General features: G+C 52.2%; 3 protein-coding genes across 6 annotated transcripts; 2 read left to right on the top strand and 1 right to left on the bottom strand.

Annotated features, from left to right (window-relative positions):
* Positions 1-3,022: 3,022 nt before the first annotated feature.
* On the bottom strand, positions 3,023-9,850 carry PKDREJ (polycystin (PKD) family receptor for egg jelly). The gene has a single exon (XM_012655579.1). It carries the CDS (start codon positions 9,848-9,850, stop codon positions 3,023-3,025), a length of 6,828 nt encoding a protein of 2,275 aa, XP_012511033.1.
* A 1,986-nt stretch (positions 9,851-11,836) lies between these two features.
* Positions 11,837-35,429, top strand: TTC38 (tetratricopeptide repeat domain 38). 4 transcript variants are annotated; one of them, XM_012655584.1, is made up of 15 exons: positions 11,837-11,941; positions 12,642-12,726; positions 15,668-15,745; positions 17,347-17,428; positions 18,682-18,853; positions 19,664-19,837; positions 22,164-22,239; positions 25,014-25,133; positions 28,034-28,093; positions 28,986-29,024; positions 30,315-30,396; positions 32,188-32,353; positions 33,155-33,314; positions 33,546-33,619; positions 34,623-35,429. In XM_012655584.1, the coding sequence occupies exons 3-15, from the start codon at positions 15,722-15,724 to the stop codon at positions 34,714-34,716; spliced, it is 1,323 nt and encodes a 440-aa protein (XP_012511038.1). In that variant the 5' UTR covers positions 11,837-11,941; positions 12,642-12,726; positions 15,668-15,721; the 3' UTR covers positions 34,717-35,429. The 4 variants fall into 4 exon arrangements, with proteins under 4 accessions (XP_012511038.1, XP_012511036.1, XP_012511034.1 ...); XM_012655582.1 differs by lacking the exon at positions 12,642-12,726; XM_012655580.1 differs by lacking the exons at positions 11,837-11,941; positions 12,642-12,726 and adding an exon at positions 14,515-14,578.
* A 2,784-nt stretch (positions 35,430-38,213) lies between these two features.
* On the top strand, positions 38,214-64,274 carry GTSE1 (G-2 and S-phase expressed 1). The gene is made up of 11 exons (XM_012655578.1): positions 38,214-38,292; positions 44,194-44,251; positions 44,359-45,001; positions 47,497-47,661; positions 48,320-48,443; positions 50,800-51,165; positions 56,415-56,487; positions 58,955-59,194; positions 62,975-63,179; positions 63,646-63,849; positions 64,131-64,274. The coding sequence occupies exons 1-11, from the start codon at positions 38,214-38,216 to the stop codon at positions 64,212-64,214; spliced, it is 2,241 nt and encodes a 746-aa protein (XP_012511032.1). The 3' UTR covers positions 64,215-64,274.
* Positions 64,275-68,849: the final 4,575 nt, after the last annotated feature.

Below are 68,849 nucleotides of genomic sequence, written 5' to 3'. Positions count from 1 at the left end.
GTTTAAACATGATATCGATATTCATGGTTCAGTTCTGAATAAAAAGCCATAAGAATCTTATTCATAAGTCCAGTTGCACTCTCTCAGCAGAGTGAAGTTTCTCCCTGTTGAAATAATTAAAAACTATAAAGTAGAAAAGGTTCTCTAATTTGACACTATTTTGCATAGAACACAATTGTGTGAAAATCTTTATTATATCAACACAATGATTTTTCTGAAATGAAGGCAAGAAAAATAAAATTTATAGAATAAATATGTAATAATTTATGGATTATGTATGTCTTTATTATTAAAACATCAGTGGCTCATCACAGAACACCCAGGGGTGGACAATAAAGATTAAATTCAGTTATCTTTAATAGCTTGCCAATTTTCAGTTACATGAAAACCATAGCTTTACGCATAATTTTTTATTTTATCCTTATGAAGGTATATTTATAAAGGTAGATGGATATAAATATTTTATGTAAGAGTTTGTAAGTTTTTAAATATTTAGACATATGGAAATTTGTAATCCTGCTCTGGGCCCCACAAGTGTTAGGGATGAGTTTGCAGGGAAAAATAATTGCCTATATGTTGTAGTAATACTTATAAAATGTATAAATGTGGACTTGAAAGATAATTTCAGTATTGAACAAATATCGTACATCATGTATTTAGGTGAAGACTGAGAATAGAAATCTGAAAATGGAAGGAATTGAATTCAGATTAAAATCTAGAGCTAAGTGTTGCTAACAGCAGCAAAGGGGGTTCTGTGGAGGAGTAACTCCTTTGCACCCCATTTCGATAAGGATGAATACCATCCTATTCATCCCGTCCCCCTTTTCTGCCAATAACATTCAGGTCTAAAGGCTTACATTTGAGTGCTACTAGTGAAATGCCAGAAACAGGCCTTAAAAATGCCTGTCTGTGGGAGTATAATGAGAACAAAGGACTTAAAAGACTCCTTTAGAAATTGTTGCCATGTCCTGCGAAATGGCCTTCAAAAGAAACCTGAATTATGATTTGTCTTACTTGACACTTCGTCTTCCTGATAATGTTATAATTGGCATCTCTGTCTCTAAACTGTATAAATTCTTGTCATTGCTCTGTCAGAAGAAAACCCCTGGTACTCACCCCTTTCCCATCATGCATGGGAAAAATCCCATGACTGCTAGATTTCTCATTTTCACCAAGAACTTGAGAACGTTGTCTCATTCAGCAGGACCCTCAGCTGCTGGCCCTAGTCCTCACTCAGACCACCTCCAGTGCTCATTCCTGGGCCCTCAGTGACTGCCTGCCGCCTCTGGGGCTGATTCTTTGGTGACCGTCCCGCTGCACAGCTCTGGCTGTGGTGGGGCAAAACTGCCCCCCTTCCCTGTGCTTCCTTCCTGGGAAGGGAGGCCAACTTCCATAACCCTGAGCCCCTCTCAGCCCCTGCAGAGTGGCAGAGGCTTTAGCTGATTGCTAAATCGGGGGAGAATGCCTGGGCACACCCAGCCACAGAGAGCATGAGTCTCTGCCCAGCCCGCCAGCAGCCTGCGCTGCCTCTAAGTGCCGGCTGCCCAGCCAGGCCTGCAACGGGGGCTTGAACTCCCTCGTTCTGCAGCTCAGTCGGCAAACGCATTTGACCAGGATGTATCTGGCCTCTATCAGCAAAAAGTCATCATTTGGCCCCTTGTAGACTCTTTTTCTCAATCTGTCCAGAAGTCTGGTGGTTAAGAGAGGTGCTATCTAATGAGGGTGTGCTCCAGTCGGAACCAGTGGGCCAGCATGGGCCGGGCCACTCCCATGACCTCCCCACCAGGGGAATTAGAAAATCCAAATCGGACCTTCTGACCCTTGATACCTGCGCCCTTGGGCGAGCCTAGACCTCTTCATTGTCTCACCTGGCAGAGAAGACTGCAGCCTGCGCAGGGTTGCAGGCGTCCTGTCTAGAGAAAGCGATGCACGGGCTGTGGCCATTGCAGTGCAGCTCAGGATGACAGAGACACCGACGTGGGTACAAAGCAAGCCACCCACCTGACTGGGCTGTCCCCCTTTCTGTCTCTCCACTTGGAGGGCAGGAGCCATGTGTGTATACGCTCCTCACGCAGAAATCACTGCAAGTCTCACAGAAGTAATCTCACATTTAATTCGGATGAAGTTTAAAGTGGCATCTATGTAAACAAACATGCTTCTGAGTACAATGGTACAGCTGCTGGCCCTTGTTTCTCTTAAGTAATGAACCACATTTTCCTTATTGCTAAATAACCCACCATACCACAAATAACCAAATGCCCAAATCCTAGATGTATACATATTGCTATATTCAATACGCAGAACACTTACTGTATTTCAGTGTTAATCCATATGCACCTTTTTGTTGTTGAACAAAAGCCATGTCTGTTGGTCAGAAAATGCTATTAAATTTTACTTTAACTTGCCGCAAACTTAAGGCATAAAAGGGAAGCTCCCGACTTCTGACCCCTGCATTCCCAAGCACAGAGCAAGTCCTGGAACTCCCCATGAGGCCCTGGCCCAACAGGACTGGGGGAGGAGAGCCTGCAGCCTGGGTCTGCAAAGAAGACTCACAGTGAGGCAGAGGAGTCTGGAGCTCTGCACTGGGGCAGTGGGCCATTGGCTTCCAGCTTGGGTGGAAGGAAGGAGCACCCGGAGCATCCTTGCCCTGGCCAGGTCCAGGGTGGGGCCCTTTCAGCTCCCTCCCTCAAATCTGGTTCTCACACTCGGTGGCTCCAACTCCTCTAAACTGCTGCAGGGTCTGCTGCTGTACCAGGAGTCACCTAATTCCCCTGTAAAGGGAAATCAATCCAAGAATCCTACACTGTGATCTCGTCTTTCCCCACATGCTACATTGTGCTCCTACTTTCACGTTCCCAAGAGCAGAGGCCAAGAGTGGGGATCCTTCCAAATGCAGGAGCGCACACTATGAAGGACATGGGTGGAAAGCATGGCTGAGCCACTAGCATCCCTCAATCCCCTTAGTCCCACAGACCCAGCGTTTGGGGAGACACTTGCTTATGGCGCTTGAAACCATCATTCGTCAAACAACGAGGTAAACCATTTTCTTCCCATTGATGTTTCTGGTCTTCAGCCCCAGATACCGGTGGTTATTCTTCTCTGGCTGCCCATACAGCATGTCGACAAAGAACTCGGGCTCATCTTTGGCCCTCGACTGGGAGGTCTGAAAGCCAAATATAGTTCTTAGCTTGCCACACAGGTAGGTCATTGCCTCCACTTCATCCGACGGTTCCTCGTACACGGGCTGCTTCATCTCCTCGTAGGCAGACAAAATTACTGCCTGAAATAAGTTGATCAAGATGCAGATCATCACCAGCATGAAAGATGAGAGGAACAGGACCCCAAGAATCCTGTTGTGGGAAAATTCAGTGTTCTGAAAAGCTGAAACACAATAGGAAAATATGGTCTGAGTGGCATGAATCAGATTACTGTAGTTCCACTCGTGCTGCCCGAACACCAGGTAACCGAAAGCCATGTATACAAAGAAGTACACGGACACCACGAACGCCATGTGGCAGATGCCGGGAAGGGCCGCCTGGATGGCCTTCTGAGCCAGGCGCACATCATAGAAGAATCTGGAATACCTGAGCGTCTTCAAAATCGTCAGAAATAACAGGAAACCCAAAATTATCCTCATGGTGTGATCTACTCGAGAAACTGCATGAAAGGGAATGAAGTCTTCGGGGTTCGACAAGTAAAACCGAATCATACCGGTGGCCAAGAAATGCTTCCTGAGAAAGAGCACAATCAACACAGTAAATATGCATTTTAAAGCAAAGTTGAGCAAATTATACACACTTCTCACGTAGGAGGCTCTTTCTTGCATGATGATGTAGCCCTCGTCGACAGTGTAGGCTAAGAAAAAAATGAGGATGGCCACATACAAGTAGATTTCTGCTGAAGCTTTTCTGTTGAACTCAGCAAGTGAGAAAGAGTACAGAGCTATGCTGGTGTTGACAACCCCTAACTGCGAGACCTCAAATACGACTGAAATGCTGCAGAACAGACTGACATCTGGATTGAAAGTTGTCAATTCCAAGATCACAGCCCACGTCTTCTCATCAAGCCAATTGCTTTCTTGAAGTTCTCTGAGCCTCAGTGTGGAATTAAACTTCTGCTGTTTTGGAAAAAAGTAGAACGCATATCCTCCCGATCCGTAGGTATGTAACGACCCGTAGGAATAATACACCCATTGCTTTCCTTGATGTTTATAAGCAAAACCATTGGTATTCTTGTGTGTGTGCCGTTTATCAATTTCATTCCAAAAACTAGAATAGTCTTTTGTGTCTTCTGGGTCGATGCCATATTTGGGATGACAACGAATTTCTCTTTTGATGCTGTTCTGCACGAAGTTTTCAGCAGGTAGACACGGTTTTTCAGTAGATTTTGCTCTCACTTGCCTCATCAGTGGAAGGCCAAGGATGGTGGACGAGCCGTCAAGAAGGAACGTGGGATTCAGGTCGTTGTGTAACAAAGGCAGCAGCACGCTGTTCAGCCATCGGTAGACGTCTTCCAGCTTGGTCACAGCAGCAAGGTCCATGGAGAACTGATCGCGGAGAAACTGGTTGTAGTAGAAGCTGTCGGTGTGGCGCAGCAGGCCGATGAGGACCAACAGAAGGGCCAGGAAGATGAGGTGAGTCGCGAGGTAGCTCAGGAAGAGGAGAGCTCTTCTCTTGATCCTCTTCTTTCTTTTGAATATTCTAACTTCGTCTTCCGTGAGGGGCTGGTACATCCTCGTGCCGCGGATTTGGCTGATGCGGTCGTGTAGCCTCCTCATCTCCTCTGGGTGCATGTTCATTCTCCGCAGCCTGATCTCTGAATAGTGGTATCTGGTTGACCACGAGAGGTTTTTACAGTACTTGGGCTTATTTGTCCTGATGCCTGACCAGAGTATGATTTTGGACGGCTGCACCAGAAAGACTGACTGACAGAATGAACAAAAACATGCAAAGAGCCATTCTACTGACCTCTCGTAGCCATAAGTCAGCCCATAAAATACAATAAAGAAGGAGGATATGCTGGAAGCGGCAAAAACCAAGAACCATGCCGCATAAACACACCACCACGGCAGGACGATCCGGGGCTTTTTTTTAGGTGGGGCAAGATCCTGCTGTGAAGAGGGCTCTTCAGAAGGAACATCTTCATTGTCCTCTCTGTTGTTGTTGTTGTTGTTGGAATTTGTGTTTGGTCTGTGGGTCTCCGGGGCCTTGGTTTCTGCTTTCTCATGCTGGTGCTTTGATCTAAAGGTTGCTTTAACAGAAGGCTTAGGAATCCCGGGCTTTCGCCTGGACGCAGGCTTCACAGTCTTTGCGGTCTCGCTGGCATGTGTCACGGCGGTTTGACGAGCATGCCACTTTCCCAGACGTTCTTCCCAGTGTCCACCGTCTTCTGACATCAGGGGATGCTCCTGAGGAGACACCTCCTCTAGCTTCACTTGAGGTTTCTTCTGGGAATAGGTGAACAAAAAGGTTATTAATAATTGCACAGGGATTGTAATTAAGACACTTTCAATTCCTATCATCATTGATCTGATGTAGCGCCCCTCTCTTGACTGAGTTTGTTCTTTTCTATTTAGATTAAAGAACATAATGTTACAAAGAAGAGAGCTTAGCAACATTGCCAAACAACAAGACAATCTTTGGAGCCTGCTGAACGGTTTAGGAACGACACTGGCAAAAATGGAGAACCACATGTGGTTTTTCCCTAGCTTATTACTCACGTCAATAAAGAAAAAGTCTCTTCTGTTCAGAGGCTGGTCTGGGTGGGTAACGTGAAATGTTCTGTCCAAAGTGGTGTCAACAGAGAGCCATTTCCGGCATATGAACAGCCAAACGTGTCTGCTAAACAGATTTTCCACTTTGATTCGACTTAAATACCAACTAGGTGCTTTGCCCTCGTTGTTGTGCCACACGCGGATGGAATGGATGTCCCCCAAGTCACTTTTTGTCGTTAGGAGGAAAGTGCTGATGCTTCCTCGGTAGAGAGTTGTAAAATGTGGATGGCTTAAACAGTGCACGTCGCTGGTACTCGCTGTGCCCCTAAGCTGCACAAAGACGTCGGCTCTGGTCCCAGCCCCACAACGACTTCCTGTAAAAACTGTGACCAAGTAGCATATGTTATCATAAGGATCGTTATCAGGTAGAACTATCACATGTTCCCGAAGAAACTGGTCCATTTCATCCCTATGCAAGGCCCAGAAAGCTAGGACCATGTACAGGAACATGATAAAAAGCACAGTGAAGAGGGTCACAGGATTATGGTAAACATTCTTGATGACCTTTAACTGCAGATCCACGGGGTTAGGGACCACAATCACCCTGGCCATCACGTAGCAGGTGTGCAGGTGAAGGCTGGTTAGCCTGAGTGTGCCCAGCTGCCGCCTGGCCCGCACCGCGTGCCTGCAGACACAGTGCACCTTGTGCCAGGTGGTCTTCTCACCGAGCACGCAGTTGTCTTCCCTCCACTCACTCTGGATCCCATACATGTCCAAGCACTGAACGCTGAAAAGAGAAATCCTCACCAGCCTGTCATTGGGCTTTATGACAAAACGAGGTGCCCGCAGAACCACGGATATGGCACACTGGGATGAGTGGCTGCGTTGAGCTATGACCTGCAGCAGAGACAGTGGGAGGCAAACCAGGCGGGCTGCCTTCACCGTGCAGGCAGGATCAAACAGGGCACTCTGGCTGGCAACTGGAGGGATGTCATGAGGCACGAGGAAGGTGGCGACCAGAGCCGTGGGGCTGAGCTGACTGCCTGCGTACACCAGCACCTCGAACAACACGGTCACTTCAGTCACAATGTGGACCAGCACCTCCCTGAGTACTCTGCTGTCCACTTCAAAGCTAAACACCCCTGTTGTCTTCTTCAAGGCCCCGTCAAGCTCACTGCTGGGTCCCACTGTGAGATTAAAAGCTGCAAAGGTCAAGTTTTTTCTGACAAGGTACACTTCCACTACGTCGGGCGTGATCTCTATCACAGTGCCGTTGTCTGCGGCTCCGGTCATTCTGAATCCAACCACCTCAACTGAAGCGCTTTCTCCACCATCTAACCAAGGAAAAGGGTCCTCTGCAAACTCACAAAACATAGTAGAAACTGGAGCATTTGCAGGCAGGGCGGGAACACTGCTCACATTGAGTGCTGGATAAAAACAATTTCGGCAGCGTGTCTCGTTTCTGAAGACCTGGGTAACCTTCCACTTTTCAACTTTCTTGACATACATGTTAAAGTTGGGGGTTCTCATGACAGTGGTTTCAGTCCCTGGCACTTTATTAGCCAATATTGTGTCTGATAGAGATTCTATTACGTAGAAAGGATCTTCAACCACTTCGTGAGGAACAGTCAGTTTAAGGATATTGGACAAACTTGTTAATATTCCAGTGCTCACAATTTCTATTTGTTCAGAGCTAAAGTGTTTATCTTTTTGTTGATACTCTTGCAGGGCTTGATTTGCTTGCCATATCCTCACTGTGGCACGTTTCTGAGCCACTCCAGTGAGTTCCAAGGGTTTCTGGGTTAATTTGGTAATAGTCGTTACTACCTGGCCGATTTCCACCAAAGTGCTTGCAGGAAGAAGGAAAGACTGATTGACAAGGTGTTCTCGGAGATTGACTTTTTCAGCTCGGAGAGGTAATTCAGCTTTCATGTTATTCAAGACGGAAGCTACTATATACATTAAGTAACCTGCAGATAAAAAATTCTGCTTTTGAAGCAATGTAGATAGCAATGAACTTGGCCCGTTGGTGAGATCGAGTAACTGATGCAACACAGTCTTTGATGAGTTTTTGTCAGTAGGAGCCTGTACGGTGGCATACAAAGTCACCTGAGCGAAAGCTCCTAGAGAGTCATAAACCTGAGCATATATTTTGGTGGCATAATGATTGGTCAACACACCAACAGGAAGAAAGGAAGGGGGTGCTGTGGGCTCAGTACCCAAATACAGGATGGCCCCCAAGCTGTTTTCTTTTACTGAACTGATTTCACCAATACCGTGCAAATCAGAAACAATTATTTTATATGTAAGAGGGATGTGCTGGTCCTTAAAATTACTGCACTGGACAACAAATTTAGTAAAAAGTGCAATTCCTTTAGCTGGATTAATTTTGCATTCTCCAAGTTGAGGGCCATGGTTAGGAATAAAGAAATGCCTGAAGACTGAGATATCTCCACTCCAACTTGCTACGTATAGCGAAGCCGAAAACTCAGCTTCCGAAAAATGACTGAAAGCAAAAGCTTTTATAGACAAATAAGCACTATTCCTTCCTGTTACCGTTTGCCCCATCCAATCAAATAGCACTTCACTGCCCAAAGAAGACAAAATTGACCACTTATAGAAATCACGCCTTGCACAATTTGTGCAATTTAAAAACAAAGAAAATCTATCTGATATAATTAAAGTCCGATCACAATTTTCAATACATGAAATGTGTGCGATAGCTCTTGGTCCTTGGAGCACGTGCACTCTTTTATCAGAAAATGCTCTTCTGAAACCCTTCTGTATCACCATTCTGAAAAAATACACCTGGGCACCTTTAAGTGTTTCTGGCAAAAGTGTTAGCACAGGGCCAGAGGCCCAAGGCCACTTGAGATTAGTCTGCTCTGGGTGGCAGACTTCCTGGTTCATCACCATTATCTGGTCTTCACGGTAGTTGTGTGGATTTGTGGTACAGTGCCAGAAAAACTGGAGTCCCTCTAATGGGTCGTCGGCCTCTGGGTCAGAGGACATTGCTCCGTTCAGAATCAGCTCGTCTGTGAAGTTCACTGTCATGCTGGCATTCCCAAGAATAACGGCCTTCAGGGGACGTCTGACAATGCAGACATAGATGGAGTCTGAGTCTTGCACTAGAGGCATTCTTGGATCGGATGTGGTGATGGACACTGTGAAATTAAACACATACACCCCCCAGTGTAAAGAAGAGCGGGGGATGTGTATAAATAATGGATCGTTCTTGATCTCGATTTGTGATAGATCCATAGGTTGCGTCCAGTCGGGCACGTCATTCACGGAGGGCACGGAGAAGACCTGCCAGTACGTGGCAATGGCCTGGGCAAACGGGCAGTCATACTGAGCGGTGGCGTTGATGGTGGCTTCCTCCTTCCTCGTCAGGAACACGGGGGCGCTGTCATTGTTCGTGTTGATCTTCACTTGCTTGATGATGCAGGATCTTATCTGACAGGACACGGAAGACGTCATGGCTGTGCGGTTGGACGAGTCGACGGCTTCCAAAACAACGGGCGTGGGTCCATCTGTGGGGCACTGGGTGTGGGCCACGAAGCCGGAGTAGGGGCGGGGGTCGGCGGGCAGGACGGAGAGAGCGGAGGGGCGCGTGGCGGCGGCTGCGCGGCGGGCGCGGGTCGGCCGGGCTTCCCCGGGCCCGAGCAGCCGCAGGCGGAAGGCCCAGGCTAGGGGCCCCAGCGAGTGCGGCAGGCGGGCAGACCACGCCAGCGAGAGCCGGCCGCGGGGCGCCGAGACGCGCAGGTCCACGTGCGTGGGCGCCGCGGGGCCCGGCCGGCCGCGGAGCAGGACGCGCACGCCCAGGCAGTACCAGCCCGGGGGCCGCGGGGACACGCGCCGCTCGGCGCCCGCCCGGCCGGGCCCCCCACGGGGGAAGCAGAGGTCGCGGCTGCCGCTCAGGAGGACGCCGCCGTCCCGGGCCGCGCGGCGCCGCAGGCTGAGGCGGGTGCGGCCTCCGCGCTCCCTCAAGCCCCGGGCGCCCCTGAGGAGGCCTCCCGACTGCGTGGCCGGCGCCCCGGGGACGGCGGCCCGGGCCCCGCGAGGAGCCGGGTGCGGCGGGAGCAGGCCCAGGCCCAGGCCCAGGCCCAGGAGGAGGAGCGCGGGCCCAGGCCGCATGGCGCCCGCCCGGGAGGAGCTGGGAGGGCGCCAGGCGGGCCCAACGGCTGCGGGGTCGCGAGAGCAGCCAGGACGTCGGGGCTCACGGGGACAGTGGGGCATTGGGCATCGAGGGTCACGGGGCAGAGGGTCTCAGCGACGGTGAGGTCCAGGGTGCAGCAGGGACAGCGCCGTAGGGGGAATTCAGGGGTGCGCCCCCACCTCTCGGTTCCCACGGGTGTGTGGGCCCCAGGATCAGGGGTCGCTGAGTGAGGTTAATTCAGCTGCGTTTACAGACCGGCAAAGCAGGCTTTTTAGCAGGAATCCGCTCCCTTGGGAAACCAGTTACAAAACACTGGAAATCAAGAGGGAACTGTGAGATCCCCCTGGCCCCGGGAGGGCTGACCTTGGGTTACTTTCTTTGAGTTTATTGTGCCCTTTTTCTAGTTTCTTAAGCTGAAACCTTAGGTCATTGGTTTTAGAGCTTTCTTCTTTTCTAATGCATTTAAAGCTGTAAATTTCCTGCTACATACTGCTTAACTGCATCCCATGTATTTGTTGTATTTTTGTTATCATTCAGTTAAAAATATTTCTAATTTCCCCTATTTTGACCCATGAATTATTCTAAATTATTTTTAAAATGTGTTATTTAATTTCCAGATTTTTGGAGTTTCCATCGAAATGTTGTGGTTATTAATTTCTGATTCAATTGTGTTGCGTGTGGTCAGAGAATATATTCTGTATGAGTTCTATTCTTTTAAATGTATTACGACTCATTTTAAAGCCCATTATCTGGCCTGTCTGGGTGTATGTTCCATGTGCACTTAAAAAGAATGTGTATTGTATTGTTGTTGAGTGTTCTGCAAACTGTATGTGTGATGTTATAAATTGGAGTGTTCAGTTAGATCAAGGTGGTTGGTAGTGTTACTCAGATCTTCTGTTTTTTCTGAATTTTTGTCTATTAGTTGTTGAGAAAAATCTCTCCCACCGTGGCTGTGGAATTGTCTCTTTCATTCTTTAATTCTGTCAATTTTTGCTGTATATTTAGGGGCTCTATTTATTAATGTATACCCATTTGTGGTTTTTTCTTTCTGATGAGTTGCCCCTTTTATCACTAGGAAATGTCTGTATTTCTGGTAATAATCTTTGTTTCAAAGTCTAATTTACCTGATATTAAAATACCCACACTAGCCCTCTTATGCTTATCATTTCTATGACATCTTTTTTTCATTCATTTACTTTCAACTTATTTATGTCTTTATATTTAAAGTGGTCTTTTGTAGGCAACATGTAATAGAGTTTTTTTTTAATCCAATCTCTGCCTTTTAGTTGAAGTATTTATACCATCACCATTTAATATAATTATTGATATGGGTTGGATTTAGATCTACATTTTATTATTTGTTTTCCTATTATCCCTTCTGATTTTTTTTCTTTCATTCCCCCATTTAGCATTAGCCATTCCACACATTTTTCGAGCACTAGCATGTGCCAGGCATTTTTCTAGGCACTAACCCTAGTCCCAGTTCTCATAGAACTTCCATTATAATGGGGGCGATCAAAAGTAATCAGGCCAAGATTTAATGTGTATGATTTCGGGCGTGATAAGTGGTGTGAAGAAAAGTAAGGCGGGGTGAGTAGTCAGGAGTAGGGATGAGAGAGGGCAGTCAGGAAAGTCTCTCTGAGGAGATGCCATCTGAGCCTGCAGATCTGCGGGAAATGAGGGAGCAAGCTCGAAAAGAGCTAGGGAGTAGCATTTCTAGGAGAGGGAACTGTAAGTGCAAAGACATGGAGGCAGGAAGGAGACAGAAGGTTAGCAGTGTGGCTGGGGTGAGCAGGGGGGAGAGGGAGTGGTGGGAGATGTAATTGGAGTGATGGCCAAAGATGGAGCAGGCAGGGCTTGTAGGGTGTGGTAACTAACACACTTGGATCTTATCTCAAGTGGATTGGGAAGCCTTTGGAGGATTTTGAGCAGCTAAAGGGCCTGATCTGATTTCCATTTTACAGGCAGCATCCTGCTGCGTGGGAACCAGGTTGAAGGAAGTCCAGTGAGGAGGGGTTCAGTGAAATAAAGGGGCAGGCCTGACTGCTGGAAGAACAACAGGTATGCAGGTAAGCTGATCTTGACTTGGTTTGGGTTTGCGATGGTGGGGGTTTGGGGGAGGTGGTAAACAGCAGGGGACTCAGAAAAGACAGCACTTGTTAATGGATTGGATGTTAGCAGGACCGGGTATGTAATTTTCAGAGCTCTGTGCAAATTGAAAATGCAGGGTTCCTTGTTCCAAAATTACTAAGAACTTCCAGACAGCTAAGGCAGAGCATTAACCCAAGCATGAGCCCTTCTAGGTGTGGGGCCCTGTGTGACTGCCCAGGCGCACACCCATGAAACCAGCCCTGGATGTCAGATGTGAGTGAAAAAGGGCAAACAAGGATGACTCCACTTCTGTTTTGGTCACGTCATGTCTGTTAGCTCTGTCCAGGAAGGGGTCTGTATTCCGTTGGACCTCAGGAAATTGCTGCTTTGATGGATCAAACATGGTCCCATGTCAGCAGTTTCCTGTGGGTCACCCTGATCTAAGTCTGGTATTTATTGGTGCCATAGACTGAATATTTGTGTCCCCCCTCCTCAATTGAAGCCCTAATTGCAGACATGATGGTATTTGGAGGTGAGGCCTTTGGGAGGTAATTAGGGTTAGTTAGGTCATGAGGGAGGTGCCCTCATGATGGGGTTAGTGGCCTTATAAGAGGAGAAATCTCTCTCTCTCTTTCTCTCTCTCTCTCTCTCTCTCTCTCTCCATGTGCATGTACAAAGGAAAGATCTGCAAATCAGGAGGAAGGCCCTTACCAAGAACTTGACCATGCTGTCACCCTGATCTTGGACTTCTAGCCTCCAGAACGTGAGAAATAAATTGTTGTTTAAGCCACCCACTCTGTGGGATTTGGATGGCAGCTAGAGCTGACTAGGACGGGAAACGTCAGGGCTGGAGACTCAGGTTGGGGTCAGAGATTGCGTAGGGAGGAGGTGCCATGGAGGAGTGGACAGACCCTGGAGCCCCCCAGTATCTAAAGGTCAAGCCAAGGCAGAGACAGAGAAGAAGGGGCAGTGGGGCAGGAGGAGACTAACAAAGGGGTGGAGTCACTGCAAGAGGGTTTCAAGAGTGTGAGGACAGCTGTGTCAGATGTGGCCAAGGTCGGGGAGGTGAAGTGGGGAAAGTGGCACCTGGATTTGGGAACAAGGAGGTTTTTGGTGTCCTGGACAAGAGCAGTGTCAGTGGAGTGGTGGGACAAAAGTTTGAGTGGGGTGGAGAGCAGGAAGGAGATGAGGAGTGGAGAAGACCACATATGATTCTTTGGGTAAGTTTTGCCTACATGGTGGGGCAGAGAAGTGGGCAGGAGCCAGAGGGGAAGGGGGCGCAGGGAGAAGGGTATTTTTCTTGATTATAAAATAGCTAAGACATACAAAAAGATATAGGAAATAATAACCCCTGCATGAGCCCACACCCCAGCTAAAGAAATAAAACAATTCCAATATGGTTGCATATGGCCTCAAGCAATCCTCCTGCTTCTGCCTCCCAAAGTGCTGGGATTGCAGTTATGGGCCACCGGCCTAAAATTCTTCATATATTCTGGATACTAGACTCCTACCCAATACACAATTTGCAAATATTGACCCCAGTTCTGGAGTTTGTCCTTTCCCTTTCCTGGTAGTGTCTTTTGATGCAGAAAAGTTTAATTTTAATGAAGTCCAGTTTATCTATTTTGTTGTTGTGGTTGCTTGTCCTTTTGGCGTTATATCTAAGAATCCATCGCCAAATCCAAGGTTATGAAGATTTAACTCCTGTGTTTTCTTCTAAGAGTTTTATAGTTTCAGCTCTCACATAAAACAAGTCATATTTTAATGGAATACTTTTGAAAATCAAAATTAATGCAAAAAATCCATGATGCACAAAATATCATCATTTTTAATTCAAGCAGGATCTGCCCCTGCCCTTGCACTACTCGGTTGACTCCAGGTTTGTGGCTGATGGCAGAGCTGGTGCTGTCTGACACTGCAGGTCAGGGGAGCTGTATTTTCGCTGCACTTCCTTGAGAAAGGAGGGGCACGAGACCCGGGGCAGCAGTGGGACTCAGTAAAGCTGGTCCATGACATGTGGGCCCCAAAATGACATCTGAATGTGTGGTGTGCGTGCGCAGAAGGCTTCTCAGTGGGACTACATAAAACTTGAAAGTAACCGCTGTCCCAGGGCTCCCCTGTCTCCCAAGGGACCCTGACGGCAGCAGCCTCCCCAGTAGGGTCCCCGGCGGGGGCAAGGGAAGACAAGGCAAGACCGGGCTGGACCACCGGGCGCGCTTCCCGAGGCCGGCGCCCTGGCCTTCCCGCCCCAGGCCCGCAGTCTCATGGGGGAGGCAGGCGCGAACACGGAGGCTCACACCAAAGTACCCCCCAGCCCCGCCCAGGTCCCGCAGCCCGGGAGCAGGGGAGCCCGCGGACGCCCCTCCGACCACCCGACTGGGCGGCTTCGCCCCAGCGCGGAGTTGCTGGGCTGGGCCTCTGGAGCGGGCCAGTCCCCGGGGCCTGGGCGGGTCTGTCCGAAACCCACCAGTAAGCGGGCGGGAGAGCGCCCCGCCCCGCCCCCGGGCGCCCGCCCCGCCCCCTCCCCGGAAGGCCCGGCGGCGCTGGGAGCCCAGACGCGCGGGACCTTGACCCAGCGCACCATGGCCACCCCCGCGTCGCTGCGCGACTGCCAGGTACGCGGAGGCGGCCCCGGTCGGGTCCCCCTAGGGCGCCAGGACCTTGGGGGTGTCCCCGCGCCGGGCGGGCGGGATCGGGCCTGTGGGCAACCCGGGTCAGGCGGGGGACGCCGGCGGGCAGCGACGCGGCGGACGGGCGGTGGACCTGGCTGGGCCGCAGGGCGCGGGCGTCCGCCCTTGGCACGCAGGCACTTCCGGGGCAGCGCGTAGAAGGCACCAGGAGACTCTCTTGTGGGGTCCCCATCAAGGGAAACAAGCGGTGCCCGTTGAGGTCCTGGTGACCAAGAGCTCCTAAAAACTTAGCTCACTGGGCATGGCATAGTTCGCAGGGACGCCTGGCTATAGTGAGGGTCTCCTTCGACCCTACCCAGGGCAGGGAGCCTGAGCCCATTTTGCAGATGAGGAAAATGAAGGTTAGAGGGGCCAGGCGGCTTGTCCACAGCTACCCAATACCAAACCTGGGAAGGTGGCCCTCTGTGCTGGCCAGGAGTAAAGGGCGTTTCCTCTGCCCAGAGGAACTACCAGACGGTGCCCTGGCAGGACACCAAGGGTAGCCATTGCAGGGAGCAAACCTGACTGGGAGATGTTTGCACTGCTGGACTTGGAGGTCAGATGTCTGAAGCAGTGGAGAGATGGGAGGAGTGCTCTGGTGGTCGGCAGGTAGTGTGACCCTACCGGCCAGATGGAAAGACGGCCGCAGCCTCTGTCTTGCCTGCCTGACCCTTTGTTGTGCTGAGGGCTCCCCTTTACTGAATGTCTGCTCACAGTCATCCCTTTCTGGCCTCCCGAGCCCATTTTACAGAGGGGCAGCCAAGGGTCTGAGAGGGAGGATCTTGCCTGAGGGTACACAGCCGTTCAGAGGTTGCTGGGATTTGGATGGGGACGGGGAGCTCAGCTCTCTCTCTCTGCTCTACACTGTGAGGTCTGAGAGTGCCCCACAAGGCCACATGTTACAGAAGCCCGTATCTGAAGGATTGCTCGGCATTTAGAGATTTGCGAGTGTGTTGGGCGTTGGGGTTTGCGTGTGTTTAGATTTGGAGGACTCCTTGGAATAAGGCCCTGGTGTTCCTTTCTTGCCGCGTACAGGCGTGGAAGGATGCTGGGCTCCCACTCTCCACCCCAAGCAACGAAGCCTGCAAGATGTTCGATGCAACCCTGACCCAGGTAGGCCTGCTGAGAGAGCGGTGACCCCTTCTGTGAAGGTCTATGGGCAGGGTTTTTTAATTGGTGAATGCTTTTTAAATTGCACTGTAACCATAAAGTGCAATAGGTGCAATAAAATCTATGTGCTCTGTACCGAGGACGTGGGAACATGTGGAACCATCGCTGTGGGCCCATGGCGTGGCTGAGAGGGCCTCTGCACCGCCCTCTTTCCCCAGGTCCCTAAGTGGTGGGCAGAGAGCTGGGGGCTCACCGTGGGGGCTGGTTTTGTGCTGAGCCTTTATAGGCGTCCCTCCGTGGGCTGCTGAGGGTTCGATGTGGGGCTCTGCCCCATAGGGCGTGGGATCCTGTCCTAGGCGAATCTGTGAACATACTGCTCTCACTTAGGGCTGTGCCAAGACCTTCTTGCACGTTAACAGTCATTTCTACAGCAATGAGGGAGTTTATAGTTTCAGAACTAGAAGGGGTCTCAGAAGTAAGGTCCAACTAGTTCGTTTGACAAGGGGGAAACTGAGGGCCAGAGAGTTGAATCAACTTGAGTTTAAGGTCTTCTAGTGAGTCAGAGATAGAACCAGGATGCACCTAGGTCCAAATGCACCGATGGAAAACTAAAGCTGGCCTTTATCCAGAGCTGTGAGACTGCTACATACTGACGCCATCCATATAACATGAGGACCAGGGGAGCTCCTAGAAGCATACAGGCTGAACACGAAGACTGATGAAATTCCATTAGCTATGCCACGGGCGCTTCTGCTCCCAGCTGTCCTTGCCAGGGACTCCACCTCGTGCCCTTGAGCTCTTTGTGTTCAACGTTGGCCCACTTGCCTCTCCGGTACCTTGCTGGCCTCTGTAGAGCTCTCAATTTGTCACAGGCCACATTTCCCCAATTCAGTGGCAGCTCATCCTCCCAGCCTGTGCGTGTTCTGTGCTGCGTAGGAGTATCGGTGTCTCTGTGCCATCCTGCGTTAGAACCTGGGTTCTTTGAATCTCCATGCCAGCTCCCCTGACTCTTGTTAAAATGCATGTCCTAATTCTGTGTAGATGTAGGTTAGACAACTGAAAGGGCACATTTTAAAATCCAATACATTATTATAGTTTCTGGATTTTTCCAAGGAGGCATTTAAAAAAAGGACTAGAAACAAATATATCAAATTGTCAAAAATGGCGATGAGAAGAGATTAGATTAAGTTTTAGCTTCCAACTTTTGTGTCCTTTTCTAACTCTCTATAATGAATTTTTACTGTGGTTATTTTTAAAAGGCAAGAGTAAGAAGCAGAAATGTTCCTATGGTGGTGACCAATTTCAAGGCCCCTCGTAGAGCTGAAGAAGCCGATGGGTGGCAGGTCAGCTGCCAGGAAGAGCCTTCCTTTTGATGTTTCTTTTTTTGGAAATGGTGGCATTTCCAAAAAAATGGAAAGTGTGCCTTGAGTTATATGTATTTAATCTCTTCATATGAGATCAACTAAGTTGTGCTTTCTTCGGGTTAGAGTCCAGAAAACACTCAATGTTCTAAAAAGAAAAAAATCTGGATTTAGATACATGCTGTCGTTAATATGATCCGAGGACTCCATGAGAACACCTTCGTGTTACCTTTTCTATTTCAGTATGTAAAGTGGACCAATGACAAGAGTCTCGGGGGCATTGAGGGCTCCCTGTCAAAGCTCAAAGCAGCAGATCCGACCTTCGGTGAGTAACATTTTCCCTGGGTGAGGAGCCCAGTTTCATGGATCCAGCCCTGTCTCATTCCCTGACCACAGGGACTCGGTTGGGTTGGGGAAGGCATGTGGGGTGGCAGCAACCGGGCCGGCATTTGCACAGAGGGAGCAAAGAGGACAGCTTCCATCGGGTTCGGGTTTGGAATAACAGCCGTTACCATAAAGATGCCAGGCTCTAATCAGAGGCAGTTTTCAAATTTTTCTCTAATTGCCATCAATTCCGCCAGGAAGATGCTGATCCCACTTTTCAGATGAGGAAACCATGGTTCAGCGAGAGTAAGACATGTACCCAAAGCCACCTAGCTGGTAGTTGAGGCGCTGGGATTAGCCCAGACCTCTGGATCACAAGAGATGGCCACTGAAGCCTTGGTCAGGGGACAGGTGAGGCCTCACCCAGAGTGACTGGGATGGGGTGAGGACCAGTGGGTGGCAGGGGCTGGCATCCAGGCGAGCTGTGTGTGCGGTGGGCATGGGGAGGTCAGCACAGTGCATTCCAGAACCCCAGGTGGGTGGCCCCAGTATGGGGCAAGGCGCCAGGTCTAGGAGAAGGAGAGTCCTCTCGTCAGGGCAGCAGGGTGCCCCCTTCTTCCCCTGCTGCAGCCTGGTCACACTGAAGGCAGGGAGCTCACATTACCCTGGCAGGGACAGGACGGGGAAAGGACTGGGAAGACCTGGGGAAGCTGAGCCCAGCCCAGGGGAGAGCAGTAGCCAGGGGTGGGTCCGGCTCTCTGAGCAGACCTCAAGCCCCCAGTCAGAAGCAGGGCCCACCGGGTGGTCCCACCACTATGACTGGGCCCTAGGTCCCAGGCCTGGGCCGTGACTGGGTTTCAAACACTGGTAGACACCCTGCCTCCCTTGAGGTGGGGGCTGGGAAGCCCAGGTAGGGCCTGGGGGCCAGCACACCTGCCAGCAAGGCTGCTGCAAGGGCCACAAGGCACCCTCCCGGCCAGCTCTCTGCTGCGAGAGCAACCCAGACGGGATCATGGCTCCCATGCTCCAGGGCCTCCTTAGACCAGCCCCCTGAGCGGCATCCATGAGCACCCCCGGGTGGTCGTGTGCCGGCTGTGGTGACAGGTCAATTGATGAGTCAGCAGACAGCCCCTAACCACGCCATCCAGTGCCTGGCCCTGAGCAGAATGCCCCCGTTAGATGCCTTTTGGCAGCGCTTTTAGACTTGCCACTCCCTCCACCTGAATCACCGGCCGCTTTCCAACCCTCCGCCAGTGATGGGCCACGCCATCTCTAACGGCCTCGTGCTGATTGGCACCGGGAGCTCCGTGAGGCTGGACAGAGAGCTGGACCTGGCTGTGAAGACAATGGTGAAGATTTCGAAAACGCAGCCCCTGACGCGGCGGGAGCAGCTGCACGTGTCTGCGGTAGAGACCTTTGCCGAGGGGTGAGGCCCCACCCTGGCCAGGGGCTGACTCTCGGAGGCTTGGCCTGACAGGGTCTCCCTTTCCCAGTGCCCTTGGGCAGGGGTGGCCTGGGCGTGGTCCTGCCCACCTCCTGAGATCCTCCGATGGGAAATTGCAGCCTGCTGCTCCGTCCTGGGCTGAGCGCTCAATGAGGAAGCAGTTGGCTGGATTCCCAACTTGGTATTCAGAGTAACTATTTGGTTTCGTTAAATGCATTGTGTATTATTTTCATTACAAAAATAATAGGGCCACATTACAGAAGTAACTAGAAGGGAGAAGAAAACGTTCCCGCATATGCCACTTGCCCTCACGCTGTCTCGCAGGTCACCCCCTGCTCTGTTCCCACGGTGGTCCCCATGCTCTCCGGGACAGCCTCGTGTCTCCTTGGGCAGGCGAGATGCCCCACAGAGCTGGGTGACCTGAGCTTATTGTGCAGGGGTGCAGGGGTTCCAAACCCTGAGATTGAGAAAGTCCTGCCCTGGTCTTACTGGCGAGTCAGCGAAGTGTGGAGTTCCACCTCGCAGACTTCCTGCAGCTGGCGCAGGGTCTCCAGTGGAAGTGCCTTTGGCCGTTTGTTAAACAGTGTTTTTTTTTTAACTTGAACTAGAGAGTAAAATTTCCCACTGTTTTTTCAGTTTTCTGAGCTATAACCTAACACAGAAACTCATTTTTTTTTTTTTTAAACCAATTCAGTGCAGACCGTGACATTCGTGAGAAACAACGCCTCTTACACTCCCCTGGTAGGTGGACCGTGTGCTCAGTGTTGCTGAGAAATCTCTCTTGGCTTCCAGGAACTTTCCGAAAGCCTGTGAACTGTGGGAACAGATTCTCCGGGACCACCCAACAGACATGTTGGCCCTGAAATTCTCCCACGATGCCTACTTTTACTTGGGCTACCAGGAGCAGATGCGCGATTCTGTTGCTCGAATTTACCCCTTCTGGACACCTGACGTCCCCCTTAGCAAGTATGTGTCAGTTGGAAGTCACATCATTTCTATTTCTTCGTCTCTCTCTGCTGCCCTAACATACGGCAGTTCTTTTGGCACCGTCCTAAAAACAGTGAGATCACTGTTGCTGTTCTCCTCGCTCTTTAACGTTCAAAGGCTTCGCTTTCTTCACTTCATCCTCATCCTGCGTGAATGACGCAATTCCGTCACGTGTCAGCCGGGATGGGTTGTTTTGTTGCAGTAACAAACATTGCTGGATTTTCTTCCCCAGAGCTGTTACAGCAAAGGTTTATTTCTCACCCATGCGACATGGCTGTCTCAGGAGGGCTGAGGGATCTGTGACCATGTCCCGTCCCCCTCCAGGGTCCTAGCTGATGTGGCAACTGCCCTCTGATGTACCGTCGCCCAGAGGGAAAAGTGAGGGGGCTCACAATGGCCATTAAGGGCTCAAAGTGACAGGAATAACCTGCCACCCCCGAGTCTTTGGCCAGAACTGACCACACGACCTGACCCGCCCACAGGAGACCAGGAAGTACAGTTGTACGTTGTGCTTGGGAAGAGAGGAGGCCTGGGGTGTCTCTGGACAGCCCCAGTGACCACCACACGTGATGGACTCCGCTGCGTCTTAATCATGGTTGTGGGTTCAAACAGGCTCATAGACTGAAGAGCTGTGTTAGTTAGGGCTGTCCAGAGAAACCGATCCAATAAATAGTGTCTGTGTCTCTCAGAGAGAGAGAGAGAGAGACAGACAGAGGGAGAGAAATGGACAGGTTTACTTTAAGGAATTGGCTCACGTGATTGCGGGGCTGGCAAGTTCAAAGTCTGTAGCACAGGGCAGCAGGCTGGAGATGCCTGCGGCAGTCAGCAGCACAGTCTTGCGTCTGAGGGCAGCTGCAGGCAAAACCCCTGGGGACCTCAGCCTTTTCTCTAAGGCCTTCAATTGATTGGACGAGGCCCACCACACAGGAGGGCAATCTGCTTTACTCAAAGTCTACGGATTTAAATGTGAATCACCCTAAAAAAATGCCTTCACAGCCACACCTAGACTGGCGTTTGACCGAACAGCTGGGTACGATGGCCCAGCCAAGTTGATACATAAAATGTACCATCACAAGAGCCTAATAGTGCCTGACACACGGTAAGCGCTCAATAAATGTTTGGATGTTGAAGGTTAAATGACCCCAGTAAGCACTCAATAAATGCCGAAAAAAAAGAAAAAAGATAATTCCGGAAGCTACTGCTCTAGAACACTGCTTCAGTGAGTAACAGGAGCCACAGTAATAAAGATAACATCTCAGTCTCAAGTAGAAACACCATTGCTCTGTCTTGTCTTCACTAAACCCCAAAAACCACAGGAGAAAGCACCTCTTTCATGTGTGGCCGCCTGGGACACTCAGGTGCCAGTGGTTACAGATGAGAAATGGAAGTCCGCGTTTATTCAGCAGAGCGTGTTCGTCTGGGCTAGAGAGTGAGCTGCCGGACAGGGCCCGGCCTGCAGGAGGTCTGGGGCTGGGGAGGGGCCTGGGCGTCCCCCGAGTGCAGCCCAGGCTGGGCAGAGGGCCGTGCACGGTGCTGTGGACACAGAGGAGGAGCCACTGCCAGCCCTTAGGTCACCAAGACTTCCCAGGGAGGTGATCCTGGGCGAGGCCTCTGAGTGGTGTCACCAGGCAGACAGGAGGGAGAGGACCCTTGTCATCCTCAGCAAAGACCCTGTGTTGATTCTTAGGAGGGGGGATGCTATCACCACTGGGTTTGGAGATGGCTGCATGGATGATGCCATTCACTTTGCCCCTCACCCATCGGAAGCCTTGAGACGCTGAGAAGCACAGAACTTGGCACGGGGTTAGGGTGTGTATCGGTCTCCTGCGGCTGCTGTAACACAGTGCAGCAAACTGGGTGGCTTTGGGCAGCATTGATCCACTTCCAGTTTTGGAGGCCAGAACTTCGAATCGAGGTCTCAGCGGGGCTGGCTCCCTCCAGATGCTCCGGGGGAGGATCCACTCTTCCTCGTCCAGCTCCTGGTGGTGGCTGGACGCCGTGGCGTTCCTTGGCCTGCAGCTGCCTCACTGTGACGTAGAGTCCACCTGCTGTCCTCCCTCCCTGTCTCTGCGTCTTCATGTCTTCACACGGCCTCTTCTAGGGACACTGGCTATCGGATTAGCGCCGCCCTGGTCCAGTGCGAATGTGTCTAAACTTGATTACATCTGTGAAGACCCTAATTCCAGAAAAGGTGACATTCACGGCTGCTGAGAGTTAGGACTTCAGCACATCTCTTGGGGGGACATGGTTCAACCTGCTACCACAGTCCATCTTTGTATTTTGAGATGCTTTTTCTCATTTTCAGCTACGTGAAAGGCATCTATTCCTTTGGATTGATGGAAACCAACTTCTACGATCAGGCAGAAAAACTCGCCAAAGAGGTAAGAGGGCCCTTCCTGAGGTGCCCGACCCTTCAGGGACCCCGGTGAGTCACCCCACTTCTGGGCCTCGTTTCCTCGGAGACTCCGGGGAGAGGTCCTGTTAACGTGGGTAGCTGCCGCCTGCCTGGGGCTTGCCGAGTGTCTGTCACTCGTGTGCCTCCCAAGGTCCTCAGGGCCACGCTCCTTAGCCAGTGGTTCCGCATCTGCAGACGAGGACAGTGAGGGTCAGGAAGGCTGCGGTCGCCTCACTGTGGGCTGCGGAGAGTGGCAGCCCTGTCTGGTGGGACAGGAACGTTGGTGGGAAGCGAACGTACACACTGGGTCTTCCTCCTTGAACTTCACGTCTCTAGCATCACCCACGGCACCCGAGGTTCAGTGATCTGGGCAACGATTGCCAATTTTGGTGATTGGTGGGCACGCTGGGCCCAGGACCAAGTGGCAGCCTGCGGCTGTCAGTGTGTGAGCTGTCACCAGCTCTGGGAGTCCCTCCCCTCCTCTCCTCTTCTCACAGGAGTGGAAACTGAGGCCCAGGGAGGGGCCGTCATGCATACGGGAGTAACAAACACTCCCATGCCGGGCTTGGTGCTGGCAGTTTATATACGCCTGCTTGTGTCCACACGACTTCTCGTTGTCCTGGATAAGGGACTCAGGGAGAGGCCAAAGAGTGCCTAAGGCCACACAGCTCAGAGATGGCAGAGCCGGATTGTCACCCAGGCCACCTGATCGGTGGCTGTCCTTTAAGCTGCCCGGGCTAGACCCCGGCTTCCCGGCAACCCAGCCGGGGCTCTTTCCCCCAGAAGTTGCCCTCGATAGCCTGCAGCACCCCCCAGGAGAAAGCCCGTGGGGCCCAGGGGGTCTCTGAACACTGTTCTGATTACAGAATCGGAGCCCAGACTCGAGGCTCAGCGTGGGTGCTTCTCTGCTTTAGCTCTGAGGCAGGGCTGGTGGAGACCTGGGTAGATCCTGGGGATCTTGCCTTCATGGCCTGGGTGACCAGGCACTGCCATCCGGGGGTCAGCTGCAGGAAGGTCCCTCGGAGACCATCGCAGCTGGACCCCCCTGTTAGGGGGCATCCATCTGGGCTCTGAAGGCTGTTGGGACGGCTGGCGAAGCTCTGGACGTGGCAGCTGTGGCGAGCCACGAGCGGCAGGTGCCCCAGGGGAGGCCAGAAGATGCAGGCTCATGCCTCTCAGGAGTGAGAAGCATTGGTGCTCCTGCTTCCTCCTGCCTGTGCCCGCTCTCTGACCCAACACCAGCACCCCACAGACAACAGCAAGAAGACCAGGCTATCGTGGTATCAGGGTGACAACTCGTGGTGTGTGTCTGTAGTCCCAGGCCAGCGAGGGGCAGGAGAAGCTGTGGACCATTAGCCGGGCAGCAGTGGGCAAAGGCACAGCCATGGAGCTCAGGGACCTGGAGCTCCGAGTGGCTTCATGGGCTGAGGCTTAGGGTGTAGGGGGTGCCAGGAGCCAGGGTTGGAGAGGGACAGGCAGGGGCCAATTTGTCTGGGCCTTGTGTCCCAGGAAGCCAGTTCGGACTTTCCCAGGGAAGCTTGGGAGGCCTCCAAGAGAGGGAGGAAGTTGGTCAGCGTCTCAGAGAGGCGGTAGCCGCAGCCCTTCACATCTGCTTCTGCCAGTGTGAAAGCAGCAGCTTAGGGGGGGATCCCTTCTCGAGCCCCAGTGCCTAACCTGCTCAAACTGTGCCCCGTAGTCTCTCCAAGTGTCCTGTGCTCACTGCCTGGGGGTGCCCACAGTCCCCTGAAGACGTGCCTTCTTTCTCTCCGTGTCCCCGTGTGCAGCAGGCAGCGCCCACAAGAAGCCGAGGGTGGGAGCAGGGCTGCGGGGCTTGCTGGGGACAACCTGTTGCCACAACCCTGCAGCAGGCACCAGGCCAGGGCAGAGGTGCTCGGGGCTGCTGGACACCTGCGAAGGGTGTGGGAGACTGAGGCAGCAGGGCTGAGGGGAACCCATGATTTGGTGGGGGGGAACCTGGGCAGGGGCCAGTCTAGGGGACCTCTGTGAGCCTCAGTTTACTGCTCTGCGCCTGACACTTAGTAGGCACTCAGCAAACACGAGCTGAACAAATAGAAGAACGAAACTGCTAGGAAGTGAGGAGCATTCCATGTATCCTGCCTGCATCTCTCGTCACTGTCAAACTCAAGGGTCAGCGAATGGCAATTGTCACTCATAGCCATGATGTCAGAGCCAGCCGTTTCTGAGCCCAGAAAGCCGTGTGTGTAGTCACTGCATGTGTGCTGGTGGGACGAGGCAGCAGCCACAGCCCACTGGAGCATTAACAGTCCACGCTGTGCTCGTGTGGACAGTGGCCACTTCTCCAAGGGAAGGCAGAGTCAGTGACCCCTCCACCAGGGGGAAACTGAGGCCCAGAGAGGTTGGGCGGCATGTCGCATGTGACTCAGCTATCTATAGGAGGCTGTGGGGTCAGGGGACGAGCCCTGGCTTTGGAAAGACCATGTTGCCATCGAGCTGTGTGGCCCTCGGCAAGTCACTTAGCCTCCCTGAGCCTGAGTTTTCTCGTCTGTGAAATGTCAGTGAGACCCTGCATGGCAGCGTCCTGTGGTTGGTGTCCCAAGCTGGTGAGCCCTGGGTGCACGGGACACGGTGCCGGTCGTTGGGATGGTGACGGTTTTGAGTTGGAGCCCTGTCCCCACGCTCTCTCCGCCACCAGCTCGGGCCCCTGTCACCCCTCAGACAGGCGTGTCCCGGCCAGGCAGTCCGACTAACCCTCCCGACTCCTCCCGCCCACCCCCCTAGGCCTTGGCCATTAACCCGACAGACGCGTGGTCGGTGCACACCGTCGCCCACATCCACGAGATGAAGGCAGAGCTCAAGGAGGGGCTGGAGTTCATGCAGCGCTCAGAGAACCACTGGAAGGTACGATTCCGGCCCACGGGTCCTCTCCCTGGAAGAGTCAGTGCGTCACCTTGAGTCAGGCTGCGGCTTTGTGGACAGGAGTTACGGGTGTGGTTTGGTTTGTGGTTTGGTTCTCGGGGAACTTGCATTCAGCCTGGAGGCGTGTCGTGCCGTAGCGTCCCCTGAGAGCCCCACAGCTCCCCAGTCTCCTGGCATTTTGCAGGGAGTTCTAGGATTGGTCTTGGACTGAGGCATCTGGCTGTGAAAGGAACAGGTCAGGAAATTACTGGGAACCGAGCGTGGCGGGACAAGGCCCGTGAGCCCCTGAGCTGCCTTTCCTGCCGGGGCTCAGCGTGCAGCCGCGGCGCCTCAGGGTGGCACAGCGCAGCCGGAAGGGAGGTCTGTGGGGGCGCTGGCGCAGTGATGGCCTGCAGCGCTGGCATGCAGGGCCAGGGCCTTGTCGGGGAGGGGTGCTTCCCTGGGGCCTGACCACGCTGTGGCCTCACTGTTCCCACCCTGCTGCCCGACTTTGCCCAGCACCGCTCCCGCTCGATGCCCTCTGAGGGCCTTTCCTTCCCTCCCCCATCGCGCTGGAGGCCCTTGCTCCTCCGTGTGGTCCTGTTGTCCCAGGGCTGGCCTCTGGCGCACAGCCTGGCACCTGTCCAGGTGGGGTCGCTGCCCTGCCCTTCTCCATGCCATGGTGGGCTCCCCAGGCCACCGGGGGCTGAGGGGGCGAGTCTCTCCCAGGCCTGGCACCAGAGGCAGGTGCTCAGTGATGTGAGTGTGCGAATCAAGGAGAGCGGGAGCGGAGGAGCCAGCATCCCCGGCATCGCTCGAGCAGCTCCCCGGCCCGGGGCACTCGCAGCAAGATGCATTTACACGGAGGCAGGTTCCTGCCTCTCCGGGAGTGGTCTTAGGTAAAGCAGGTGTTTGAGAGCGTGAGGTTCCCATGACATCTGTCCGCAGGCACTGGGACTGGAAAGGTCCTGGGGGCATTGGCAATCTTGGACCCCCAGGCAGACACTGTTAGTTCTTGCCGGAGGGAGCACTTGGTCTGGGCTCAGGGTGAGCTGGTGTGGCCTTGCCTCCCGGTTGAGGGGCAAGGGCTTGCCCAGGCAGGACCGGGGAGCGGGAGGCCTGGCGGACGCAGCACTGGCAGGCATCACTCTCCTCCCTGGAACGCTGATTCTGTGTGGCCAGCGACGCCTGCGCTTGAGGCCTGGCTCTACCCTGGGTGGAACTTGATCACTCTGAGCCTCAGTTTCCTCATCTGTTGCCATATCTGTGGAGCCCTTGGCCCCAAACGAGTGCCCATCGTGGGCGGCTGAGGATGGGGTCATCTCAGAACAGGCTGTCATCCTCTCACATCTTCATCTGTCACCTGCATGGCTGCTGGTGGCCTTTGTCCAGCCTGGCTGAATGTCCCTGGGTGTGGACAAGACAGCCTGGGGCTCCCCGTCCACCTCCTCCTGTGCCCGCCTCAGGCATTTGGCTGCAAGCTTGGAGCTCAGTCAGGCTCTAGTCCCTGCCCAGGCCTGTGCCCCACCCCAGCCTGGGTCCAGCCCGGACTTCTCTGTCCTTGCAGGGCTCTTAAAGTGGAAAGAGCAGCCTCCTGGCAGCGCATGAGCTACACCATGACAGGGACACCCTTGGGGATGTGGAAACCCAGAGGAGGCATCAAACCCAAGCGGGCTTTGGGGGGCAGTGGTCAGGAAAGGCTTCCTGGATGAGGCGACCTCTGATCCGGTACTGAGGGATGAGTAGGTGTTTGCTACACAGAGAAGGGGGAGATGGAGAGCATCCCGGCCCAGGACCGGCTCGAGCAAAGACACGAAGGCCTATGGTAGCCTGTGAGGCAGAGGGGAGCCGGGTGGTGTGGTGTCCTCGAGCCCAGGTGCAGGGCAGACCTGGGCTGTGCAGGAGGCATCGTCAGTTCCTCTTTCCAGGGCAGGCAGGTGGTGTCCAGGAGGAGGAACTGACTGCAGAGGCCTCAGAGGAGGAAGGGCTGGTGTTATGGTGGGGGCTGGGCCCTCTGGACAGAGGTGGGCTGGGGCAGGTGAGCTCAGTGGTCTCAAGGGAGAGGGAGCCTCCCCTGGGACAGGGACGCCAGGTGGGAACACCATGTCACTTGCTTGGCATTTACTGAATACCTGCTGTGTGCTTGGGGTCTGTGAGAAATGAAGCCTTGAGTGCGGGGAGGGTGTGTACTTGGCCCGCGGGCAGGAGGGAGAGACCCTCAGGCCTCTAGATTCACCTGTGTCAGGGGGCAGCTTCCCTCCTCTCGACCAGCGGGATTTGTTTTAGGTTTCTGGGTGCCGAGTACTGTCGCCCGCCAGGGACCATGAGTCTAGTTTCCCAAACTTGGAATACCCTAGCGGCAGCCAGCTCTGAGCCAGGCACAGGCCTTACTGGGAAACTGCCGCACGTTGAGAGGCGGCCCACGTAACCCTCGGAACGTCAGCTCCGCTCCCTTACGCTGCCGGCTGGGCCGCCGCCTGCTGGAGTTGATCCTCACGGTTTTACGCGAGTGCCCTGAGCCGCTGGGGCACGCCGTGGTCCTCAGGACTCTCCGTGGAGTGGCTCTGTTACTCCTTTTCCCGGCTCACACGTGAACAAGATGAAGCTTCGGTTGCTGAAGTAACTTGCTCTGTGTTGGTCCTGGTGCTGCTGCTTTCTGGCTTAGGCGAGCAAGTTAGCGGCCGCCCTCTGCCTCAGTTTCCCCTGGGCAAATTCAGACATAGTGGTGGCCGCCCCTTGGAGCTAAAGTGGTGCGGAGCTGCCCGGCACAGCCGGCCACGGGCGGTGCCCAGTAAATGTTCCTGCACTCAGAGATGATGGATCCCACGTTAGTACAAAAGAACACTTGTGTTTTTTCCCACAGGCCGTCAGATTTTTTTTTAATTCTCTTGCTCTTTCCCCAGGACTCTGACATGCTTGCTTGTCATAATTATTGGCACTGGGCTTTATATCTGATCGAAAAGGTAAGGTGACCATCTGCGCTGTCTTCCCTGCAGAGATGTCCAGAGGAAGAAATAGTTTTCTAGCTTTTGCTCTTTGTTCGCATCCCTGGAGTAGTGTCTTGTGCTTGCGTGTTTAAAGGGAGCCCGGTGCGATGCAGCGTGAACATTTTCAAAGGGCTTTCCAGGCTGGAACTGCTGGGGGCATTTTGTCACTGTTAGGACTTGGAAATCACATCTACTGTGTATGATTTGTGGACATCTTTTGGACTCAGTGCCCCTCTGCTGCTGGAGTAGCCAGCCGAGCCCTCACCCACATCGCACTCGCGTGAGCCGTGACAGCCTCCCACAGGAGCCAGGGCAGCTGCTCGGGACACCCTGGACCCAGGGATTCCATCTGTGAGGGGTGTCTCTTGCGTGTTCTTTATCATAGAGAAAAACTGGACGCTCCCTGCGTGTCTAGAGAGAGATGCTTGGAACAGGAGGACCCTGTTGTGGCATAAGAACGTGACTACACAATGTCTGGAAGGAAGCAGTGGACCTAGCTGAATGTAGAGTAGGGAACATATATGTAGAGAAACAAAAGACTAGAAGGAAATACATAAAAACGCTCACAGCAGTTAATATAGCAGTATTTACATTCACATTTCTAATAGGAAAAATAATGTTTCTCAGGAACTGTCCCCTCGGCAGGCAGCACCAGGCCTCTGCTGTCTCTCCGCGGGGGAGCGCAGAGCCTGGAGGAAGTGGGTTCGCCTGCCCCCATCCTGAGACCCACGCCCCCGGGCACTGCCCATGCCCCTCTGCAGGAGGTCGGGGTCATGTGCTCAGGGGGCTTTGCCCGAGCATTCACAGTTCCTTTCCCAGTGTTACATTTGCCTTCTCCAGATGGTAATCACGGCGACTTTATTTCCAGGGCGAATACGAGGCCGCGCTGACCGTTTTTGATAACCACGTAAGTCTGTGTCGACCCTGCGTGCTTTACTGCAGCACTTTGCCTTGTAGTCTCGATAGATCTTTGAGTCCATCAGGATTGTCCCAGCCAGAACAGACAGCTGCAGCAAGAACATGTTTCTTGCTTGCGTAAGACCCCCTGGGCTTGGCTTTTGCCAAAAACAGCGTTCTAACCCTGTATGTGGTGGGGACATTCTGGTGACAGGTGCTGATAGATTTACACATCTAAGTGGACCATCTCTACAATTGCAGACTTTGCTCTAGTCCTTTTAGATCGCCAGGTAATTGATTTGCCCATGGGAATTCTTTTTATTTTGATAAAATATACGTAAAAAGACTAAGTGTACTCTGCAGCATTGGGCTCATTCACATTGTTGTACGACCATCATCACCCTCCACCTGCAGAGCTTGTCCATCTTCCCAAACTGAAGCTCCACACCCACTGCACACTAACTCCCCCGGCCCCTGGGTGTTCCTTTTATTTATTGTTTTTTTGAGACAGGGTCTCACTCTGTCTCCCAGGCTCGAGTGCAGCGGCGTCATCATAGCTCACTGCAGCCTCCAACTCCTTGGCTTAGTGATCCTCCTGCCTCCGCCTCCCCAGCAGCTGGGACTACAGGTGCACGCCACCATGCCCAGCTAATTTTTCAGTTTTTTTGTAGAGATAAGGGTTTTGCTATTGCCGGGGCTGGTCTTGAACTCGTAACCTCGAGTGATCCTTCTGCCTCAGCCTCTGAAAGTGCTGGGATTACAGGCGTGAGCCACTGCGCCTGGCCCCTGGGTATTCTTTTGAGAGGAAAAAAGCCTGACTCACAGCTCCCAGGTACCCCAGTGAGGACTTAATGATAAAACCTGGGACCCCAGAAATGCTTGTGATTTGGGATCTAAACATCAGAGAAAAGCACACAGTAAAGTTCCCGTAAAGTAACCCAGCATTGTCAGGATGCCGCAGTAAGAAATGAAGGGTGATAGGCACCATGTGCTCAGAGTAACCTGCTGAACAAAGCTGAATCTAGAAGCATGAACGGGCCAGGCGAGTCTCCTGCCGGCATGGTGTCGGAGTGGGAGGTGACAGATGCCTGGTCCCGGCACGTTCCCCGGTGTGCAGTGCAGGGGGCTCTTTCTTAGATCTATCCAGTGCCCCTTCTGGTGCCTGTTGCAGCCTGAGCCCTGGGTGAGGGGGACAGTCCTGACTGTTGGGGTGGGGGGATGGTGATGGCCCCCATTTGCTGAGGTCTTGCTCTGTGCAGGTCACCTCTGAGCCTGGCCTTGGGCGGCCCTTGTCTTCCAGATCCTGCCCAGCCTGCGGGCCAGCGGTACAATGCTGGACGTGGTGGACAGCTGCTCCATGCTCTACCGCCTGCAGATGGAAGGTAGCGCCGTCTCCACACTCCCGCTGGCCCCTGCCTCCTTCCTCCCACGCTGTGAGGGGAGGTGCTGTGGCCCAGGCCCAGGGCTGGGCAAGAGCTCATGGGAGAGCTGCTCCAGGGCCTTCCACAGGCTTCGGACGGGCTGTCTGGCTGCCGTCTTGGGTGCCACAGTGCTCCCAGCCGGGCCCGCTGCCCTTTCTGCCAGTTCCCACCACTCCTTGGTGTGAAGGTCTCCGGCTTTGTGCCCAGGGTGGCACTTGCCGTTCCCACGGTCTGCCCGCCAGGCCTTTGGGGCACAGATGGCACCTGGCCACCTGTCTTGATGCTGCCTCTTTCCCTAGAACATGGGGTGTTTCTCAACTCCCTGGCTTTGCGGAAGGTTTCTCAACCTCGCCGTGCTCTGCGAGGCGCAGAGCTCTGCGTAGGCTGGATGGCGCAGCCACAGCTCTGGGCAGTGGAGGGCTCCAGCCCACTGCGGGGGTGCCAGGTGGCTCACCCCTTGACCGAAGGCTCAACAGAGCCAAACCCGTACCCACAAGGGCCTGGCCGAGGCCCTGGGTCAGAACTGCAATGTGGGATGCAGGCCTGGGCAGGACAGTTCAGGGACCTGAGGGAGGGCACGGCAAGCTGCTTCTGGAAGGTTTCAGGAACGCTTCCTAGTGGAGGTGAAATGTGAACCATGGAAGGACAGGTAGGGTTTGCCAGGCAGAAGAAGGGATGTTACACACGGGGGAACAGCCTGTCCAAAGCCACTAGGTCACACATCAGCAGCCTGTTACGGGGTGAGTGACTGGAGGGCAGCTCCATGTGCTTGGCTGGGGCAGGAGGAGGCTGAGAGGCAGGAGCCAGGAAGCCCACCCGTGCACCGGGCAGGCTGAGCCAGAGCCCCTTGAGAGCGGCGAGGAGGCCGTGAAGTTGGCAGAGAGGCCAGGGGGTCTGTGAGGAGGGCCACGGGGAGGCCGGAGGACCCAGAAGGAGGCTGCTACTCCATTTTCTAGCCCTAGAAGCAGAACCCGGGGCTGATGGGAGGCCTGTGTCTCTTGTCCTGCCAAACACTGTCCAGAACTGCATGGAGAGGGAGCCCCTGAGGGAAGGTTGAGTCCCATTGACCCTGAGACCCCGTTAGCCCTTTGCCTGCAGAGGCAGAGAGCGTGAAATCCGCCTGGAGCTTTCTGGAGCGTCAGGCCTGGGCTGCCTCAGGGCAGGTGTGAGCCGAGGTGAGGAAGGGCAAGAGGTGAGGGGCTGCTGAGGGCGAGTGAGGGAAGAAGCCACTGGTTTCCTCACCGGGCAGAGCGGGCACACGAGCCGCCGTCTAGTTTAGTGGGTGAGAAATGAGGTTGAGGGCAATGTGGACGGCTATGGAGGAGTCGCGGGCAGGCAGGTGGGAGGTGGCACTGGCTGGAGAGTGGTGCAGACACAGCGACAGTCCAGAGCTGGGAAGTCCAGACACAAAGGGGGACAGACGCTCGCTACTAACTCTACAGACTAACCAAGTGCCTGTGACGTATCGGGTGCTGGACTCGAGGTAACCACAGGGACGTTTAAAAAGTTTTCGGGGTTTGTCAGAAGGGTCGAAGACTTCGTTTAATAACCTTCAGTAGTTTTTTTTTTTTTTAATTTGCTTTCTACCTTATGCATCTGTTGCTTTTATAATTAAACGAAGTTAACATAAACGGGGAGTCCACAGGCCTCGGCAGACCATGGGGCCCCGAGGGCTGTGTGGGGCAGGAGTCCCACGGGCAGGACATGCCCTGCAGCCTCACGCCGGGCCGGGTCCCCTCCTCCTGTCCTCAGGGGTGTCTGTGGGCCAGCGGTGGCAAGACGTCCTGCCCGTGACCCGGAAGCACAGCCAAGACCATGTCCTGCTATTCAATGACGCCCACTTCCTGATGGCGTCCCTGGGCGCACGGGATTCCCAGACCACACGGGAGCTGTTGACCACCCTGCGGGACGCCAGCGAGTACGTGGAGGAGCCCTCGTCAGGCTGAGGGCGAGGGTCCCATGCCGTGCCGACGCCTGTTCGGTGCCTGCCCGTGCCTGCCAGGGAGGCTGGGGGTGGAGGCCCCACCTGAGAGAGCAGCTTTGGGGGTTCCCATGGAGGGCTGTTCCCCGGTGTCTGCCCCAAGGTGTGCCCCTGTGTCACACAAGAGCGCGACCCCAGGGGTATAGTTGGTTCCTCCAGGACACAGAGCTGCCTCTCCATCCCTGGGGTGGGTATGAGAGTTTCAGTGTCACAGGGCAGCTTCCCATGGCGGGGGACACAATGGGGCCCTGGAACCAGAGGTACCTGCTGTGTACAGGCAGATCCTGGACAAGGAAGTTCTCTGCTCTCAGCCTCAGTTTCCTCATCTGTAAATCAGGAATGGTGCCTGCCAAGGGTTGGTGGGACCTGGCCTGGGAGACCTGGGCTGCCACAGCCATTCCCTCCTGGTGGCATTGCTGTCCTTGGCTTTCAGGGCCAGACTTTTACTTGCATTGCCTCCGGTCCTGACAGTTCTGGGAGGTTGTCCTGTTAGGCCCACTTTACAGTTGAGCTAACTGAGGCCAGAAGGTGGGGGACCTTACCCGGGCCAACTCTCACCCAGATCTGAGTTCGGAGCCCTGTTCTCCCCTCTTACCGGGCTGCCTTTCCCCAGTCATGTCAGCCCTTACGGTTGCTGCGGAGCACCACGCTGGGACACCTGCCGCGTGGGAAATGCCCCTCCCCCACTGCTACACTGTGGCAGCGCAGGCTGTTGAGGGCGCTCTCTCGGGTTGTCAGATCCCCAGGGGAGAACTGTCAGCACGTCCTGGCTCGAGACGTGGGGTTGCCCCTGTGTCAGGCCCTGGTGGAGGCTGAGGATGGGAACCCCGACCGCGTCGTGGAACTGCTCCTGCCCATCCGCTACCGGATCGTCCAGATCGGAGGCAGCAACGCGCAGGTGAGGCGGCCGCCCCCAGCGCAGCCATCAGCTGGAGCCCAAGGGGCCTGGGTCAGGAGCCTGTGTGCCCAGCAGCCCCCACGTCTCTCCCAGGGTGCTGGTGCCCACGATGTGGGAGTGTCCGTATCTCTCACAGCCACTCCCCAGGAGAAGGGCAGGCAGCCACCGCGGGTGGGGGCTCCCATCCCTTCCCGCCTTTCAGGAGCCTCACTCGCCCAACTGACATTTCAGAGAGATGTCTTCAACCAGTTACTGATTCACGCGGCCTTGAACTGCACCTCCAGCGTCCATAAGAACGTGGCCCGGTGAGCTCTTCGCCCCCTTCCCAGCACACCCGCTTCCCACACGGGGTCTCCCTAGGGACCGCCGGAGTGCGTGGAGGCTCCCAGCTCCCTCCGCTGAGGTGGTTCCCGCTTTGAGGTTGTGAAGGCGTGAGGCTGCAGGGGAATTTGTTCTCCTTTGTCACTGCTCAACCTGGCCAAGGGGACCCAGCTGGCCCCCACTCCCAGGCCCAACCAGCAGGGTTGAGTTTCTGGTGAGGCCTCTTTGCCTGGCTGGTAGACAGCCACCTTCTTGCTGTGCCCTCATACGACCTTTCCTCTGAGAGCTAGTTCTCTCATGTTTCTTCTTGCAAGGGCACTGATCCCATTCGCAAGGGCCCCACCCTCATGACCTAATGACCTCCCAAAGGCCCCACCTCCTAATACCATCTCCCTGGGATTTGGGTTTCCACATGAGTGGGGACACAAAAATTCAGTGCACAGCAGGGCCTCTGCCTCCCACTGCTTTTACTTGCTTCAAGCTGGGTTTCTTCCCCACACCTGCCGCTGCCACTTGCTTTCCTGGACCAGTCCCAGGTGTGGCTTCCTGCCCACCCCCCCACACCACCCTCCTGCCCCGTCCCTCTTGTCCCCAGCATTGCACTGGGGCAGAAGGGTGAGCTATAAGTTCTTGAGCCACGGCTTTCCCCGAGGCAGACAAGGCCACTGTGACATCCACACCCTGGAATTCTGGTCTCTTTTGGCATCACAGGGTTTCTAGTCTTTATCTTTAAGACAGTCAGAGTGCTCTCCAACCTGGGTGTCCTGGCTCTCCTCCTGCCAGCTGTACCTGGACGTGGCTCTGGAGGTCTGAGCTCTCTCCCCTTCCCCCTGCCCCAGCCCAGGCCAGGCCTCTTGCCTCTGGGCTTTGGCCCATCCTGTTCCCTCCTTGCTGTAGCCCAGGCTGCCCGTGTCTCAACTTGGGGCCTAGAAACCGCCAGGCCCCGAATCCTTTTAGAAGGTTCTACAACAGAAACTGTTTCCTCAGGAGCCTTCTGATGGAGCGGGACGCCTTGAAGCCTAACTCGCCCCTGACTGAGCGGCTCATCCGCAAGGCGGCCACTGTCCACCTCATGCAGTGAGCCGGACCGGCTGCCTCTACCCTGCAGAACCCCTGCCGTGGCCTCCCCAGCTCCGCTCGGCTGCTGCACTGGGTTAGGGGCAGGAAACAGCCAGAGCCTGTTCGTGAGGCTGTTAGACGGGGGTCTCCAGCCTTAAGCAGAAAGCCCTGAAAACCAACATTTTTACGGGGAGTGGGGTCACAAATTCATTTTAAATATGATTCAGGATCCTCTAGTGCTTGTTGGGGGCCAATGTGCATTTTTAAGCAGTCAGAGCCAGTGGAGGAGCTGGTCTTTCCACTTGCCTCGCAAACTGTTTTCCCAGAGAAACATTTCTACTTCCTGTCATTCAGAGGTTGGAGGGCAGGGCACGGCTGGGGCAGACCCAGCTGGAGGAGGGTCTTCCAGACAAGGCCATGGAGGCAGCCTCCCCACCAGGATGCCCCCACTGCCCTCCTTACAGATGAACAAGCACTGCCCTTTCTGCTGCCTCTGAGGGAAGTCTTCGAGCCTCCCTGGGGGCTTTGGTGGTGCTGATCTGGACTTGTTTCTCTTTTTAAATTGCACACTGTAAGGAGGCCTCGGGTACATGCTTTGGTCAACTATGATTTTAATCACATGAATTGAATGTATGTGCATTTCTGGGGTGTGAGGATTGAGCTCAGGGCTGCTCTGCTGTGGCAAAAACCAAAGTACTATGACATGTGGCTATAACAGGATTTGAGCTGGTCTTATGAACGCTGCCTCTGTCTCCTGCTTCCTGTGGTTAACTCGCCGGAGGTCCCTTCTGGACGTGCTGACTCAGTCGTGCTGCTGTCAGCCTTCCCATGGGGGTGGGGGGGCGTGTCCCAGTGTGAAGATGTTTTTCAGGTTCCTTTCCTTGAGAAATTAGGTAGGCATTCACTGGGGCAGGGAGAGGGCATGTCTCCTGGGAGGGAGAGGAAGCCTCCTAATCTGTCAGGTCCCCAAGTTTGCTGAAGCCCAGGCAAACTCCTGGGATTAAAATACTCGGTTCCTTTGACTAGCTCTTGTGGGCACCTGTGAGCATCTACGTGCCAGGCCGGGAGATGGGCTTCTCCATGAACTTGGGGGTGTGGGCAGCGAGGCAAGAAAATGGGTACTTACAATAGGCTTTCAAGTGAGGTGCCGTCTATACCCAGGAGCTCGGGACACATCCCAAGTGGGACCTCCCTGCCCTCCCCTGGTTGCAATCAAGACATGACTTGGCCAAGGAAGAGGGAACCCTGGTTCTACCCCCCACCCAACTGCCACTGCAGGCTGGAGAGGGTGCCTCCCCTGTGCCCACAGCCCTTGGCACCTGCCCTTGCTATAGCACCATTCTCCCCTGCTGTGACTTCCTCAGGTCAGGGACAGCATCAGTGTACCCAGTATCACCCAGCATGTGGCCTGCACTGAGTAGCTGTCAGTGCAAGTTGGTGAATGAATGCATAAATATATGAAGTAGAACTTTACTGGGGGAAGGAAGAAATGAATCTACAATAGATGGGCCAGTGATAAAAGAGGAAGTCAGGAGAACAGAGTGATGGAGTGAAGACACAGAGTAACGGCAAGTTATTAATCATTGGTGCTGTTTACTGAACTACTACATGCTGACACAATACAGGGAGAAGAGCATCAGGAGTGGGTATTGGGGACCCCTCCCCAGCAGACATTCCCAGGACAAGCCAAGGGGGGGATGCAGTGGGCAGCCAAACTCCCCCCAAGCTACTTGACCACCCCACCTTACCCAGCTCACTCAGCCCCTGCCTGGTGCCCCGTGCTGGGCTGGGTGAGGCCGGGGAGAGTGGCGAGTGAGACGTGCTGTGCCCTTTAAGAGCTCAGTCTCATGCGGAGCTAGACTTGGGGTCAGAAGTGAAGGACCACAGCAACATGGGGTGATTGGTGTGGATGGTGCAAACCCAGGGACGTGGGAGCCTGGAAGTGGCCCCAGCCAGCCTAGAAGGCTCCTGCCCTGGTCCCGGGGTTTCTGCTGGCCCTTCAACCTGCCCCAAATAAATAGCTCATCATCATCCCTGAAAATGGTGCTCTCTTCCCAAAGTTCCATCCTTCCTAGGGCACACCCTATGAGTCATCTCAGGCGCCCACCTGCATCCTTCTCCATCTGTCCTGGATAATGAGCTACCACTTAGTGACACTTTGCCCTGGTGGAGCCCCTCATTCGACCCTCAAGCCCCTGAGGTGGGTATTATTGATAACTGGCTCACAGGCAAAGGCTCAAGTGAGGTCAGTCTCAAACTGCCACCAACTGACTTGTCTACTAGTCCTGTGCTCGCCTCTCCATGTCGCTCAGGTCAGGGGCGTCCTATCTGCTTCCCAAACGTGTACTCCCCAACGCAGGCTTCATCACGCGGCCCCTGCCTCTGGGTTCCCCTCTCCGATCCCAGAAAGCCCAGGACAGATTCCGCCACGCCCTCTGGCCATCTTCAGCCCCTCTTCTGTGGGGAAGTCCGCCTAGGGCGACGGTCCCGCTCCGGCTAGACAGGCTGCGCAGCTCTGGCGACGCTTCTTTCTCATGGTCTCCGGGTCACCTAGCGCTGGCTGCGCCTTTTACTACCGTGTTAATAGTAACTGACGCAGTTTTACAGAGCACGCGGATGTACCTATTACGTGTAGTCTTCACATCAACGCCCTTAGGTGGCAATTTTAATCATACAGATGAACTGGCCATCCGCCGTTCCCGGCCCGCCACCGAAGCAAAGGGACACAGCTCCCGGCCAGTGCGCCCCCCAGGGCGGTGGGCGGACTTCCGGTGGGCGCGCGTCGGCGTCCGTGCGGAGCCAATCCGCTGCGCGGAGGCAGTGCGCGTGCGCACTGGGCTCCTCTTCCGGGCGGTCGGACTACAGCCCCTAGGATGCACCGCGCCCGGCAGCCCCGCGGAGCTCTTTTCAAACGGACCAATGGGCGCCCCGCGCACCCCGCGCCGAGTTTAAATCCTTGGCGGAGGCGCGTCTCGAATCATCCATCGGCCGCTCGGGGTATGAGGGTCTGGTTGGGGGTCCCGGGCGGGCCCGTGGGCGGGGTACCGCGCGGCGCCGCCGTTCTCGGGCGGGGAGGGGCCACGCGCTGCCCGGAGCGGGGCCTGGGCTGGAGCTGGGCCGCCGGGGGCCGTAGGGGCCCTCGCGCCTCCCTTAGGGTGGAAGGGAGGTTGGGGCTGCCCGGGGCAAGCGGAGCCCCGGCACTTGGGCCCGCGCGCTAGGAGTTCCGTTGTCTCCGCCCGACTGCGTTTAGGTGGGACTGGGCCGGCCGGCGCCCCCCACAGCCCCCGGCCTGGTGTCGCTAGGTCTTCGGGGACCCCTGGGCTGCGATCATTTCCCGGTGGCCGCCGCGCCGCCTTTTCCTCTCCCTGACCTGGCCACGGCCTTTGGCTCTCGGCCCCTGCTGTGCCGCAGCGGGTAACGCGGCCGCGCCGAGGGGCGAAGCCACCAGAGGCCCCTGGCCCTGCCCTGCTCACCTTTCGGCCCCTTCCTCCCTGCAGCGACTTCCTGACAGCTCTCACCATGGAAGCGGGCGGCGGCAGCGATGTGCCTTCAGCCAGCCAGGCAGGGGACGCGAAGACGGACGTTCCTGAGAAGGAAGGTGGGTCCTCCTTACTGCAGCGCTCTTGTTCAGGAGGCCCAGGGGAGATGGAGATTCATACAGTGTTTCCTTGAGAATTTATTTTATTTATTCCTTTGTCGCTCATCGTGTGCTCTGCACCTATGAAACCCATGGTGCTTGTGTTTATTCTTCTGTTTTCTTTCACCCCCACCCCTCTTATAAGTTCCCTCACAGCTGGGATTCTTAGCAGTTTATTTAGCGCAGTGTCCCCCGTGCCCTAGAACTGTACCTGACTGACACTTAGTGGACACTCGGATGTTTGTTGAATTGGTTATTTTCTTTTTTGTTTGTCGCTGGTTTCTGTTTGTCGCTAAGATTTGTTTTTAGGATCTTTGAGACCATGTTAGTGAGTGAGCCTGGCCTGTAACTTTCCCTTCTTGTTCAGTCCTTGTCTGGTTTGGGTATCAAGGTGAGAGGACAGCCTCACAAAATCAGTTAAAGGCCATACCCTACCCTGTTTTTCTCTTAAAATATTTTGATGTCGTTTTGTCCTTTGGTCCTCACAACACCCAGGTGAGCCAGTAGACTGGGTACCCAGGCGTCCTTAACACCTCAATTTGCAGAAATGGTCCTGGAGACTTTGGAAATCCATCATTGTTTCTTCGTTGTGTCTAGAAAGGTATTTGCTTCTGCGCCCCTCCCTTTCGTGTGCCCTCCCTTCAGATACGTCCCTTCCAGGTGAATGCTGCACCCATTGCTCCTTTGCCGTCTTCCCCACTTCCCTCACCCTCCCTTGTTTCCTTGTTCTTTGCCTGTCCCTTGGATTACGCTCAGCATTGACACACATGTGTTAGCTTATCTCGCTTTCTCTACATCTGTGCTGCCTCTGCATGGCTGTATTCCTCCTTCCAAGCCAAACTTCCAGAGCTTTCTTGTTTGTTCAGCTATTTTTCCTCCTTCCTAAGCCCCTCCAGTTCTGGCTTCTGTCCTCCCCACTCCATTCAAGCTGCTTTCCCCAGTCACCGAGGACTTTTCATGCTGCCAAACCTCTCGTCACTTTTCTGTCTTCGTTTAATCGGTCTCCTTTGGCCTTCTTTTCTTTTGGAAACTTCCCTTGCTTGGCTTCCGAGGCACTCTTGGTTTTGCTCCTGCCTCTGTGGCTGGGCTCTCTCCGTCTCTCTGCAGGCTCCTGCTCTTCTGCCATCTTCTGAAGCTGATCCTTCCAAGACCTGGTCTGGGATCTCTTTGAACTTTCGCCCTAGGGGCCGTCATCATTTCCATGACTTTCCACCTCATCTGCTTTCTGGTGCGCCCCTGTTTTGTTTGCGCAGCCTCTCTGAGTTCTGAACTAGTATATTCCCCTGCTTGTTTGGCATCTTCACGTGAATCCTTCGCACCTCAAACTCAACATGCCCCCTCCCAAGACTCCATTCTTACCTAACCTGTTCTTTTCTGTCTTTCCCATCAGAGGAAATGGCCCCTCCATTCACCCAGCTATCCAGCCTGAGAACCTCCCACATTCATTCAGTACCAGTTAGTGCCATTGCCACTTTCAGAGTATATCTTTGGTCCATCTACAGACTCTTTCCATCTGCATCCACATGCCACCACCTTGGTCTCAGCCACGTTATCTCACCTGCCCCTACTTGTGTAGTCTTCATTTTGGCCAACATGTGCATTTGTAACTTCAGCAGATACTGCCTGTTTCCTTGCTGATACACTCTACATAGCAGGAGTGTCACGTTTTAAAAACACAAGTTAGATTGTAATGCTCTTCTACTTACAGCCCTTCCATAGCTTCCTATCGCACTTAGATACAATAAAACCTCCTTGCCTTGGCTTGCAGACCCTCTGGGATCTGACCTTACCTATGTTTCCACCTCTTCCAACCACTCTAACTTTTGACCAGTTCCTCACACACACACAATTATTTTCTCGGAAATGTCCCCACCTCCATGTCAGCCTCTCAGCACACTGCCTACAGACACCATGCACCGCAGGTCTGCCTGACACGAGGAGGACGTGGCCTCTTGCAGGTGCTCAAGCGTTTGCAGAATGAACAAATCAGCTAGCCAGGGCCACCTGGAGCCAGTTTCAGAGCCTGGAGTAGAAGACCGCTTCCCTGACTCCTGGTCCAAGATCCTTCTTTCCATACCAAAGAGTTGGAAGTTTCTGGAAGTCACCTATAAAACTGACTTTCTAGGTTTGGCTGCGTAAAAAGTGAACCGTCTCCCTCACATCTTTGTCCCTCAGTCACCCACTTGCTCCCTTCAAGGACCATCGATGTCATCTGTCTCTTGGGTGTCCTTCCAGACATAACTTGTGCAAGTGCAAGCCAGTATGTGCACAGCATCGACCACGTCTCTGTTTTCATGCAGCATACAGAACCCCATCCTGCATCTTGTGTTTTATGCTTAATTCATCTTCATGATTGTTGTGTATCAGCGTATAAAGAATGTTATTTTTTTGTACCTATGTAGTGTGCATCATGGGGATGTACTGTCATTTATTTCATCAGTTGTAGGTGAACATTTAGTCTGTGCCTAATTTCTTGCTGTTACGGACGATGCTGCGATAAATGGCCATCATGTACATTGTTGTACGCACACATTCCCAGAAGGGCACACTCGTAGAAGTAGATTTGTTGGGTCAGAGGGCTGTGCATTCCTTATTTGGTAGGTGTTGCCAGCTTACCCTCTAAAGCTGTGATCATTTACTCCTTTCCTGGCGGTGTAGGAATTGTCTGTTTCCCCACAGCCTTGCCTACAGTATATGAAACTTTTTGGTTTCTGCCAATTGCAGGGTAAGTTTATTTTTAATTACTCTTATTTTTGAGTGAGGCTGAAAACTTCTTGTCATATATTTAAGAACGTTTTGCTTTATTTTCTGTGACTTTTATCTGTTCGTATCCTTTGTTTCATAGCAGTTTGTAGGCACTCTTCATAAATTAGCCCTTTGTGAATTGTGTAACTTTGCTCATGGTGATGTTTGCTGTGCAGGGATGTTTCACATTTTTATATATTTGAAGATCGATCTTTTATTTTATGGCTTCCTGTTTAGTGTCATAGTTAGACCTCCACACTCCCAGGTTATGAGACATTTTCCTCATGGTTTCTTCTTGTTTCTTTAGTGTTTCATTTTTTTCAATTAAGTAGTCTTTGATTTATTTGAAATTTGTCTGGGTGTGGTGTAAGGATTGGAGCAAACTTGATTTTTTCCCCAAAGGACTGTGTGGCTTATCTCAGTACCATTTATCGAATAGTGCACCTTCCCTTTTTATTTGACATGTGACTTTTGTGAGATGCTAAGTTTTCTTTACATGCATCTTGCGTATTTCTTGTTAGGTGTGTTCATAGGTATTTTGTAGTTGTTGTTGCTATGGTAAATGAACTCTTTTCTTCCATTATATCTTCTGACTGGTCTTTGGAGATATAAAAGCTGTTGATTGCTGTGTACTAATTTTGTCCTCAGTCATATTCTTTTGTCCTTTTATTATTTATAATAGTTTTCAGTTGTTTTTTTCCTTGTGTCTATTATCATAGCATCTGTGCACCATGATAATCTTATCTCCACATTCTTACCTTTGTCTAATCGTGTTGGTTAACGTGTCCAGAGCAACGTGAAGAATTGTGGTGCTTAGAGACGTCATTGCCATGTTCCTGGCTTTAATGGGATTGCTTGTGTAGTTTCCAGTCCGATGTTGGCTTATGGGTTAATTTCCATGTAAATGGTAGTGCTGTTCATTAGTATTTCTACGTTTTTTTTTTTTGCCTTCTGGGATGTGATAGAATTGTATGTCCTATCCACTTGAAGGTTAGGCTTGGCCTAATGAAACTAGAATGTTGTGATATGTGTCATTCTAGGTAGAAGTCTTTAAACCAGTGTGGAGTTTGCTCTACCCTTCCCCCTGCCACAGAGACCAGTTGTGTGTTCCGGATGGTGGAGGCACCATCTACCCAAGTTCTGGAGTGTTAAGGCCAGGGAGCGGGACCCCAGCCTGTGCTCAGCAGGTGTATGGTTCCCAGTGAGACATGTATGTTTATTGTTTTAAACCACTTGAGCTTTGTGGATTCTTTGTTACTTCAGCATAAATTAGCCAATCTTAACTGATATATATTCCTGTCTTTCGAAGGAATACTTCTGATGTTCTCCCCCTGAACCTAATTTTGGCTTTTGGGTTGAAATGCATATTTCCTTATATGATAAAATATATTGCTTTTTGTTAAGAGCCTTTAAAATCAAGAATGTATATTGTATTTTATCGTATGCTTCTTCAACATATATGGAAACAATCATACGGTTTTCTCTTTATGTCTAGTAATATAATGATTATATTGCTAGATTGTGTAAAATTAAATCATGTAACACTTCCGAAATGAAATGAGCTTGGTCATAATATATTATTATTCTTTTAATATGTTGCTGGATTGTCTGCTAATATTCCTGTTTAGGATTTTCCTGTTGATATAAGTGAGGCTGGTCTATAGCTTTGTTTCTTGAGCAAACTTTATGCTTGCATCATAGAAGTGAGTTGGAAGGGTTATTTTTTCCTGTCCTCTGGAGCATTGTAAATAGTATTGGAATTGTTTGTTCTTTAAAGGTTTGATAGAATTATCCTGTGAAACTAGTGTGGACTTTGCTTTTTTGAAGAGGATAGCTGTCTAATAAGTTTCTCCAGTTATTTTGTGATTTATTGAGCTATTAAGATTTTTTTCTCTCTCTTGGAGTCAATTGTATAAGTAAATAAATTTATATAATTTGAATACAAAAATAAATTATATTTTCCTAGAAAATTATCCATTTCAGCCAAGTTCTTAGGTTTACATGCATGGTGTTGAGCAAACCAGCTTATGAATCTGTTAATTCCCTCTTTCTGTGGGTATTTCTCTTTTATTTCTTTTGTGCACTTGTGCTTTCTACCTTTTCTTTGGTTAGGTAATTAGGCATATTTAATTGATTAATTGGGACTGAATTAGGATATTAGAGTATTTTCACATTTTATGATTTTGATAAGTATGCTGCATTGTTTATTAATATCAAATAAGGTATGATTTGTGAGAGTGCTATATAAACTTTACAGTATAGAAATATTATTTCAGTGTGTTTCAATAAATATTTACTAAGTGTCTAGGCCCTTAGCTGGACATTGGAGAATTTGGGGAGTGTTAGACATTTGTTGTCTTGGGCGCACCTGTAGTCTGGTTGGGGCCATGGAAGGGTCAAGAGGTGTCTTCAGAGGCTAACACAGCAGTAGAGGGTCAGGTCCGGGTGCTGGGGGAGTCTGGGGGGCTGGCCTGGGGAGGAGGAAGCAGTTGCCCCTGCGGAGAGACCCACTAACCCAGAACCTGTGGCCTGTTAGAGAGTTGGGCTGATAAACAGACAAGGCCGTGGCGGCTAGGATACAAATTTGGATGGGGGCTACAGAGTGCAGTTTTATCTAGGGGTTTAGGAAGGACTCCCCAGAAGTGATGACAGTCAGCAAATACTTATTGAGTCCCTACCATGCATTTGAATAATATTCAAATTCATTGTTGAAAGATGAATAGGTGTTTTGTAGCTTGTAAGAGGGGAGTTTAAGTCTAGGGGAGCTGAGGCAGGTGGTCTTTTGAAAATGTTCTATACCTGAAAGTGACTTGTCTCTTCTTGAAAAGCTAGTTGAACGATTCAGTGAATGCATTTTAGATTATATCGTAAGAGTAAGGACTTACGCTTTTGGGGTGGCTTAGCAGACACAGAATGGCTGATGCAATTTTTAAAAAGAAAATAGAAAAAATAAGATAATTTAGTTTCCTCCATGAAAATATAACTAAATTAAAATAATGAATGATTATATTTTTGGAGGCGAAAATTTTACCATAGCTCTAATAGCTATAGAGACTGGTAATATTTTTCTCTTTGTCAACCTCAGCGCTAAAATAACAGTGGATTCTTTTCCCCCAGACCTTCATCTTTTGGCCGATGAAAAATTTGACTTTGATCTTTCGTTGTCTTCTTCAAGGTAAACAAATGAGTTTTCTTCCCTCGCCTTGAGCATAACCATATTGAGTAGTCTTTCGTTTAAATTCCATTTTAATAATTATTAAAAATCCTTTTCTTTAAAACTAGTGCAAATGAAGATGATGAAGTCTTTTTTGGACCTGTCGGACATAAAGAAAGATGTATTGCTGCCAGCTTGGAGTTAAATAATCAAATTCCCGAACAACCTGTCTTGCCAGCATCTGAAAGTTGCGTTTCTTGGAGCCCTCTCGCTGGGGAGAAGTTTGTGGAAGTGTACAAAGAAGCGCACTTATTGGCTCTGCGGATCGAAAACAGCAACAGAAACACGGCGGCCCAAGCTGCCCAGCCCAAAGACCCCTGGAGCCAAGGCATGGAACGATTTGTACAGGAATCAAAATTAAAAATAAGCCTCTTTGAGAAAGAAAAGGAAATGAAGAAAAGCCCCAGATCACTTAAAAGGGAGACATATTACCTGTCAGACAGCCCCTTGATGGGACCGCCACTGTCAGGCATGTGGCCCCCTGCGGGTGAGTCCCCGCTGCCGGACTCATCCTTGGCCCCACTGAGTTCTCCCCGCCAGGCTGGCCTCGCCCAGACGCAGGGGCCGCACCCTTCTCGGCCTTTGCCAGAGGAATCGAGTACTGCTCACCCTCCGAGTCAGGCAGTGACTCGGAGAAACATCACCGGCAGGTTGCAGCTGCCCCGAGCTTCATCTCTTAGAGGAAGACACGTCCACTTGGCCATGGAGAAGGTAGACACAACCAGGCAGCAGAACATTTACTTGGGGAGCTAGCCACTCCTTGCCTCTCAGCCCTCTCGGTTTACGCCCCTGTGGAAACCACCTGGGGAAAGACCTAGAAGAGTGGTGGGGAAAGACCTAGAAGTGCGGAAGCTCCGAGGACCCAGGAGCGCAGGAATGCAAAGTCCATGAAAGGCAGTCAGAAGGGGAGCTGGTTTCGGGGTGGCTTGGGCAGGGCTTTGATGACTTAAAAATACCTCCTCCTCCTAAGTTCTGTTTGAAATTCCTCCTCTTGCTTTGTTACAGCACTGGATGAACCACCCATTAGGGATTTCATTTGCTCTAACAAACAACCTCTTCCAAAAATTCCCCCTCCGCTGGGATGGCCGCTTGACTGTGACTTAGTTTACGTTGCTTTCCCCCTGGGCCTTGAGAGGAGGGCAGTTGACAGATGTGCCTTTAGGGTGCAGTCAGCCAACCCTGGGAAACTGAGGGTCCTGGAGCTTGAGGGGTGGCAGGAGAAGGGTGGATGTCGGACCACTGCTTGCTGCCAGGTTTGTCTGCCCTGGCTCTTGCTCAGGAGAGGGGAGGCCACAGGGAGGCAGGGCAGGTTGGCACCTGCCCTGTAGCTCTTCCCAACTCTGCTCCCTGCCTTGGGCAACGGTTAGAGAAGAATGACATTTTATGGGGTAGTTGGGAGGTTTAGGTAAATGCAAAATGCCCAGCAAGGGCCTGGAAATTCCTTTTCCCTCTCCACAAGCCCATCTCTTGAACCGCACGACCACCCCCTATGGTGTGGAGCCCCAAAATGAAGCGAGTTGAAAGTGCATCCGCCATGCAGAGCCCTTGACCAAGCAGGCATGCTGAGCCCCGCCGATCTGAATGATGGGGCTTACCCCTCTGTTTGTATAAACTCCTTTTTCTGGAGACCATTTAGGATGTAAATCTCTAAAAGTGATGTTTCTAGAATGAGCGTGGGCTGGGTCTTGCTGTGCGTAGCACACGTGGACTCAGGGCAGAGACTGGTGTAATTTTGGCTGTTCTGGACTCAGTATCTCCCTCGATTCCTGGTCCTGGGGACCAGACAGCTAGTTTTTGGTCAGCGAGGCGTCATCCCCACAGCTGAGCTGCATTCGGGCTCACTCGGGAACCCCCACCATTTCCCGCATGTTTCTGCAGAAAAGGTAATTCACTGCCAGGGTGGCTCACAGGCACATCTGGTTCGTGTGAGGACCGCTTGATGGTAACACCTGGAGACAACTGCTAGGACGGGTGTGTGGAGCAGAAACGGGATGGCGAGTGTTGGTGAGAATGTGGAGAAACTGGAAGCCTCACGTACTGTTAGTGGGAATGTGAAATGGCGCAGCCGTTGTTGAGAACTGTTTGGTAGTTCCTCGGAAAGTTAGATGTAGGGTTACTAGTAGTAACTCTACTTCTTGGTATATACCTGAGAGAACTGAAGACATATTTCCATAGAAAACCTATGCACAAAGGTGCAAAGCAGTGTTATTGATAATAGCCAAAAAGTAGAACCAACCCAGATGTCCATCAGCTGATGGTTACATAAAACGTGCTGTATTCAGACAATGGAATATTTTTGGCAATAAAAATAGATGCAGTACTGATACACGCTGTCACACGAATGACACTTGAAAACATTATGCTCAGTGACAGAAGCCAGACACAAAAGGTCGCATATGATTGAATTCATATGGAATGACGGTAATAGACAAAGAACAGAGATGGAGTGGTCGAGTGTTCGCCTAGGGCGAGGGAGGTTGAGGATTGCTTCAGCGCAGGAGTTTGAATCTACCCTGGGGAACACAGCAAGATCCTGTCTCTAAACAGTAACTAAAATAGTTATGTAAAGTATATCTCAATTTTAAAAATGCTAGAAAGGAAAAAAGTGCTGCATCTCTGCTACTACGAGTGCTTATTGCTGTGGCCTCATTAACTCTCCTGTTACAAGGGGTGATGTATGTAAGCATAGATCAGTCCCATGAATGCCCTTGTCCCTAAATACGTCAGGAATTTATTCTTTGTTTGACTCTGCTGGCCAAAGAAAATGGCTTTTGGTGCTAGATCAAGAAGATTCATTGCAGTTGAGCAGCTTCTCTGGTAGAGGGATGAACGTTTAATGAATGAGTCCTTTCTGCACAGCATTTTAAAATGTGTGTAGCTAGAACCGGTTTCCTCATTGCCGTCCTTAAATAAGGATCCCGACTGAGGATTAGCTTTAGAGGATCTCTCTCTGATTAATTATCTGTCTTGATGTGATTTTACACTGTTTTTAATGAGGAGGGAAAATCCATCATCATTTTTGTCCACAGCGATTTGGTGGAGCGAGTGGACTGCCCTGCTCCCTTCCATCCAGGTGATGAATTGAGGAGCACGTGAGGCGTTTGGGAAGATAGATGGTGCCTGGCTTGCTCTCCAACGCAGCCTTGGTATCACTGTACTTTGTTAAAGACTAGACAGTTCTCACAGTCCAAATTACAATTTTTCAGCCCAAGAAAGAGGTGCCAGCTAGTCCTTCCGGGACGAAAATCCCAAACGGAAAGGAATGCCGCAGGGACGTGCTCCCTGACAGACCTGCTCTGGGTGCTGCTGGCCTGCCAGCCAGCGGAAGCCACTTGGTCCAAAGCAAGCGATTGCTCCCTGTTCCAAACAAGGTGAGTTGGGCAGGGCTGCCTGACTTGAGATCGATGGGAATGAGGTGGCAGCTTTGGACACAAGTGATTTGTCTTTGATTAAAATCGAGTTAGGACAGTTGAAAATATAGCTCATGAGAGGCAGCTTGGTGAAACGCCTGCATGGCAGTGAGTGTTGGGGGCCGGCCCCCGCCACTGGGAGCCGTGTGGGTTGGGAAAAGGCAGAGGCGAGCTCTCTGGTAGTCAATTTGTCTGTAACGGGGATGCCCTGCTTCCCTCACGGGTCCTTGTGCAGATAACATGCGACGTCGACGTTTTGAAAACTGCAGAGAGATTACCATCCACGCCCTTGCCATTTAGTTGCTGGCACAGGTAGTCGGACTGAGCTCTGTGTGAGCGGCACTGGCACTCTTTGTTGAAATCGCCCAAATCTGGGCCCTACAGCCACTGACCCAGTGGGTCTGGGTTGGGGCCCAAAGTCTGCATTTCAGCCAGCGCCTCCGCGTGGTGCTCATGCAGGGGTTTGAAGACTTGGCGAAGTACTGCTTGCCTTTTTTCTTTAAATTCAAGATAATTACTAAATTATTAAAAATTATTTCAAACTCCTACTTTTGCAGAAATAAGTAGTGGGTAGGTAATGAAATCTTTGCTGATTTGGTTTTTTTACATTTTGTCTCAGTTGGGGCTGAAGAAGACCCTGTTAAAACCACCTGGCTGTGCTGGCAGTCTCGCAAGGAAGTCTTCCTCAGGGTCGGCGTCAAGTGGCGCGTCCAGCGTGTCTGCGTTGCCAGCGGTAGGCAAAGGTGAGTGGCCAGCGTCTCGTGCTCAGACCCACATCTAGCCAGGCCAGGCCTGGGACACTGCCCAGTGTGTTTCTCAGAAGCTACTTTTTTAGAACAGCTTAGGCTCAGCAGGACATCCTGGAGGGCTTGCTCTGTCATGTGGAATGGGCTGGACACCAGTCAGGAAAGAGACTATGTCACCTGCCCTCAGAGTGAGTCCCTCCCATGAAGGGACTCAGATGGCTTCAGTCTAGGGGGTACAAACAAGACGTACAGTGTACATGTGTACCTAATGCCTGAGGACACAGGCGCTTGGCCCAGCCTCATGTTAATGTCATCAGACAGAGGTTTTAAAATAGGACATGGCCAGACGCAGTGGCTCACAGCTGTAATCTCAGCATTTTGGGAGGCCGAGGTAAGAGGGTCACGTGAGGCCATGAGTTGAAGACCAGCCTGGGCAATGTAGTTAGACTTCATCTCTACAAAAAATAAAAAAATTAGCCAGGTACAGTGGGGTGCACCTGTAGTCCCAGCTACTTGGGAGGCTGGGGCAGGAGGATCGCTTGAGCCCAAGAATTTGAGGCTGCAGTGAGCTATGTCAATCACACCATTGTACTCCAGCCTGGGTGATAGAATAGAGTTAGACCCTGTCTCTACAAAAGATAAAATAAAAATAAAATAGGACTGTTTCCAGATAATTTAGGGCATATAACCCCTATAACTGCTGGATGTCTATCTGTTAATAAATCTGCCTCCCAAACCTGTTTAAGTTTAGGCTGCATTGGCACCTTACCAGGCCAATGCTGCCATCTAGTGGTGAAGGGAAGAAACCCCAGGAGGCTATAGGGAAAGGCCTGGCTTTCCTGCTCTTTAGACCTAAATCCTCTTCAAATTGTATTTGCTGTGTACACTTTTACTATGGTCCAAGGCAGTGTGGTGGGGATTTTGTTCACAAAATGCGTAATGTATGAGCTCTTGAATCTGACTTGGAATCCCGACTCTGCCACTCCGTGGTTAAGAGAAGTATGTATCCTGTCTACAAACAGGTAACATAGCTCCTGTGTGTGCCTGCATGTTAGAAGTGCTATGTAGAGTGCCTGGCACGTTCAATACATGCAAGCTCTTTAATGTTAATTAATTGTTATCAGGTGTATTTTGCTGTATCCATGCAGTACATCAGCACTGTTTTTTTTACTGTTTTTGTATTTTTACCTCTAGTAAAGGTTGAGGCAGAAATTGAGTGCATCTCCTAGTGTATGTATATTTCTCTATTGTACATAGTAGAGCCACTAGGATCAGATAAGATCTCGTGTGAGGAAGAACCTTGTAAAACTGTTGTGCACTGTGTAGATATAACCCGTGGCGTTAGTTATTCTCTTAAAGTTTTTCTTTAAGAATCTCTTATCAGATCGCCTTATATACTAGGTATATTGGTAGCCGAGTACGCATTACCCTAGTTTATCTGCCATTCTATTTTTTGGGGGGGGGGTTCGGGGGAGACAGTCTCGCTCTTTTGCTTTGGCTAGAGTGCAATGGCGTCATTGTAGCTCACAGCAAGCTCAAACTCCTAGGCCCAAGTGATCCTCCTGCCTCAGCCTCCCAAGCAGCTGGGACTCCAGGTACACAGCACCACACCCCATTAATTTTTCTATTTTTTGTAGAGATGGGATCTCATTCTTGCTCAGGCTGGTCTCAAACTCCTGAGCTCAAGTAATCTTCCCACCTCGGCCTCCCAGAGTGCTAGGATTACAGGCATGAGCCACCGTGCCTGGCCGAATTTTTCTATTTTTTGTAGAGATGGGGTCTCGCTATATTGCCCAAGCTGGTCTCAAACTCCTGGCCTCAAGTGATCCTCCTGCCTCAGCCTCCCAATGTGCTAGGATTACAGGCATGAGCCACCACACCTGGCCCGCTATTCTATTTTAAATAGTGCTTATGATTAATACAACCCAGCCTCCTTCTTGTAAGTTAAAGGAGTCACCCAGTAATGATTACGGCTTCTCAGCTTGTTCCCTGCCCACTTCTCTGACCAGACAGGTGGGACATGTGACTAGACTATCCACTTCCATCTGCTGAACGAGGGTAGATTTCTGTTGTCAACATAATTGATGAAGAATTAAGTTCTGTATGCTTATGTACATTTGGTAATTGTGTTGAGAATTAGTACCTTAGAACACACTTAGCTAGGCTACAAGCGGCCTGGGTTGTCTTGTGTTTGATGGTATTGCCTGATGGGCAGGCAGAGTATTGTTCATATGTTACATGTTTAAGATAGATTTGCCAAAGGTAGCATAACTTGTGTGTGTTTAGTAGCTTCATAATTTTAAAATAACTTGAGCTTAAGTGATGACCAGATTTTATGTGTATCCTCTTCCAGCTAAATCAAGTGAATTTGCAAGTTTGCCTGCAACTAGTTCCCAGCCTCTGTCAAACAACAGCAAGTCAGGCAGAACGGGGCCCACCATGCTGCGGGCGGGCGCTGCAGGTGCACCCTACAGGCAAGCCAGGCGGGCTGATGCTGAGCGGGCAGCTGAGCAGCCCATGACGCCCCCTGCAGCTTCTCCCACCCAAGCCCAGACTCCAGAAGGTGGAGGCCCGAGGGTGGACTCTGATTCCGTATTGTCAAAATCTTCTCAATTGAATAAAACCAGAAGTATGAGAAGGCGAGATTCCTATCTGAATTCCAAGACAAAGGTTATGCCTACTCCTACAAGTCAGTTTAAAATTCCCAGGTTTTCTGTTGGTAAGTAATGAGTAATAGATACGTTGTAATGGGTTTTTAAAATATTGAAGAAATTCTGTTTAAAGTTTTAAAAAATGATTTGTTGCGGCGATGGTGGTTTCTTTGCTTTCTTTCCTCTGACAGCACGTAGAGGTGTGTCCCACCAGCCTTTCGCTTGCACTGTTTGGAGGAAGGTCACTGGCGGTCTCATTTTGTGTCCAGTCTCCTGCATGTGACGTGTCCTTGCTCTTCGCCTTTGTGGTTTTCTCTTTATTGTTATTTTCGGCAATTTGATTGTTATGTGGTTTGACGTGGCTTTCTTTGTGTTAATACTGCTTAGGATTTCTTGAACTTCTTTCGATCTGTGGATTGATATTTTTTCATCAAATCTGGAAAAAGTTGGCCATTATTTCTTCAGATATTTTTTTCCTGTTTCCCTTCTGTTTCCTGGGGCTCCACTCCCACGTCTGTCGGAACTCCTGATGTTTCGTAGGTCACCGAGGCTCTGTTCGGTTTCTTTTAGCCTTTTTCTTGGGCTTCGGTTCGGATAGTTTCTAGTGTCTTGCGTTCGGGTTCACATTCCTTTTCTTCTGCGGTATCTAATCTGCTGTTAAGGCCGTCCAGTTAATTTTTTGTTTCCAACCTTAGAGTTTTCCCATGTTTTCTCCTCATGGTACTTCTGTTTTCCTTTAAATTCTTGAACATATTTATAAGAATTGTTTTAAAAATCTGATTCTTCTACTTGCATCTTCCCTGTCATTTTGGTTTATATTTCTACTGACTACTTCTTCTGCTTGCTTTTGGTCACATTTTCCTGCTTCTATACGTGTTTAGGAACTCTTTATTGGCTACTGGATATTCTCAATTTTACATTTTTGAATATCTGGATTTTGTTGTCTTTCTTTTAAGGTGTTAAGTTTAGTTCGACAGGCAGTTAAAATTATAGACCAATTTGAGTTTTTCGAGACTTTTTAAGCTTTGAAGGGGCAGTTCTAGACTAGCCTTGACCCTTGGGATAGTTTAGCCCTACTACGAACACACGGCCTTTCGGAGGTCCTGTGTTTGGCGAGGTCTCGCACTCTGGCTGGTCGGAGGTGAGTGGTCTCAGCCCTGTGAGGTCTGCTCAGTGTTCCCCACTGGTTGCTCTTGTCTCCACCTCAAGGCGTCTCACCTTCCACCCGTGTGCTGCTTAGTATTCAGCCGCAGACTGGAGAGAGTCCTCGCAGATTTCTAGAGCTCCTCCTCCCTCCTCGGGTCCTTTGACGTCAGATTCCAGCCACCGCGGCGTCCTGAGCTGCAGTCTCTGTCTCCATCAGTCAGTGAGAGTGCTGTGCCCCGCTTGGGTCCTGCCTGCTGCCCTGTGTGGCATCTGGCAGGTAGTGGATGGGGATTGGTAGGTTCAACAAGATAATCCAACAAGCTTGTGCAGTGCATGAGGTTGTGCAGAGTTAACTCGCAGTGAGGGGATCGTTCGGGCCTCCCCGTCCGGTAGATGTGCTTTCGAGGTGGCTCGGCTGTTTTGCGGTTATCAGCGTTGCTGGCCAGTACAGGTGGCCTTTAACTCCTGAAAACCTTATTTTGAGTCCCTTCATATCAGAATGGGCTGTTCTGTTGAGTGTCTTCCATGTGCTGGCCCTCTTAGGGACAGGGGAAATAACAATGAGAGATCCTGCTGTCATGGAATTTATGTTTAATAGGAAAAGTCATGAAATGTCATCAGATAAGTATGCCTTCAGATCACAGGTATAATGGAGCAAATACAAGAAGATGGTGTCACGTGACTGGGTGTGGGGGAGGAGTTTGGGTGGAGTGGGCCCTATGGCTGAGATGGCCAGGGGGTGACACTGAGGTGAGGTCTGAGCCGTGAGAGTGGGGCAGTGGCAAGTGCAGAGGTCCTGAGGCAGAAAGGCGCTCGACAAGTTCTAGGAACAGGAGGAGGCTGGAGTGGCAGGAGTGTGGTCACAGTGGTTGGCTTACACTGGCTTTGATCAGCTAGATGTTTTCTTCCCTCTCACATGAAAGTCTAGGCAGCTATTCCAGAGAGGTTTTGCTGGGCTTATCTTCTCTTCCTCATGGTCTAGTACAGCTGCACCAGCTCCAGCCCTCATACCTGCCGGCAGGAAGACAGATTAGGTGAAGAAGAGTGAATCCCTGCCTTAATCTCTATCTTTCAAGGGCACTCACTGTGCATCGTCCCTGTCACTTCCATTTCATGTCCTGTTGATCACCACACTTCCCTTCACGGGATGCAGGGACACGTTGTCTTTGTTCCGCATCCACCTAAAATGTCTTACTGGGAAGGAGAGGAGCGTGAACAAACCCAGCACCCTCAGCCGGGTTAGTGCCTGAGGGAAGAATAAAAGGAGATGAAGACAAAGAGGCAGCCCGAGGCCAGCGCGTGGAGCACCTTGTGACACAGGGTGGACCCTGGCGTGCAGGAGGAGGGCTTTCGAGGGTCTTAAGCAGAGTGACTTGACCTTCAGCACATCCCTCCTCTGAGGGAAGAACAGACTCTCGGAGCAGGCGGGAAACAGGGAGGGCCCCACGAGCCTCGGCTGACCCGAGTGGGATTAGGCTGGCGGCAGTGGGAAGGCGAGGGGCTCCGGCCTGTCTGCTGTGCAGGGCGCCGCGTGGCGGTGCGGACGGGATGTGAGCGGCCCTGGGGTTCCGGCAGGAGCAGCGGTGCTGCCTCTCACGGTAAAGGGAGGGGTGGGAGACGGGGGTGGGGGAGCAGTCCACTGCCCGACTGTGGACTTGGTGAACGTGGGTGGCGACCTGGGCCGCAGCTGGGGTGTCGAGCTGGCAGCCAAGCTCAGGGGAAAAGTCACGGCTGGAGATTTAAGTTTACGTTTCAACAGCAGAGAGCTGAGTTGTTGGCAGAAACGGGAGCTCCGATAGTCTGGGTTCTTCGGGGGCACCTCGTGGCCCAGGCCACATAGAGGTGTGTGCACGAGTGTTTGCTTCCTTCCTGTGCAAATGCCTGAAGCCAGGACGTGCCTTTGCCGCGTTTCTTCTGGCCGTGTTTGCACAGTTGTTGCCTGGGCCTCGTGGCTGTCGGGCTGCTCAATGCCATAGGACTTCTAATCCCAATCCCTGTTGGCTTCCCCTCTGCTAGACTGTCCTCCGTGGCCACTCAGGCACCTCTAAAACGTGCGTTTTACCTTCAGCAGGCCGTCCCTCCTTTCTTTGCAACACTGGGGACAGGGCTGTCTCTTGCACACATTCTGTCATTCGTCACGGGTCAAAACCGGTCCCACAAACTCGGCACCGGCTGAAGGAGAGGCCCCAGGGAGCAGCCACACTGCTGGGAACAGGAAGCTCTGGGAGATGGTGGCATGCGCACTGGGCGGCTGAGAGCACCAGCAGTGTACTGCTGCCCTGTGTCGTCGTCTGTGTCACTGGCTGTCACTGTGGAGGAGAGGCTGAAGTCTGGGGGCAACGTGAACGGTGCCCTGTGATGAGCCTGTCTTATGTGCAGTTGCTTGAAGTGTTCCCAAGACAAGCAGCATTATTCGTCAAGTAGTCCAGCGCAGATGGTGTTACTTACTGTGCCTCTGTGCTGCCGGGGTCACACAAAGGATTGAGACTCAGAATGACTCTGGACTTTGCCTCTGCAGTATTGGAAGCTACAGCAGAGTGGCACCTGTGACATTTTGGGAGGAAATGATTTCAGTCTGGGACTCTGTGCTCAGACTGGCCCTGGGTCAGTTGTGAGGGTGTAATAACGAGACTTTGATATGTAACGTTTGATGAAAATCATCACCCGGCCATGCCACCTTTGGGAGCTGCTGGAGAACATGCTCCACCCAGAGGAGCGGGAGAACATTAAGGAGGAAGAGAGGAGCCCGTGCGGAGGGACCAGCACTGCCGGCAGAGCTTGGGTCTCAGAGGAGACCTCTGTGGACCCAGGGCCGGTGATCCGAGAGGCGTGATGGTTACGGGACAGTGTACTCACAGACCCCCACCCTCCAAAATAAAAACAAACAAACCAAAAAAGAGGTGGGGGAAGCATGGGAGACATTCAGCAGGGGCGGGGATGGGGAGGGAGGGGTGTCGGCGGGTGCAGAAGGAGCAGTGTGTGTGATTTAGACATGAGCAGCGAAACCTCGAGAAACCACCGGCAAGTTGGAAGCAGGGGTGGGTGCGACAGGAGTCTTGTGTCCTAAGGTTTTACCCTTCATTTTTAAAAACCCTGTGCATGCATCACTTTAAGAGAGATAATTTAAAAAGAATAAGAGAGGGGAAACAGACGAGCAACTGCAGGCAGCTCTTTGGAGAAGATTTGGCTTCGAAAAGGGGCAGGGACGTGGGACAGGAGCCTGGGGTGCAGGGGGCAGGCTCAGATTTGTTCAGGATGGGAGGGCCAGGGCGGGGCGCCTGCGGAGGAGCAGTTGGGGCCTCCCTGCCTCCTTGGAGCACCTGCTGAGGAGTCTCTGCTCCAGGCCCCGCCCTTCCCCTTCTGTGCTGGAGCGAGGGATCTGGGGACGCCTCTTTCCTGGCAGCTTCTAAGACATAGCAAGATGTTGCAGGGGTCCTGGCGCCTGGGCTTTGGGCCCAGGTACATGTGGCTGATGCTCAAGCTCCCGCTGGGACGTGCTTCCTCGTGAGCCAGCCCACATGGAGCCAGTGTCGTGCGGGGATGGGGGTTAGCTGGACGTCTGGGGGCCTGTGCTGGCCTTGGCCCGAGGGCGCTCGTGAAGCCCTGGGCTCTGAGCCAGTCCTCGTCCCCTTGTGAGTACCCGGTGAGGTCATACAAGCAGAAATGCTTTGTCAACTGTAAAACAGCACCCACACACGAAACGTGTTATTATGATCCCAGCGATGGCGTGGTTTAGGGAAGTGAAGGCATTTATGGGCCTTGTTGAGCTTGCCTGGGAATCTAACCGCATGTGGTGTCATTTCTATGGGCGAGTGTGTAGCGTGTGCAGGTGGCCGTCTGACAAGTAGACTTTGTTCAGTATGAGCCTTCTGCGGAGTCATGCTCACGCCTGTGCGGGGTTCGCAGCCAGGGTCGGGTAGGGGTGTGAAAATGGCTCTTTCTCTGCTGCATCCACCAGCTGGGGTCCCCGGGTAGGGGGACGGGCCCCTCTCACGTGCCTGCCTCTGGCGGGTTTCCCCGCAGAGACTTGTCTGACCTTCCGTCTGCACTTCCTAGTGCCCTCTGCACGCCAAGGTGGGAAAGGGAGACGTTTGGAGGACAGTTGCCCAAAGGTAGATCCGCCACTGCCCCTGTTTCTGACTACTGCACACGCTTCCTCTCCCGGCCTCAGGTGAATCCCCGGACAGCGCGACGCCGAAGTTCTCACGGGCTCAACGGCCGCAGTCGTGCACATCGCTTGGCAGGTAATTGGCCTCGCTCAGCTTCCTTTCTCTTTATTACCGTGAGAACGACCCATGTATAGTATCTGCTGACTGCCTCAAGTGCCGCGTGCCTCAAGTGGCCTGCGCCTGGCCTCGGCATCTGGCTCGTGGGCACGGACCGAGCGGAGGTGTGTGAGCCACTTGTATACGCGCTGCAGACCTGAGACCCTGAGACTCGCATCGTGCAGGACAGCGGTTCCCAGCCCTGGGCCCAGGTGGCTGTCACCTCGGCTGCGTGGGCAACAGGAGCCCCTGTCACGGGTCACAGCAGGAGCCCCTTCAGTGCTGCTCCAGCTGCCCAGCGCCCTGGAGGTTCCCAGTTGGTTGGTCTGAGGCGGAGCCCAGGGTCTGGGTTTTCTAAAATCTCCCAGGGGCTCTGATTTGTGCCAAGGTTGGAGACCACTGGTGCCTGCGGTTGCTTGGACTTGGGTTTGGATTCCAGCCCCGCCCCCCCCAACCCCCCACTTTCCTGGTCTGTGATCCAGCGCAATGCAGATATTTCGACAGCGAGAGGACGTGCATACGCGTGGCACCGGCTGCCCAGGCGAGGGTGGAAGTCACTCGGACAGCAGCCCCTCCCCAGCCCCACCACCGTCCCTCCTTTGCTGTCCTTACTGCCCCTCACTGAGGCCCAGCCCCTGCACAGCTCTGCGTCCTCGGCATGGCAGAGGAGACCTCGCGCTCCTCACCCTTGGAGCTCCTGCACCTCCCTGTCTCCTGCGTGGAGCGGGCTGGGGGGCAGCAGGGACGCTCAGACTCCCTGGATTCACAGCTGCAGGGCTGAGGGCCTGGCATCCGCATGTGGCCAGGCCGGGGCACTGCTCCGGACCTTGCTAGGGTGGGGCGGGCAGAATGAGCCTGGGCAGGACACCAGAGAGGGCGCCACCAGCTCCACCTCAGACTAGCCTGGGGCCATCTGCAAGGCTGTTGCCGACTCCGGCCTTGATTTCCTCCTGTGTGAGCTCGGCACAGGCCCCAGGGGGGTCAGATCTAATGGTCCCCCTGTGCCGAGTGTCGCTGTGTGAAGCTGTCTTCCCTCTCACATGTGGTTAACAGCAAAGGACACAGCCAGACAGTCACCTACTATTAACACCTCACCTCAGTGCCTCGGTTTCCCCACCTCGCCTGGGTTACTTTGAGGATTATATTTGTTGGTATTTTTATTTATTTCCACTGGAATTTGTGGTGGAGCTGCCAAAACTTAGCAGTAAAGGAAGTAGGGTGGTGATTCCAGAACTTTGCAGAGAGCAGAAGCCCTATTTGGTAGCGCCCCTCCCCTGCCAGTGCTCCATGGGTGGTCCTGTTTTCCAGTTGATGTTAATTAAAGTTTGTTTCCAGACTCTTTTTAAAGAACATGACAATTGTCCAAATAGAACAAATAGCTATGTCATCCTTAGACCTCTGTGGGTTCCATGTCAGCAGTGTGTCCTTGAATTGTTTTATTTTAAAATAGTTTCCTAGTCCTTTCAGGCTACTAAAGCAAAAGTACCCTAGACTGGGTGCCTTAAACAGCAAACCTTTGTTTCTTGCAGTTCTGGAGGCTGGAAGCCCAAGATCACGTCACCAGCAGATTTGGTGTCTGGGGAGGGCCTGATTTGCAGCCAGTGCCTTCTCTCTGTCCTCACGTGGGGAAGGGGCAAGGCAGCTCTCTGGGCCTCTGTCATAAGGGCACTAGCCCCATTCATGAGGGCTCTGCCCCCAGGACCTAATCACCCCCCCAAAGCCCCACCTCCTAAGACCACCACCACCTTGGGGGTAAAGATGCCAACACGCGAATTTGAGGGGCACAAGCATTGAGACCACGGCAGATGACAGTTGACTTGGCTTCCTTCTTTATCACCAACAAAAGAAAGGAGCAGGCAGGCAAGACACACTGGTAGTCAAGGCCACAGGTACTGCCAGAGACCTGAGACGTGTGAGAACTGAGCACCGAGGGCCTTGCTTGCTCATTCGTGTTCACGCTGGATTCAGATGACCTTAAACTTGGGGGTGAATGGGCATGTGGGGAGACCAGCTTGTCCATCCGCTGCCCAGCGGACACTGCTGTGGGTCTGGACTTCCTTAGGGAAGTATTTACGATATCATCAAAAGGTGATTCTTCAGTTTCTTCTGAAGCTCTGTGAAGTGAGTTTTAACAGTGCCAGCTGTAAAGTGCAATCACATTTGATCGACTGTCTTTTAGTCACCTGCGAGGAAAGAGCGGGTGAAGGCATTTCTCACGGAGGAGCCTGGAGCCCGTGCCAGGGCTTCATGGGGCTTGGCAGCAGCTCTGAGTTCTGCCCACGTCGGAGCCCCTGCTCAGAGAACAGAGCTCGCACAGGGGTCGTTGGCCTGAATCTTTTATGTTGAAACCAAAAGACTTGATACTGCATTAGCACATTGGCTGAATAATTAGATTTTATTTTTCTTAGGTCATCTTTCCTCAAGACTCCGATTTTTTCTCTGCCAGGGTCATCGTCCATAGCACTCCTGCTAGACATTCATCAGAGCCGGCCGCACACAGCCTGCTGAGCAGCGCAGGGACACCCCTGAGTACGAGACGGGGGTCAGCGCTGCCCACGCCTGCCGGCCGGCGCCTCTCCAGCCTCCCACTGACGGCCCCTAAAACCATGCCCAGGGCTGTGGCTTCTCCCCTGCCTGTGCCTGCTCGGCGACTGTCCTCTGAGCCCCGGAAAAAGTCTGTGGTGAGGTAAGAGAGCGGTGAGGAAAGGTTGCAATAACTTTGTCTCAAACGCATAAAACCTCGGAGTATTTTTGTGCTGGAAGGCTGTACAGTCGCTTGTCAGGGAGCAGCTGGGCTGATCTTGCCTCCGCTTCTCAGCAGTGGAAAGGCAGGGAGGGCACCTGCTTGCTTCTTTGTCATTTTTCTCACCTCACATCCCAGGCAAATGAGGGAGAAGGCCTTGCCCCGGGCACACCGTCTGGGTAGGTGAGGCCCTGGGAACAGCCCTTCGGACAGAGCTGCGCAGGAGACGCATTTGCCGCAGGAGCTCTTAGATCATTGCCGTTCTTGCAGCTGGGTCCTAGAGTCTCTCGGCAGGGGTGACAACACCTGCTCACCCCACCTTGTGTCCTGCCGTCTCTGTCGTGGCACTGCCGTGTGCCTCCCTGCCGGGTTGCAGCAAGCCTGGCCCTGCTGTCCTCTCCGCCCAGAACGTGCTTGCCCCGGGTCCTGGTGGAGCTGTCTCTTCCTCGTCATTGACGTCATGGTCCAGAGGCCAACCCCAGAGAGCTTTCTGGGAAACCCTGTGTAGAATCGCCCCACCTCCCCGCCCAAGCCCTCCGTCCCTTTTCCCTGGCTGTGTCTGTTCAGAGCAGTTCTCTTCCCCTCAGCACCTGAATGTGGATTGTGTGTGCATTTGTCCACTGGACACCCATCGGGCCCCTCCCCTAGCGTGGCAGCTCCCTGAGAGCTGGGACCCTCTGTCAGGGTCTTCTGTCATCGCTTATCCCCAGAGCTGAGAACGAGGCCCGGGTAGGTGCTCAAGAAATGTGCATGCGAGCAATCCCCCCGGTAGAGCATGCTGCTGGGCCCTGGCTTCCGCAGTTTGTCCGTGAAGAACATTGAATGGGCAAAGCACTGGGCTCTCTGTGCTCTTACTGCATCATGGCAGAGCTTTGGGGAAGGCTGGGGCATTTGGGGAACATGGGGACCTTGGACTGACTCCTTTTGTCCACTTCTCATTCCAATCCCACCGATCTGGTGCTCTGAGGCTCAAGGCACTGAGCCCCTCAGGCCTTGGACCCTGGGGCGCCTGTGGAGAGAGCGGGCGGGGCTGCCCTGTCAGGGTGGGCGAGGGCAGGGTGGGAGCCCCGAAAGCTATGGCTGTTTACGACTGGGCCGTGTGTCCCTGGCCCCCAAGAGACCGCTGAAGACTTTAGTGGGTGGGCAGTGCCCTCTCCAGCACCCTGAGGACAGCAGCACACAGGGGACTCCTCTATATGCCCTGCCCCCTGTGGAGGCTGCCAGCCACATGTGGCCACTTGAATTTTAACTAATTAAAATTAAATAAAATTTGAGAGTCAGCTCCTTAAGTTGTACTCGCCACAGTCCAAGTGCTCAATTGCCACATGTGGCCAGTGGCTGCCATCCTGGACAGTGCAGATACCAGACATTTCCACCACTGCAGAAAGTTCTGGTGGACAGTGCTGTTCTAGTGGCCTGACCCAGCAGGGGCTGCTTCTGCCCCTGGGAGGGCGACAGCGTTCTGTGTCCCGTCAGCTGTGGTCCAGCCACCCCCTGGGCTGAGGCTGAGGAGCTCCCCGGTACAGCCCTCTGGCCCCCAGATGGCAGTGGGGAGAGGTGAGCAAAAACAGACAGAATTGCCATGAGAAAACAGACATGAATGTAGATGGAGGAAAAATTAAAGGTATTGTAAGGAAATAGAAATACTGCCTGTAATTCTCTGATAATCTGAAAGCCTAATCAACTGATTTCCTAAAATTTATAAGTTATCTGAATTGATGCCAGGAAACATGAATTAAGCCATAGTTAGAGCTTAGGTGATTAAAGATCGAAAAGGCACTTGGCTGAGATGAGGTCACAGCAGGGTCTCAGCGGAGTTGTGTGTAACCCTTAAGATACATCATTCTGATTTTTAAAGTTAACTAATTCAGGCTACGGATAAATAAAGGTGGAAAGTTCCTCTTTTTTTTTTTTTTTTTGAGACAGTGTCTTTCTCTACCCTGGGCTGGAGTGGTGTGATCACAGCTCACTGCAGCCTCAAACTCCTGGGCTCAAGTGATCCTCCTGCCTCAGCCTCCCGAGTGCTGGGATTGCCGGTGTGAGCCGCCCTCTCAGCCCTCACTTCATCTTAATAGCCAAACACGATAGGTAGTGTAACACCTGAAAGAGCAGACTGTAGGCTGATTTCCCTTATGCATATAGATATTTTTTAAAAAACACAAATAAATTGTCATCTATCTGGAGGAGAATTAAATCTTACCCAACTTATACCATGGAGAAATACATTCCAGATGACTTTGAGACTTAAAGTTACAAGAAAACCCAGGAGACTCGTGTGTACAAGCTTAGGGCAGGAGACATGGTGGATCACTGCTGTAAACCCTGGGGGTGAGAAAAGATAGCCGTGCTCACCCGTGGAGATATTGAAGTCTTCTGTGTCCATTTGTGGCTACAGCGACCACGAACGAAGTCAGTAAACAATTGGTTGACTGCATAACAGCCTAACAGGCAAAGGATGTGAGTAAGCTCAGATGGCCAGCAACATCTGAGAAGGTAGCAGCCTGGCTGCTGTTGGGGAAATGCCAGTTCTAATAACTGGGCGACAGCTCTTTGTAGAGGCGTCCGACCGAGTTCACGCTAACTGGGGAGGAGGAGGGGGAGAGGTAGCCGAGGGCATTGCTAATAGAAATGTGCACCGTGACATATGTTTTAGAAAGACATTTGTCAACATGTCAAAGTTTAATCACACACGACCCTGACCCCCAGACCCTAGCAGCGGTGTGAGACTGCAGTGCGGGTGGACACACGAGAGCCACGCGTGGGCGTCGTACCAGCTGACTCGGACGGGTTTCCGCGAGGAATCCTTGGGAAAGAGAGTGTGTAACAAATGTTCCCACTTCTACAAAAGAAACAGCGGCCGAGGAACAAAATCCTGTGTGTGTTTTAAAAATACATAGTCTTTATAAATTACGTATCCTTGTACATCTTGTGTGTTTATATATCCACCAACAGTAGTTACTGACCACGTATGTACCTGTTTAGTTCTGTGAGAATGGAGAAGTCTCTGGAGGAAAAGAAAGCCAGGTGTATGTCACGAGGGGAGAGGGACGGGCGCGGAACGGCGAAGAGAAAACGAGACCCAGCGTGTAACAGTTAGGAATGTGTGTTTAAGTATCTTGCACGTTTGTAGGTATAAATACAGAAAACATTCTTTTTCAGATTGTTGTGACACTTTTAAAATATTCAGAACGAAGATATTCTGTTTTGATTTACGGACACTGCTGCTTTCCTTGATTTCCTCCCAGGAATCAGTTCCACGTGGACAGGTATTTGAGGGCGGCAGACAAGCCTGGCCGCGCTCTCGTCACTGTCCTGCGGGAGACGAGTGTCTGCTGGTGTGAGGTGCGCCACAGAGTGCAGGGCCAGCGCCATGCAGCTGTCACCAGAGCTTCAGACCTGCCCAGTCGCCGGCCAGGCCTCCGAGGAAGCTGCCAGGGCGGGGGTCCGGGTGGGCTGGAGCTGACGTGGCTGCAGAGGGGCTCCTGCGTGTGGCCTTTGCTCTTGTTCAGGACGCTGTGGAAATCCCTCAGCCCGTCCTTTATACGGAGGAGACTCAGGGCTGAGGGTGAAGGCCTCATGGTTGGTGGCTTCGCTGACCAGCTGGCACCAGGGCCAGGACTCCATCACAGGACACTTCTCCAAAAACGGCCTGCTTCCTGAGCCATACCAAATAAACAAGCATTTTGGAGAAATTTCCTTATAAGATTTTTTTTCCTCCCACAGAACTGACCCAACAACGGAGAGCGACAGAGAGGTTGATGCTAGTCAGGCAGACTTGTCACCTGATGGAAGTTTTTCTCCTCCATCCAGTGTCCCTCAGGCACTTAACTTTTCTCCAGAAAAAAGCGATTTTACTTTTTCAAAAAGCATCACTACAGAAGCAACTCGGGATGAAGCAAAGCCAAGGGCAGCCCCGGCCCCGAGTGAGGTACGCTGCAGCAGACCGGGCTTACCTGTGCTCCCTGCGATCGGTGGGCACTGCTCTGGGAGCCGGGCAGTAACTCAGGGACAGCGGCTGGCAGGGTTCCCTACACTACTTTGTCCTGTGACACTGGGCTCCAATGCCAGCTGACCCAAGGAGAGGCAGTCAGGACTTCCAGACCTCTGGAGGAGAAAAAAAGCAACACCTTTTCCTGTATATGTGACAGAGACAGGGTTGGGTCGGGAAGAGGGAAGAGGTAGCGGGTGAGTTGGCTGCTGGTGGGTGGGATGTGGACAAGGAGGCGGGTGGTGGCCAGAGGAGAGGCCTCCTCCTGCCAAGTGCCTGGCCCAGCCCTCCTTCCTTGGGTTTCCAAACTGTCAGCCCACTTGGGGACATGAGCACTACAAAGTTTTCCCAAGATGGTTGGCAAGAAGATGCTAGACTCTCCTTCCCATCTTGTGTTCCTGTCTAGGTTCTTATAGAGATCAACCCCCTGACCACCACTCCCATGGCTGAGCGCACACCCCTCCTTGACCTCCCTCTCATCGACTTGGGCAGCACTCCCGAAGCAAGTGGGCCTGTGGGACCTGAAAGCAGACCTCTGATCGACCTCATGATGAACACTCCAGAAATGGGTAGAAACGTCTCGGCAAAACCTGTACAGGCAGCAGGGCAGGTGAGAGGCGCCAGGTGGTCTGTGTTGACTTGCCTGGGCTCAAGGGGTCCTCCTGCCTTGGCCTCCCGAAGTGCTGGCATCATAGGTGTGAGCCAGCACGCCCAGCCCTTAGAGGTTTCTTTTAAATGCACCTGTGCCAGGTTTACTGAGTTGTTTCTGTGGTACCAAGCCCCAGGTGGCGGTGGCTCCCGGGTAGCCCGGCTTCAGTGTGGGGCAGGTGTGACTGGGCAGGGCCACCTGGCCGCGCCTGGGCTCACCGTCCCCTCTCTGCTCTCTCACAGCTCATAGACCTGGGCTCGCCTCTGATCCAGCTGAGTCCTGAGGCTGACAAGGAAAACGTGGAGTCGCCGCTCCTCAAGTTCTGAGTGGAACAAAACCCTTGCCTTTTCCTCTCTGTTAAAAGGACGTTAGTCTTAAAGTGGTTTTCAACCCCTAGAAACATATTCTAGTGGAAATTTTATTTGAAAAGGGAAAAAAGCCTAAATACATTTACTGTGCCTGGAGCGGGGGTGGGCCGCGGTGTTGGGGCTCAGTGCCGATCCCCGAGGTCTCCACCGCCCACAGCTCCCCTCCTCCCTGCCTGTCACTGGGCTGGAACACAAGGCTGAAGTCACTCTAAATGAAAAACTTTGTTTTGAATCTTTTGTATGTAAAATGGTAAGTGGCTATTTTTAAAGTTAAGTGTATATGAAAACTTAAATATCCTAGATTTAAATTAAATTGTAAAATAAATGGAAGTGTATTAAAACACCCTGATTTTAAGCTTATCTTGATTTGTAAACGTGTAGCCATTTTTTTTAATTTCAGCATATTATGGGGGTACAGATGTGTAGCCATTTTTATGCAAGACTGTACAGACTTTAATGCTTTTATAAAAGTGATTTTCAAAAATTAGTCTGAATAAAAATTGGTATAAATGCAGATCCCAGGCCCAGCCCCCAGATGCACTGAGCCCTAGTCCGGGGCAAGCCCAGGAGCCCACATTGTTAATAGGCCCCAAGTGACTCCCACTGATGCCTGCAGACCACACCCTGAGAAGACAGGGGCTCATGTGAACGCTGAGGCAGTGGACCATGTCTGCTGGCCCTGCCTCAGGGGCCCCTGTGCTGGGACACACCCTCGGCCTCTGTCTCAGCAGGGACGCTACTGGCTGGAGCTACCCAACGGGGACAGTGGGAAGCCTGTTCCCTGCCTGGAGCCTCTAATGTCTTTTAAAACTAGCTGGCCCGGAAACCACAATTTGTATATGTATCTCCTTAGGAGGGAATTTCTCACAGTTCCGTGGCTTCACAGCAGACAGCGGGAGAGTGACTAGCTGGGCTCCAGTGTTCCTGCATCACGCCAGGACCTTCCTCTGTCCAGAGAGGTGAGGGAAAAAGAGTTGGGCTGTACTTTCAACATTCTGCGGTTAATGTGGTAAATGTGAAATTGCCATTTGGAGCTGTGGTTCCCGCGGCATCGGAAGTGGACAAGTGAAGTGGGCGTTGAGAGCTGCCCTGTTGCACGTGTAGACAAAAGCTTTCCCCAAAGGCAGGTGCGTGGAAGTCTTGCGTTCTGCAGCTGGAGTTGTCCGAGCAAGGCGCCCTGGCTGGCTGGTGCAGAGGCCTGGAGGAACCAGGCAGCCCTGCTTCTCCAGTGGGCTGCAGAGAATTCCAGAGTCCTCAGGTAGCCTCTGGTCTGGCCCCTCATTTCACAGGGGGGAAAAAAAGGAATCTGGAATTGGATTAGTTCATTCAAAAAAAACTTACTGAGACTGTACTAGGGGTCAGGCTGTATCTGTGCTAGGGGTACCGCAGGACACAAAGCTCAGGCATCCCTCCCTCGAGGGTCTTAACACTTGGGAGGGAGAGATGTTAAGCCCCAGCTGATCTGTGATAATCAACTGTGCTCAGTGCAAGCCTTGGGGGTGAGCTGAGCCTTTGCCCAGAGCCCTTGTCCTCCCCATCCGGCCTCAGGCACAGCCAGCTCTGCTCGGGGCCAAGGTTTGGTCAGATGTACAGTGCCCAGCTGGGACAGAAGTGATCTGAAGAGCAGGAGTTGGCTACAGCCGCTGGTCCTCTACTGGGCTGGAGCCTCCTTCCTTTCCTCTGAGTCTCTCCATCCTCTGTCCCTGCTGCAGCGGCCTGTCTGACAGAGCTCTCCCAGGCGCTTCCTCTCCTGGCGCCCAGGCCTCCGTCCTCCGCTCAGAGGGCTACCTGTGAGAAGCCCCACAGTCAGTTGGAGACTAAGTGCTCCTGGAGCCCCTGGGGGCTGGCCACTTTCTCTTTAGAATGGCACCAAGCACACTGGCTGCCTCCAGAGGGCCACCCTTGCAGATTGAAGAGGCCCAGCTTCGTGTGATTTTTACCACATTTCATTCATGTCGTGGGGCCGATGTTTTCCATTTTACATCTCTGACATTGCTGCTGGCCGGCAGTCATTGTCCTTGCTGTAGCTGGCCCATGTGGATCTGGATTATACACGGAGTGTTCTTGGAGCTACAAAGTAGCTAAAAACCATATAGGTCACTGAAAAGTAGTAGAAAATATGTATGTGCAAATGGGTCATGTCTAAGCCACTTTGTGGGTTGGTTGCAACTGGGACTTAACCTGCCATAACCTGCTATCTGATGGCCATACCCAAGAAGCATGTGGTCTTCTAGACTGGGAATAAAAACTCTAGTGGTGCCAGCATGGCCACAGCCTAAACATTGACTCCTGAATCTGCCCAGTGTCAGGGGTCCAGATACTGAGTTCCTTACCTCCTCTGCGAAATGCAAGAAGGAATTGATGCCCTGTTGGATATTTTCCTGATCCTTTATTCTCCTGGAAAGGTGGCCATCCATTTGTTTTCCCACAGGGGCCCTGTGACTTCCTCCTGCTTGCAGCTCTCCCTGTGCCTCCTCTTGGCACCAGTGGCCAGGACTCTCCCATTGGCAGCTCCTGCTGTTCTTGGAAATGGGGACATAAGAGCCTTCCTCATTTTACTCTAGTCTAGACCCTTAAAACTGTTCCTGTTCTCAAGAAAATAATTGGCTTTAGTAATTATTCACATGTAAACATTTATATCCATTGTTAACCTTCTGGGAAACTGTTAAGAAACTAACATGATTTGAATGCCAAGCTTTGGTGTGTGTTATTGGCCTGATTTAAAAACCACCTGCATTTGTAGTGGCATTTCCTCCCCGAATTTTTCAAACGGTGGTTTAAATCTTACATGAAATCAACGTCATAGATTACACCAGCAGTTTTTTTTTTTTTTTTTTTTTGAGACAGAGTCTGGCTCTGTTGCCCTGGCTAGAGTGCCGTGGCGTCAGCCTAGCTCACAGCAACCTCAAACTCCTGGGCTCAAGTGATCCTACTGCCTCAGCCTCTTGAGTAGCTGGGACTATAGGCATGCGCCACCATGCCTGGCTAATTTTCTCTCTCTATATATTTTTAGTTGTCCAGATAATTTCTTTCTATTTTTAGTAGAGACGGGGTCTCGCTCTTGCTCAGGCTGGTCTCGAACTCCTGACCTTGAGCGATCTACCCGCCTTGGCCTCCCAGAGTGCTAGGATTACAGGTGTGCGCCACTGCGCCCGGCAACACCAGCAGTTTTAAAAAAACAAGACAGTACATGGTACATTCTACAAAGGGTAAGAACTGTTTCAAGAGGCACCCCTTTTTATACTTGTATGTGTCTGCATAGATGGCCACGTGTTCTGATACTGTGGGTTCGAGGTGAAAAAGTTGAGAGTCGCTGATTTAAAGAATGCCTGTGATTTGCACTAGTGACTGTAGCTTCTGGTGTCAACCCAAACCTCACAGTTTTCTGCACCCTGCATCACTGTTGCTCTGAGCTGTGTCATCCCTGGCCGGGGCCCTCCATTCTGTGCCCTCTCCTGGCTCTCCCATCCTCTCTCCTGGCCAGCCACTGGACCTCCAGCTGGCTCTGCGGTGTCCGGGTCTCCTATTTGGGCCTCTTTTGCTTTCATTTATACCCTCCTGCTTTCCCACACTCATTTGGCTCAGCAAATGTTTCTAGGTTCTTCCAGTGTCCATCCACGAGCCTTTCACCTGCTGTTTCTGATCCCAAGACCTCCCGTCTGTCACTTGCCTTACCCATGCATTCATTTAGGAACGGCCACATCTCCAGTTTGATGTCCTGCATGTTGGCACGTAGTGTTGGGGTTGATCTGGCAGGCCACTGTTCCTCCTCAGTGAATGTCCCACTAGGCAGAAACATCAAGGCCCTGCCCCTACTTCTCATCCCTCATGTCCATTCACCAGCAAGGGCTACAAATCCCTACCTCCAAATATATGGTATCTTCCTGTCACCCCATCTCTCTCCCAGAGTGCTGTCATGGCCTCTTAACCAGGCTCCCAGCACTTCCTCCAATGCATTTTCCACGGGGCAGCCAGAAAGATCTTTTTAAAGGTTTAAAGTCAATCACTTCCCTCCCCGGCTTAATACCTCCAGTAGCTTCCTGCTGCCCCTGCGTTTTCCTATCCTCTCAGGGCCACACCCCCCCACTTCCCCCACCCCCGCCTTTATAGAATGCACATCCCTCTGCCTGCTTTTCTTTCCTTCCTCCTTTAGTTGATTTTGTGAAAGTTGTCAAGAATCAAAATGGAGTCACTTTTGCTAAAAACCCTGACAAGCAGAGCCAGGGAAGCCCATGAAGGGAGGGTTTTCATGTATGAACGCCTGATAACTATCACAAAAGACTGCAAGGACCACACACTTGCATAAAAGCCATCACGAACTTATGCAAAAAACAAACGAACAAACAAAAAAAACCAGAACAACAAAAACCTGTGCAAGGACATCTGCCCAGCAACTGCCTGTCCAGCCTCAGACTGGCATCACCCTTGGTATTAATCCTTGTAGCCAAGGATAATTATCTCCAAACAATTACATAATCCTCTTTTTTCCTTTAAAAAGCTCTGTCTTCCTTTAGACACATGGTTCCCGCATACGCACACAGTTCATTTTGGCACCCATATTCTCACTGCAATGCCTATTCCTGAATAAACATA

This window comes from Propithecus coquereli, unplaced genomic scaffold, assembly GCF_000956105.1.
Source record: "Propithecus coquereli isolate 6110/MARCELLA unplaced genomic scaffold, Pcoq_1.0 Scaffold480, whole genome shotgun sequence".
Taxonomy (NCBI): domain Eukaryota; kingdom Metazoa; phylum Chordata; class Mammalia; order Primates; family Indriidae; genus Propithecus; species Propithecus coquereli.
The sequence above is the reverse complement of the archived record's forward strand: the minus strand, read 5'-3'. Positions and strand labels throughout refer to the sequence as shown.

Coding starts and splice junctions, on each gene's coding strand:
- GTSE1 (XM_012655578.1), top strand. CDS start 38,214: ATGGAAGCGGGCGGCGGCAGCGATGTGCCTTCAGCCAGCCAGGCAGGG. Junction 45,002..47,496: donor TCCACTTGGCCATGGAGAAG/GTAGACACAACC, acceptor ACAATTTTTCAG/CCCAAGAAAGAGGTGCCAGC. Junction 51,166..56,414: donor AATTCCCAGGTTTTCTGTTG/GTAAGTAATGAG, acceptor TCCCGGCCTCAG/GTGAATCCCCGGACAGCGCG.
- PKDREJ (XM_012655579.1), bottom strand. CDS start 9,850: ATGCGGCCTGGGCCCGCGCTCCTCCTCCTGGGCCTGGGCCTGGGCCTG.
- TTC38 (XM_012655580.1), top strand. CDS start 14,546: ATGGCCACCCCCGCGTCGCTGCGCGACTGCCAG. Junction 14,579..15,667: donor CGTCGCTGCGCGACTGCCAG/GTACGCGGAGGC, acceptor TGCCGCGTACAG/GCGTGGAAGGATGCTGGGCT. Junction 33,620..34,622: donor GTCCATAAGAACGTGGCCCG/GTGAGCTCTTCG, acceptor CTGTTTCCTCAG/GAGCCTTCTGATGGAGCGGG.